Here is a 72,089-nt window from a genome sequence, read left to right as displayed (position 1 = left end):
CATACAGTGGAGGCCTTGCTTTTTTTCCAGCGAATAGCTTAAAGGTAAATACACCTATTCTTTAGTCGGTAGGTACGTAGTACACACAGTGGAGGCCTTGCTTTCTTTTCCAGCGCATAGATTAAAGGCAAATACAAATATCCTTTACTCGGTATGTAAATAGTACATACAGTGGAGGCCTTGCTTTCTTTTCTAGCGCATAGATGAAAGGCAAATACAAATATTCTTTAGTCGGTAAATACGTAGTACATACAGTGGAGGCCTTGCTTTCTTTTCCAGAGCATATCTAAAAGGCAAATACAAATATCCTTTAATCGGTAGGTACGTAGTATATACAGTGGAGGCCTTGCATTCTTCTCAAGCGCATAGATGAAAGGCGAATACAATTATCCTTTACTCGGTAGGTACGTAGTGCATACAGTGGAGGCCTTGCTTTCTTTTCCAGCACATAGATTAAAGGCGAATGCAAATATCCTTTAGTCGGTAGGTACGTAGTGCATACAGTGGAGGCCTTGCTTTCTTTTCTAGCGCATAGATGAAAGGCAAATACAAATATCCTTTACTCAGTAGGTACGTAGTACATACAGTGGAGGCCTTGCTTTCTTTTCCAGCGCATATATGAAAGGCGAATACAAATATTCTTTACTCGGTATCTACGTAGTCCGTACAGTGGAGACCTTGCTTTCTTTTCCAGCGCATAGATTAAAGGCAAATACAAATATCCTTTACTCGATAGGTACGTAGTAAATATAGCGGAGGCCTTGCTTTCTTTTCCAGCGCATAGATGAAAGGCAAATACAAATATCCTTTACTCGGTAGGTACGTAGAACATACAGTGGATTCCTTGCTTTCTTTTCTAGCACATAGATGAAATGCGAATACAAATATCCTTTACACGGCAGGTACGTAGCACATACAGTGGAGGCCTTGCTTTCTTTTCCAGCGCATAGATTAAAGGAAAATACAAATATTCTTTACTCGGTAGGTACGTAGTACAGACAGTGGAGGCCTTGCTTTCTTTTCCAACGCATAGATTAAAGGCAAATACAAATATCCTTTGCTCGATAGGTACGTAGTACATACAGTGGAGGCCTTGATCTCTTTTCCAGCGCAAATATGAAAGGCAAATACAAATATCCTTTAATCGGTAGGTACGTAGTACATACAGTGGAAGCCTTTCTTTCTTTTCCAGCGCATAGATTAAAGGCAAATACAAATATCCTTTACTCGATAGGTACGTAGTACATACAATGGAGGCCTTCCTCTCTTTTCCAGCGCATAGATGAAAGGCAAATACAAATATCCTTTAGTCGGTAGGTACGTAGTACATACAGTGGAAGCCTTTCTTTCTTTTCCAGCGCATAGATTAAAGACAAATACAAATATGCTTTACTCGGTAGGTACGTAGTACATACAGTGGAGGCCTTGCTCTCTTTTCCAGTGCATAGATTAAAGGCAAATACAAATATCCTTTACTCGGTAGGTACGTCGTACATACAGTGGAGTCCTAGCTTTCTTTTCTAGCACATAGATGAAAGGCGAATACACATATCCTTTACACGGTAGGTACGTAGCACATGCAGTGGAGGCCTTGGTTTCTTTTCCAGCGCATAGATTAAAGGAAAATACAAATATCCTTTACTCGGTAGGTACGTAGTACTTAACTTGGAGGCCTTGCTTTCTTTTCCAACGCTTAGATTAAAGGCAAATACAAATATCGTTTACTCGGTAGGTACGTAGCACATACAGTGGAGGCCTTGCTTTCTTTTCCAGCGCATAGATGAAAGGCAAATACAGATATCCTTGTCTCGGTAGGTACGTAGTACATACAGTGGAGGCCTTGCTTTCTTTTCCAGCGCATAGATGAAAGGCGAATACAAATGTTCTTTACTCGGTAGGTACGTAGTACATACAGTGGAGGCCTTGCTTTCTTTTCCAGCGCATAGATTAAAGGCAAATACAAATATCCTTTACTCGGCAGGTACGTAGTACATACAGTGGAGGCCTTGCTTTCTTTTCCAGCGCATAGATAAAGACAAATACAAATATCCTTTGCTCGGTAGGTACGTAATACAAACATTGGAGGCCTTGCTTTCTTTCCCAGCGCATAGATTAAAGGCAAATACAAATATCTTTTACTCGGTAGGTACGTAGTACATGCAGTGGAGGCCTTGCTTTCTTTTCCAGCGCATAGATTAATGCAAATACAAATATCCTTTACTCGGTAGGTACATAGTACATAGAGTGGAGGCCTTGCTTTCTTTTCCAGCGCATAGATGAAAGGCGAATACAAATATCCTTTACTCGGTAGGTACGTAGTACATACAGTGGAGGCCTTGCTTTCTTTCCAGCGCATAGATTAAAGGCAAATACAAATATCCTTTACTCGGTAGGTACGTAGTACATACAGTGGAGGCCTTGTTTTTTTCCAGCGCATAGCTTAAAGGCAAATACAAATATCCTTTACTCGGTAGGTACGTAGTACATACAGTGGAGGCCTTGCTTTCTTTTCCAGCACATAGATGAAAGGCGCATACAAATATCCTTTACTCGGTATGTACGTAGTACATACAGTGGAGGCCTTGCTTTTTTTCCAGCGAATAGCTTAAAGGTAAATACACCTATTCTTTAGTCGGTAGGTACGTAGTACACACAGTGGAGGCCTTGCTTTCTTTTCCAGCGCATAGATTAAAGGCAAATACAAATATCCTTTACTCGGTATGTAAATAGTACATACAGTGGAGGCCTTGCTTTCTTTTCTAGCGCATAGATGAAAGGCAAATACAAATATTCTTTAGTCGGTAAATACGTAGTACATACAGTGGAGGCCTTGCTTTCTTTTCCAGAGCATATCTAAAAGGCAAATACAAATATCCTTTAATCGGTAGGTACGTAGTATATACAGTGGAGGCCTTGCATTCTTCTCAAGCGCATAGATGAAAGGCGAATACAATTATCCTTTACTCGGTAGGTACGTAGTGCATACAGTGGAGGCCTTGCTTTCTTTTCCAGCACATAGATTAAAGGCGAATGCAAATATCCTTTAGTCGGTAGGTACGTAGTGCATACAGTGGAGGCCTTGCTTTCTTTTCTAGCGCATAGATGAAAGGCAAATACAAATATCCTTTACTCAGTAGGTACGTATTACATACAGTGGAGGCCTTGCTTTCTTTTCCAGCGCATAGATGAAAGGCGAATACAAATATTCTTTACTCGGTAGGTACGTAGTACATACAGTGGAGGCCTTGCTTTCTTTTCCAGCGCATATATGAAAGGCGAATACAAATATTCTTTACTCGGTATCTACGTAGTCCGTACAGTGGAGACCTTGCTTTCTTTTCCAGCGCATAGATTAAAGGCAAATACAAATATCCTTTACTCGATAGGTACGTAGTAAATATAGCGGAGGCCTTGCTTTCTTTTCCAGCGCATAGATTAAAGGCAAATACAAATATCCTTTACTCGGTAGGTACGTAGAACATACAGTGGATTCCTTGCTTTCTTTTCTAGCACATAGATGAAATGCGAATACAAATATCCTTTACACGGCAGGTACGTAGCACATACAGTGGAGGCCTTGCTTTCTTTTCCAGCGCATAGATTAAAGGAAAATACAAATATTCTTTACTCGGTAGGTACGTAGTACAGACAGTGGAGGCCTTGCTTTCTTTTCCAACGCATAGATTAAAGGCAAATACAAATATCCTTTGCTCGATAGGTACGTAGTACATACAGTGGAGGCCTTGATCTCTTTTCGAGCGCAAATATGAAAGGCAAATACAAATATCCTTTAATCGGTAGGTACGTAGTACATACAGTGGAAGCCTTTCTTTCTTTTCCAGCGCATAGATTAAAGGCAAATACAAATATCCTTTACTCGATAGGTACGTAGTACATACAATGGAGGCCTTCCTCTCTTTTCCAGCGCATAGATGAAAGGCAAATACAAATATCCTTTAGTCGGTAGGTACGTAGTACATACAGTGGAAGCCTTTCTTTCTTTTCCAGCGCATAGATTAAAGACAAATACAAATATGCTTTACTCGGTAGGTACGTAGTACATACAGTGGAGGCCTTGCTCTCTTTTCCAGCGCATAGATTAAAGGCAAATACAAATATCCTTTACTCGGTAGGTACGTCGTACATACAGTGGAGTCCTAGCTTTCTTTTCTAGCACATAGATGAAAGGCGAATACACATATCCTTTACACGGTAGGTACGTAGCACATGCAGTGGAGGCCTTGGTTTCTTTTCCAGCGCATAGATTAAAGGAAAATACAAATATCCTTTACTCGGTAGGTACGTAGTACTTAACTTGGAGGCCTTGCTTTCTTTTCCAACGCTTAGATTAAAGGCAAATACAAATATCGTTTACTCGGTAGGTACGTAGCACATACAGTGGAGGCCTTGCTTTCTTTTCCAGCGCATAGATGAAAGGCAAATACAGATATCCTTGTCTCGGTAGGTACGTAGTACATACAGTGGAGGCCTTGCTTTCTTTTCCAGCGCATATATTAAAGGCGAATACAAATATACTTTACTCGGTAGGTAGTTATGTAGTACATACAGTGGAGGCCTTGCTTTCCTTTCCAGCGCATAAATGAGAGGCGGATACAAATACACTTTACTCGGTAGGTACGTGGTACATACAGTGGAGGCATTGCTTTCTTTTCCAGCGCATAGATTAAAGGCGAATACAAATACACTTTACTCGGTAGGTACGTAGTACATACAGTGGAGGCCTTGCTTTCTTTTCCAGCGCATAAATTAAAGGCAAATACAAATATCGTTTACTCGGTAGGTACGTAGTACATAGAGTGGAGGCCTTGCTTTCTTTTCGAGCGCATAGATTAAAGGCAAATACAAATATCCTTTACTAGGTAGGTACGTAGTACATACAGTGGAGGCCTTGCTTTCTTTTCAAGCGCATAGATGAAAGGCGAATACAATTATCCTTTACTCGGTAGGTACGTAGTGCATACAGTGGAGGCCTTGCTTTCTTTTCCAGCACATAGATTAAAGGCGAATGCAAATATCCTTTAGTCGGTAGGTACGTAGTGCATACAGTGGAGGCCTTGCTTTTCTAGCGCATAGATGAAAGGCAAATACAAATATCCTTTACTCAGTAGGTACGTATTACATACAGTGGAGGCCTTGCTTTCTTTTCCAGCGCATAGATGAAAGGCGAATACAAATATTCTTTACTCGGTAGGTACGTAGTACATACAGTGGAGGCCTTGCTTTCTTTTCCAGCGCATAGATGGAAGGCGAATACAAATATTCTTTACTCGGTAGGTACGCAGTGCATACAGTGGAGGCCTTGCTTTCTTTTCTAGCGCATAGATGAAAGGCAAATACAAATATCCTTTACTCAGTAGGTACAGTACTCACGGATTGAAATAGGACATTCGGAGCGCGTGGCCGTCGCTTCATGGAGCGCCGCCCGTAGACGCTCATGGAACCAAGGTGGTGCATTGTGGTATGGCGTGAGAGGGAGAACATCTACAAAGCAGAATTGTTCCTTCCAGTAGCCAATCAGCCGGCCTGTGGTTTACCACATGCCTGCGTGGCACTGCAAGGCTAGCGCTCCGAATGTCCTATTTCAATCCGTGAGTACTGTACGTATTACATACAGTGGAGGCCTTGCTTTCTTTTCCAGCGCATAGATGAAAGGCGAATACAAATATTCTTTACTCGGTATCTACGTAGTCCGTACAGTGGAGACCTTGCTTTCTTTTCCAGCGCATAGATTAAAGGCAAATACAAATATCCTTTACTCGATAGGTACGTAGTAAATATAGCGGAGGCCTTGCTTTCTTTTCCAGCGCATAGATTAAAGGCAAATACAAATATCCTTTACTCGGTAGGTACGTAGAACATACAGTGGATTCCTTGCTTTCTTTTCTAGCACATAGATGAAAGGCGAATACAAATATCCTTTACACGGCAGGTACGTAGCACATACAGTGGAGGCCTTGCTTTCTTTTCCAGTGCATAGATTAAAGGAAAATACAAATATTCTTTACTCGGTAGGTACGTAGTACATACAGTGGAGGCCTTGCTTTCTTTTCCAACGCATAGATTAAAGGCAAATACAAATATCCTTTGCTCGATAGGTATGTAGTACATACAGTGGAGGCCTTGCTCTCTTTTCCAGCGCAAATATGAAAATCAAATACAAATATTCTTTAATCGGTAGGTACGTAGTACATACAGTGGAAGCCTTTCTTTCTTTTCCAGCGCATAGATTAAAGGCAAATACAAATATCCTTTACTCGGTAGGTACGTAGTACATACAGTGGAGTCCTTGCTTTCTTTTCTAGCACATAGATGAAAGGCGAATACAAATATCCTTTACTTTGTAGGTACGTAGCACATACAGTGGAGGCCTTGCTTTCTTTTTCAGCGCATAGATTAAAGGAAAATACAAATATCCTTTACTCGGTAGGTACGTAGTACATACAGTGGAGGCCTTGCTTTCTTTTCCAACGCATAGATTAAAGGCAAATACAAATATCCTTTACTCGATAGGTACGTAGAACATACAATGGAGGCCTTGCTTTCTTTTCCAGCGCATAGATGAAAGACAAATACGAATATCCTTTACTCGGTAGGTACGTTGTAGATACAGTGGAGGCCTTGCTTTCTTTCCAGCGCATAGATTAAAGGCAAATACAAATATCCTTTACTCGGTAGGTACGTAGTCCATACAGTGGAGGCCTTGCTTTCTTTTCCAGCGCATAGATTAAAGGCAAATACAAATATGCTTTACTCGCTAGGTACGTAGTACATACAGTGGAGGCCTTGCTTTCTTTTCTGGGGCATAGATTAAAGGCAAATACAAATATTCTTTACTCGGTATGTACGCGAGTCCGTACAGTGGAAGCCTTGCTTTCTTTTCCAGCGCATAGAATAAAGGCAAATACAAATATCCTTTACTCGCTAGGTACGTAGTACATACAGTGGAGGCCTTGCTTTCTTTTCTAGCGCATAGATGAAAGGCAAATACAAATATCCTTTACTCGATAGGTACGTAGTACATATAGTGGAGGCGTTCCTTTCCAGTGCATAGATTAAAGGCAAATACAAATATCCTTTACTCGATAGGTACGTAGTACATATAGCGGAGGCATTGCTTTCTTTTCCAGAGCATAGATTAAAGGCAAATGTAAATACCCTTTCCTCGGTAGGTACGTAGTACATACAGTGGAGTCCTTGCTTTCTTTTCTAGCGCATAGATGAAAGGAGAATACAAATATCCTTTACACGGTAGGTACGTAGCACGTACAGTGGAGGCCTTGCTTTCTTTTCCAGCGCACAGAATAAAGGAAAATACAAATATCCTTTACTCGGTAGGTACGTAGTACATACAGTGGAGGCCTTGGTCTCTTTTCCAGCGCATAGATGAAAGGCACATACAAATATCCTTTAATCGGTAGGTACGTAGTACATACAGTGGAAGCCTTTCTTTCTTTTCCAGCGCATAGATTAAAGGCAAATACAAATATCCTTTACTCGGTAGGTACGTAGTCCATACAGTGGAGTCCTAGCTTTCTTTTCTAGCACATAGATGAAAGGCGAATACACATATCCTTTACACGGTAGGTACGTAGCACATGCAGTGGAGGCCTTGCTTTCTTTTCCAGCGCATAGATGAAAGGCAAATACAGATATCCTTGTCTCGGTAGGTACGTAGTACATACAGTGGAGGCCTTGCTTTCTTTTCCAGCGCATAGATGAAAGGCGAATACAAATGTTCTTTACTCGTTAGGTACGTAGTACATACAGTGGAGGCCTTGCTTTCTTTTCCAGCGCATATATTAAAGGCGAATACAAATATACTTTACTCGGTAGGTAGTTATGTAGTACATACAGTGGAGGCCTTGCTTTCTTTTCCAGCGCATAGATGAAAGGCGAATACAAATATCCTTTACTCGGTAAGTACGTAGTACATACAATGGAGGCCTTGCTTTCTTTTCCAGCGCATAGTTAAGGCAAATACAAATATCCTTTACTCGGTAGGTACGTAGTACAAGCAGTGGAGGCCTTGCTTTCTTTTCCACCGCATAGATTAAAGGAAAATACAAGTATCCTTTACTCGGTAGGTACGTAGTATATACAGTGGAGGCCTTGCTTTCTTTTCTAGCACATAGATAAAAGGCAAATACAAATATCCTTTACTCGGTAGGTACATAGTACATACAGTGGATGGAGGCCTTGCTTTCTTTTCCAGCGCATAGATGAAAGGCGAATACAAATATCCTTTACTCGGTAGGTACATTGCACATCCAGTGGAGGTCTTGCTTTCTTTTCCAGCGCATAGATTAAAGGCGAATACAAATATCCTTTACTCGGTAGGTACATAGTACATACAGTGGCGGCCTTGCTTTCTTTTCTAGCGCATAGATGAAAGGCAAATACAAATATCCTTTACTCGATAAGTACGTAGTACATATAGTGGAGGCCTTGCTTTCTTTTCCAGCGCATAGATTAGAGGCAAATACAAATATCCTTTACTCGATAGGTACGTAGTACATATTGTGGAGGCCTTGCTTTCTTTTCCAGCGCATAGATGAAAGGCAAATACAAATGTCCTTTACTCGGTAGGTACGTAGTACATACAGTGGAGGCCTTGCTTTCTTTTCCAGCGCATAGATTAAAGGCAAATACAAATATCCTTTACTCGGTAGGTACGTAGTACATACAGTGGAGGCCTTGCTTTCTTTTCCAGCGCATATATTAAAGGCGAATACAAATATACTCTACTCGGTAGGTACGTATTACATACAGTGGAGGCCTTGCTTTCTTTTCCAGCGCATAGATGAAAGGCGAATACAAATATCCTTTTATCGGTATGTACATAGTACATACAGTGGAGGCCTTGCTTTATTTTCCAGCGAATAGATTAAAGGCAAATACAAATATCCTTTACTCGGTAGGTACGTAGTACATACGGTGGAGCCCTTGCTTTCTTTTCCAGCGAATAGATTAAAGGCAAATACAAATATACCTTATTCGGTAAGTACATAGTACATACAGTGGAGGCCTTGCTTTCTTTTCCAGCGCATAGTTAAAAGCAAATACAAACATCCTTTACTCGGTAGGTACGTAGTACGTACAGTGGAGGCCTTGCTTTCTTTTCCACAGCATAGATTAAAGGCAAATACAAATATCCTTTACTCGGTAGGTACGTAGTTCATACAGCGGAGGCCTTGCTTTCTTTTCTAACACATAGATGAAATGCAAATACAAATATCCTTTACTCGGTAGGTACACAGTACATAGAGTGGATGGAGGTCTTGCTTTCTTTTCCAGCGCATAGATGAAAGGCGAATACAAATATCCTTTACTCGGTAGGTACGTAGTACATACAGTGGAGGCCTTGCTCTCATTTACAGCGCATAGATTAAAGGCAAATACAAATATCCTTTACTCGGTAGGTACGTAGTACATACAGTGGAGGCCTTGCTTTCTTTTCTAGCCCATAGATGAAAGGCGAATACAAATATACTTTACACGGTAGGTATGTAGAACATACAGTGGAGGCCTTGCTTTCTTTTCCAACGCATAGATTAAAGGCAAATACAAATATCCTTTACTCGATAGGTACAAAGTACATACAGTGGAGGCCTCGCTCTCTTTTCCAGCACATATATGAAAGGCCAATACAAATATCCTTTAGTCGGTAGGTACGTAGTACATACACTGGAAGCCTTTCTTTCTTTTCCAGCGCATAGATTAAAGGCAAATACAAATATCCTTTACTTGGTAGGTACGTAGTACATACAGTGGAGGCCTTGCTTTCTTTTCCAGCGCATAGATGAAAGGCAAATACAAATATCCTTTACTCGGTAGGTACGTAGTACATACAGTGGAGGCCTTGCTTTCTTTTCCAGCGCATAGAATAAAGGCAAATACAAATATCCTTTACTCGGTAGGTACGTAGTACATACAGTGGAGGCCTTGCTTTCTTTTCCAGCGCATATATTAAAGGCGAATACAAATATACTCTACTCGGTAGGTACGTAGTACATACTGTGGAGGCCTTGCTTTCTTTTCCAGCGCATAGATGAAAGGCGAATACAAATATCCTTTTCTCGGTATGTACAGTACTCACGGATTGAAATAGGACATTCGGAGCGCTAGCCTTGCAGTGCCACGCAGGCATGCGGTAAGCCACAGGCCGGCTCATTGGTTACTGGAAGGAACAATTCTGCTTTGTAGATGTTCTCCCTCTCGCGCCATACCACAATGCACCACCTTGGTTCCATGAGCGTCTACGGGCGGCGCTCCATGAAGCGACGGCCACGCGCTCCCAATGTCCTATTTCAATCCGTGAGTACTGTACATAGTACATACAGTGGAGGCCTTGCTTTATTTTCCAGCGAATAGATTAAAGGCAAATACAAATATCCTTTACTCGGTAGGTACGTAGTACATACGGTGGAGCCCTTGCTTTCTTTTCCAGCGAATAGATTAAAGGCAAATACAAATATACTTTATTCGGTAAGTACATAGTACATACAGTGGAGGCCTTGCTTTCTTTTCCAGCGCATAGTTAAAGGCAAATACAAACATCCTTTACTCGGTAGGTACGTAGTACGTACAGTGGAGGCCTTGCTTTCTTTTCCACAGCATAGATTAAAGGCAAATACAAATATCCTTTACTCGGTAGGTACGTAGTTCATACAGCGGAGGCCTTGCTTTCTTTTCTAACACATAGATGAAATGCAAATACAAATATCCTTTACTCGGTAGGTACACAGTACATAGAGTGGATGGAGGTCTTGCTTTCTTTTCCAGCGCATAGATGAAAGGCGAATACAAATATCCTTTACTCGGTAGGTACGTAGTACATACAGTGGAGGCCTTGCTCTCTTTTCCAGCGCATAGATTAAAGGCAAATACAAATATCTTTCACTCGGTAAGTACGTAGTACATACAGTGGAGGCCTTGCTTTCTTTTTCAGCGCATACTTAAAGGCAAATACAAATATCCTTTACTCGGTAGGTACGTAGTACATACGGTGGACGCCTTGATTTCTTTTCCAGCTCATAGATTAAAGGCAAATACAAATATCTTTTACTCAGTAGGTACGTAGTACATACAGTGGAGGCCTTGCTTTCTATACCAGCTTATAGATTAACGGCAAATACAAATATCTTTTACTCAGTAGGTACGTAGTACATACAGTGGAGGCCTTGCTTTCTTTCCAGTGCATAGATTAAAGGCAAATACAAATATCTTTACTCTGTAGGTACGTAGTACATACAGTGGAGGCCTTGCTTTCTTTTCCAGCGCATACTTTAGCGACAAATACAAATATCCTTTACTCGGTAGGTACGTAGTGCATACAGTGGAGGCCTTGCTTTCTTTTCCAGCGCATAGATTAAAGGCAAATACAAATATCCTTTGCATGGTAGCTACGCAGCACATACTGTGGCGGCCTTGCTTTCCAGCGCATAGATTATAGGCAAGTACAAATATTCTTCACTAGGTAGGTACGTAGTACATACAGTGGAGGCCTTGCTTTCTTTTTAAGCACATAGATGAAAGGCAAATAAAAATATCCTTTACTCGGTAGGTACATACTACATCCAGTGGAGGTCTTGCTTTCTTTTCCAGTGCATAGATTAAAGGCGAATACAAATATCCTTTACTCGGTTGATACGTAGTACATACAGTGGAGGCCTTGCTTTCTTTTCCAGCGCATAGATTAAAGGCAAATACAAATTTCCTTTACTCGGTAAGTACGTTGTACATACAGTGGAGGCATTGCTTTCTTTTCCAGCTCATAGTTAAAGGCGAATTTTTACTCAGTAGGTACGTAGTACATACAGTGGAGGCCTTGCTTTCTTTTCCAGCTTATAGATTAAAGGCGAATACAAATATCCTCTACTCGGTAGGTACATAGTACATCCAGTGGAGGTCTTGCTTTCTTTACCAGCGCATAGATTAAAGGCGAATACAAATATCCTTTACTCGGTAGATACGTAGTACATACAGTGGAGGCCTTGCTTTATTTTCCAGCACGTAGATTAAAGGCAAATAAAAATATCCTTTACTCGGTACGTACGTAGTACATACAGTGGGGGCCTTGCATTCTTTTCGAGCGCATAGATGAAAGGCAAATACAAATATCCTTTAGTCGGTAGGTACGTAGTACATACAGTGGAAGCCTTGTTTTCTTTTCCAGCGCATAGATTAAACCAAATACAAATATCCTTTACTCGGTAGGTACGTAGTACATACAGTGGAGGCCTTGCTTTATTTTCCAGCGCATAGATTAAAGGCAAATACAAATATCCTTTTCTCGGTATGTACACAGTACATACAGTGGAGGCCTTGCTTTCTTTTCCAGCGAATAGATTACCGGCAAATACAAATATCCTTTACTCGGTAGGTACGTAGTACATACGGTGGAGGCCTTGCTTTCTTTTCCAGCGAATAGATTAAAGGCAAATACAAATATACTTTACTCGGTAAGTACATAGTACATACAGTGGAGGCCTTGCTTTCTTTTCCAGCGCATAGTTAAAGGCAAATACAAACATTCTTTACTCGGTAGGTACGTAGTACGTACAGTGGAGGCCTTGATTTCTTTTCCAGCTCATAGATTAAAGGCAAATACAAATATCTTTTAGTCAGTAGGTACGTAGTACGTACAGTGGAGGCCTTGCTTTCTTTTCCAGCGCATAGTTAAAGGCAAATACAAACATCCTTTACTCGGTAGGTACGTAGTACATACAGTGGAGGCCTTGCTTTCTATTCCGGCTGATAGATTAAAGGCAAATACAAATATTTTTTACTCAGTAGGTACGTAGTACATACAGTGGAGGCCTTGCTTTCTTTTCCAGCGCATAGATTAAAGGCAAATACAAATATCCTTTACACGGTAGCTACGTAGCACATACAGTGGATGCCTTGCTTTCCGGCGCATAGATTAAAGGCAAGTACAAATATCCTTTACTAGGTAGGTACGTATTACATACAGTGGAGGCCTTGCTTTCTTTTCTAGCACATAGATGAAAGGCAAATACAAATATCCTTTACGCGGTAGGTACTTAGTACATACAATGGATGTAGGCCTTACTTTCTTTTCCAGCGCATAGATGAAAGGCGAATACAAATATTCTTTACTCGGTAGGTACATAGTACATCCAGTGGAGGTCTTGCTTTCTTTTCCAGCGCATAGATTAAAGGCGAATACAAATATCCTTTACTCGGTAGATACGTAGTACATACAGTGGAGGCCTTGCTTTCTTTTCCAGCTCATAGATTAAAGGCAAATACAAATATCCTTTACTCGGTAAGTACGTAGTACATACAGTGGAGGCCTTGCTTTCTTTTCCAGCTCATAGTTAAAGGCAAATACAAATATCCTTTACTCGGTAGGAACGTAGTACATACGGTGGAGACCTTGCTTTCTTTTCCAGGTCATAGATTAAAGGCAAATACAAATATCTTTTACTCAGTAGGTACGTAGTACATACAGTGGAGGCCTTGCTTTCTTTTCCAGCTTATAGATTAAAGGCGAATACAAATATCTTTTACTCCGTAGGTACATAGTACATACAGTGGTGGCCTTGCTTTCTTTTCCAGCGCATAGATTAAAGGCAAATACAAATATCCTTTACTCGGTAGGTACGTTGTACATATAGTGGAGGCCTTGGTGTCTTTTTCAGCACCTGTTATAAAGACAAATACAAATATTCTTTACTCGGTAGGTACGTAGTACATACAGTGGAGGCCTTGCTTTCTTTTCCAGCGCATAGATGAAAGGCAAATACAAATATCCTTTACTCGGTAGGTACGTAGTACATACAGTGGAGGCCTTGCTTTCTTTTCCAGCGCATAGATTGAAGGCAAATACAAATATCCTTTACTCGGTAGGTACGTAGTACATACAGTGGAGGCCTTGCTTTCTTTTCCAGCGCATATATTAAAGGCGAATACAAATATACTCTACTCGGTAGGTACGTAGTACATACTGTGGAGGCCTTGCTTTCTTTTCCAGCGCATAGATGAAAGGCGAATACAAATATCCTTTTCTCGGTATGTACAGTACTCACGGATTGAAATAGGACATTCGGAGCGCTAGCCTTGCAGTGCCACGCAGGCATGCGGTAAGCCACAGGCCGGCTCATTGGCTACTGGAAGGAACAATTCTGCTTTGTAGATGTTCTCCCTCTCGCGCCATACCACAATGCACCACCTTGGTTCCATGAGCGTCTACGGGCGGCGCTCCATGAAGCGACGGCCACGCGCTCCGAATGTCCTATTTCAATCCGTGAGTACTGTACATAGTACATACAGTGGAGGCCTTGCTTTATTTTCCAGCGAATAGATTAAAGGCAAATACAAATATCCTTTACTCGGTAGGTACGTAGTACATACGGTGGAGCCCTTGCTTTCTTTTCCAGCGAATAGATTAAAGGCAAATACAAATATACTTTATTCGGTAAGTACATAGTACATACAAAGGAGGCCTTGCTTTCTTTTCCAGCGCATATTTAAAGGCAAATACAAACATCCTTTACTCGGTAGGTACGTAGTACGTACAGTGGAGGCCTTGCTTTCTTTTCCACAGCATAGATTAAAGGCAAATACAAATATCCTTTACTCGGTAGGTACGTAGTTCATACAGCGGAGGCCTTGCTTTCTTTTCTAACACATAGATGAAATGCAAATACAAATATCCTTTACTCGGTAGGTACACAGTACATAGAGTGGATGGAGGTCTTGCTTTCTTTTCCAGCGCATAGATGAAAGGCGAATACAAATATCCTTTACTCGGTAGGTACGTAGTACATACAGTGGAGGCCTTGCTCTCTTTTCCAGCGCATAGATTAAAGGCAAATACAAATATCTTTCACTCGGTAAGTACGTAGTACATACAGTGGAGGCCTTGCTTTCTTTTTCAGCGCATAGTTAAAGGCAAATACAAATATCCTTTACTCGGTAGGTACGTAGTACATACGGTGGACGCCTTGATTTCTTTTCCAGCTCAGAGATTAAAGTCAAATACAAATATCTTTTACTCAGTAGGTACGTAGTACATACAGTGGAGGCCTTGCTTTCTATACCAGCTTATAGATTAACGGCAAATACAAATATCTTTTACTCAGTAGGTACGTAGTACATACAGTGGAGGCCTTGCTTTCTTTCCAGTGCATAGATTAAAGGCAAATACAAATATCTTTACTTGGTAGGTACGTAGTACATACAGTGGAGGCCTTGCTTTCTTTTCCAGCGCATACATTAGCGACAAATACAAATATCCTTTACTCGGTAGGTACGTAGTGCATACAGTGGAGGCCTTGCTTTCTTTTCCAGCGCATAGATTAAAGGCAAATACAAATATCCTTTGCATGGTAGCTACGCAGCACATACTGTGGCGGCCTTGCTTTCCAGCGCATAGATTATAGGCAAGTACAAATATTCTTTACTAGGTAGGTACGTAGTACATACAGTGGAGGCCTTGCTTTCTTTTTTAGCACATAGATGAAAGGCAAATAAAAATATCCTTTACTCGGTAGGTACATACTACATCCAGTGGAGGTCTTGCTTTCTTTTCCAGTGCATAGATTAAAGGCGAATACAAATATCCTTTACTTGGTTGATACGTAGTACATACAGTGGAGGCCTTGCTTTCTTTTCCAGCGCATAGATTAAAGGCAAATACAAATTTCCTTTACTCGGTAAGTACGTTGTACATACAGTGGAGGCATTGCTTTCTTTTCCAGCTCATAGTTAAAGGCGAATTTTTACTCAGTAGGTACGTAGTACATACAGTGGAGGCCTTGCTTTCTTTTCCAGCTTATAGATTAAAGGCGAATACAAATATCCTCTACTCGGTAGGTACATAGTACATCCAGTGGAGGTCTTGCTTTCTTTACCAGCGCATAGATTAAAGGCGAATACAAATATCCTTTACTCGGTAGATACGTAGTACATACAGTGGAGGCCTTGCTTTATTTTCCAGCACGTAGATTAAAGGCAAATAAAAATATCCTTTACTCGGTACGTACGTAGTACATACAGTGGGGGCCTTGCATTCTTTTCGAGCGCATAGATGAAAGGCAAATACAAATATCCTTTAGTCGGTAGGTACGTAGTACATACAGTGGAAGCCTTGTTTTCTTTTCCAGCGCATAGATTAAACCAAATACAAATATCCTTTACTCGGTAGGTACGTAGTACATACAGTGGAGGCCTTGCTTTATTTTCCAGCGCATAGATTAAAGGCAAATACAAATATCCTTTTCTCGGTATGTACGCAGTACATACAGTGGAGGCCTTGCTTTCTTTTCCAGCGAATAGATTACCGGCAAATACAAATATCCTTTACTCGGTAGGTACGTAGTACATACGGTGGAGGCCTTGCTTTCTTTTCCAGCGAATAGATTAAAGGCAAATACAAATATACTTTACTCGGTAAGTACATAGTACATACAGTGGAGGCCTTGCTTTCTTTTCCAGCGCACAGTTAAAGGCAAATATAAACATTCTTTACTCGGTAGGTACGTAGTACGTACAGTGGAGGCCTTGATTTCTTTTCCAGCTCATAGATTAAAGGCAAATACAAATATCTTTTAGTCAGTAGGTACGTAGTACGTACAGTGGAGGCCTTGCTTTCTTTTCCAGCGCATAGTTAAAGGCAAATACAAACATCCTTTACTCGGTAGGTACGTAGTACATACAGTGGAGGCCTTGCTTTCTATTCCGGCTGATAGATTAAAGGCAAATACAAATATCTTTTACTCAGTAGGTACGTAGTACATACAGTGGAGGCCTTGCTTTCTTTTCCAGCGCATAGATTAAAGGCAAATACAAATATCCTTTACACGGTAGCTACGTAGCACATACAGTGGATGCCTTGCTTTCCGGCGCATAGATTAAAGGCAAGTACAAATATCCTTTACTAGGTAGGTACGTATTACATACAGTGGAGGCCTTGCTTTCTTTTCTAGCACATAGATGAAAGGCAAATACAAATATCCTTTACGCGGTAGGTACTTAGTACATACAATGGATGTAGGCCTTACTTTCTTTTCCAGCGCATAGATGAAAGGCGAATACAAATATCCTTTACTCGGTAGGTACATAGTACATCCAGTGGAGGTCTTGCTTTCTTTTCCAGCGCATAGATTAAAGGCGAATACAAATATCCTTTACTCGGTAGATACGTAGTACATACAGTGGAGGCCTTGCTTTCTTTTCCAGCTCATAGATTAAAGGCAAATACAAATATCCTTTACTCGGTAAGTACGTAGTACATACAGTGGAGGCCTTGCTTTCTTTTCCAGTTCATAGTTAAAGGCAAATACAAATATCCTTTACTCGGTAGGAACGTAGTACATACGGTGGAGGCCTTGCTTTCTTTTCCAGGTCATAGATTAAAGGCAAATACAAATATCTTTTACTCAGTAGGTACGTAGTACATACAGTGGAGGCCTTGCTTTCTTTTCCAGCTTATAGATTAAAGGCGAATACAAATATCTTTTACTCCGTAGGTACATAGTACATACAGTGGTGGCCTTGCTTTCTTTTCCAGCGCATAGATTAAAGGCAAATACAAATATCCTTTACTCGGTAGGTACGTTGTACATATAGTGGAGGCCTTGGTGTCTTTTTCAGCACCTGTTATAAAGGCAAATACAAATATTCTTTACTCGGTAGGTACGTAGTACATACAGTGGAGGCCTTGCTTTCTTTTCCAGCGCATAGATTAAAGGCAAATACAAATATCCTTTACTCGGTAGGTACGTAGTACATACAGTGGAGGCCTTGCTTTCTTTTCCAGCGCATAGATTAAAGGCAAATACAAATATTCTTTACTCTGTAGGTACGTAGTACATACAGTGGAGGCCTTGCTTTCTTTTCCAGCGCATAGATGAAAGGCGAATACAAATATCCTGAGAGCGGGCGCCGTCTATGAATGGCTCATAGAAGTTAACCAGGCATATATCCTTTGAATAAAGCCTACTCACTTACCATGTTTAGGCACGGTCACGCTATGGTGTGACCGCAGGCATCGCCTATGAATGACATCCATAAGTAACCACGCAAATTCGCCCACTGTTAGACTTGGGCACATCGAAGCGTTGAGAACCACCGAAACATCGCAATATAGAGAATCTCGGAGGACGCAAGTGTTCTGTTTTGGAAAGCGGCCACCAGTGGGCGCGGCAGCTGCATCATGCGGTTGCCTGCCTCGACGCACACACGCCGACTGTTCGCGTTCATCGAGGCGCCCCAATCATCGTGACCGAAAAAGCGTGCATACTCAAATGCTTGTAATATCGTGACCCATTCCTCCATTCTACCACCCGGTCATCAATGCTTCCTTATCCTTTACGGATACCAATTCCTCCTTCCTTTGTTCATACGGATTCAGGTGCACCTCCCGCTCTGGAAATGCAGCTAATTGCTGTGTAGCCGTAGGCACAAACAGCGCATACTATTCATCTTGGGATTGCAGGCCTTTCTCTTCTATTATCTCTCGTTTTATTGCCAGGTTGATGGATAGTTAAGAAATTTTTATGTGTTAAAGGAAGTGTTTGTTATTAGACACGCTTTAATAAATGACTCTTGGATAATTTCGGTTGCGTGATGGTCAATAGCACCCAACCGAAATTCGAATACGCGGACTATTACGGCATGAGTGAGCAATAAGAGCTGTATAAGTCAAGGCTCTTAATCCAGTATAATGAATCTGACTACGAGGTACTCGTAAAAAACCCAATGGAAACGACTGTCTTCATTGTACAGTTTGCATGTTGGTCTATTTGTTCCTCTGCGTGCTCAGAGAGCAGCCGCAGGCAGCTTCACTTTCTGACCCAGTACTGTGCGAAGTGGCCTGCTTACTTTTCACAAAGGTTGTACCTACTCTTGGATGGGAGTTCGAGCGTGCCATGTTGGCTGCCTGTGCATAGAGATTAGCTAGAAGTTTTGCAGTAGGTTCGCAGGAACTCCGGGGCTTTTTTTTAGTGTGTGTGGGGGAGGGGGGAAGACTTCGAGCTTATTTTGTTATTAATTTATTTCATGCTCATTTACATAATAAATTTTATATTTTTATTAGTTTTTATTTTTCAGTGTTCAAAGGTTGATGCACACATTCACGCTGTGGTGACGACACTCCAGCAGTCAGGAAGACAACGAAAAGGCTTCGAAAAGATACTGTTTAAGGAGCTGACTCGCGCCCACTAAAAAATGAATGACTCGCTGGCGGCGATAGCCACAAGCGTGATCGGCGGTCATCGGACTGAATGCCTGCAGTCCTTGGCCACGCTCAATTTAAAGCTGGCAAGGAGCCATCGAGGTAGAGAACTAAAAGCAACTAGAACAATCTGGAAAAATGTGAAAGCATTTGCACTCAGCCACGAGCAATGGAGATAAGTCTGGTCGCATCTCGCATTACAGAACAAAATAATAAAGCCGCGTACCGGCGGTTTTGAGTGCGAACGAACAAAGGGTGCACATTCACGGCTATATAAAACGAAGTGAAATGGGAAGCTTTCTGCACGAGGAGTGATCAGTTGCGTTAAAAAAGTTTTTGATAGTTTGTTTAAATTCTGCTGATCATGGTCATGTACAGGAGGAGTCAGACAGTCGACTTCTGTTGAGACATTACTGGTTTAGGCTATTCATATACGAAATGCTTTACAACTAGCTACGAAGCCAAGTAGCTCAGCCTCACTGTGATTTGCATTAAAAATTCCTAGAACTGAAGTGTTTCAATTGTCAGAAATATGATCCAAGTGAAAGCAGTTGGAGAGCAGAGGGGGGGGGGGGGACGCTGTGCCCCCTCTGAAAAATTTTTGGAAGGGTGGCTGGCGCCCCCTTCCCGCCCCCCCCCCCCCCCCCCCCCTGTTCCGGGGTCCCTGTAGGTTCGCCTTCTGTGTTCTGTGGCATGCATCTGGTCTCAAGAGTACGGAAAGCAGCTAAATCGCTTGATCGACGGAGCTCTCTCGCTTGATTGGTGGGCAATACGGTATTTGGGGCCATTAATTAAATAATAAGCCCAAGCAGGGCATTATATTGAAAAGCATTGAACGGCAGGACAAATGAGGGGAAACGTAAAGCACACAGACTCTAGACAAATACTGCTAAACGGGAGGATGTTGGAACATTAGTCATGCGGGAAATTTTTTTTAAAGAAACAAATCCTTAAACTTCCTACCAAATCCAACGGTGAGCTAATAGCTCCGTTTCCCTGTATTTTTCTGCGTGCCCTGTTCTACTACTACTCATGCATTGATCCGCCGATTAGGCAGCAGTGTATGGCCCTGCTTCACCCGCTCTCTCTCAGCTAAGGAGTCATCCCGTCCATTCACCCGCATGCACTGGTGCCTTTTATCCTTAGCCCATACAAAACAGGGCATAGAAGGGGACCGACTAGCATGTGATGTTTATTTTAGCTGGGCGGAAATATGTACACGTATGATACCACACAAAATGTCAGCAAGAGCTGCAGCATGTGTGAGGTGCAGTCCAGTCATCACTAATATCTATAAAAGCCAGCAAGAACCTATGTAAAAGCAGGCAAAAAAGATTGAAAACTCGTTAAACTAACAATTCCAAGCGAATTCAACAAGGCGCCAAAACAGGATACAATTCCGAAATAAAAGGCGAAAAACCATAAAATCGTTACCAAACGATGGCTGCTGGTGGCATGAAATTAAGGCTTTCGGCAGGCACCATTTTCTGTGGCCTGCTGCTAGAATGTTCCGACAAAAATGTTGTAACGCAAGATGCATGAGTTCATGTTGTAAATACGTGTAAATACGTTGACGACTACGTTCGTTTCCTGCCTCTGCTTCCATGTTTCGCACTGAGTCAGCTGATTCAATATTCGAATTTACGTCTGCTGAGATTTGACCGTTCAAGTTGAATAAAGAAGGTTGGATGGCAGTAGCCGCGAAGATTCGCATCAAAGAAATAGGGCTGAATTTTCAGGCAGACTGTGCCTGCTGGAAATATAAGCCTTGAGCCCACAAGCGACTACTCCCCATTACGTCCACACTGGTGAAGAGAGCGGAAATATCGTCCATCTTGAAGAGCGCGCTCCCTAGGCATCACCACTAAGAGAGGCACATCAGCTCTTCTGCACAGTCAAGCAGCTTGCTACAGCAGGTTGTCGCAAGATGATAGTGAAGTGGTCAACACAAAGGATTGCAGCAATCTTGTGGTGTAGGCACTCTCACCGCAACCAGCCCCGCAACGTGTGTTATTGAAGCACTCTGAAGTCTGCATTCAAACCTCCTTCCTTGTGATTAGTTGAGCAGCTTGAATGAGTCACAAGGAAGCAGACCTCAGAAGGCCTACACTGCTGACAGCAGCCACTCAATGTGTTCACCGCGCCGCCAAAAACATTAAGAAAGCAGCTCAAAAACATGATTATTAGACGGCATTACGCTGCCGTGGGAAGGGACTCGCGTAACAGATCCCGAACCCCGCCCAACCAGACCAACATACTAGCCGACGCATCTGTACTAACGAAGACCTATACGTCATATCTGCAACCCTAAGGGAGGGCTCTCCCTTGCGTTTACGTCACTAGCCAAAGCGGTCGCACCACCTCATGGAACACAAGTTGTACGCAATCAACGATGGCCTTCACCTCTGCAGCACACAACTCTGCGCCGTCACTCAGATGCATACACCAATAGTCATAGAGTTTCTAAATACTACCTAGAGGGAAAACTGGCGCCACCGTCTATGCGAGTTTCTGAAGGAACAACGAAAGAGCACTTCATTCACTGTGGGAATGCCGGGAAGGCAGCAAGGCGCACTTGGCTTGACACTAAAACATTACTACGACTGCAGACATACAAATTTTCGCAAGTTATATGGTACAATGAAGCGTTGTTTTGCAATCAGTATGTCCTGTAATAAAATATGCTTACTGTACATAGCAATAAATGAGCAAAAACGCAACGATCACCGAATTTTATCACGATTAGAGAGGGCTTTCTCTTTATGTCGCGAAATGTAGCTAACCATGGAAAATAATTTTTGCGTTTAAGAGACAGACTTTTCATAAAAAATATTATTGCAAAAAATGCTAATTTTTAATATACCACACTTTAGAAGCTTCTGTTTTCGTATTGTGAAAAATAGAAACGTTTCATTGGTGTTGTCTGCTATTGCGGGGCGCGCCCTATGTCCGTGTATAGAATATGTGCAGCGAGAAACATGCTCGAGCCCCGGTTTTCTATGGCAAACTAGTTTGCGCGCACAAAGTGCCAGCTCTCGGCATGTCCTAGCCCTGCGCTTAGGAATTCTGCCAAGAAAAACATGAATTAGGAACCGAAACCTGTCCTACCACAAGTAAGTGACGGCCGTGTTCTTGCTGGCATGTCAAACGTGAGGGTATTTGCGTGAATTAGTTCATGAAGTGGAAGTCGTTCCTGAATGGAATGCACGTCCACCACTAGTCTTCGAAATGAACCAAACACAATCCTCAGCGAGTACGGTTAACCTATGTTGCGGTTGTCGGAGTGCTTAATTTTGCGCTTCAAAATTGTCTCCGAGACTCCTACGAGAAATGTGCAGGGTGGTCCCATTAGCGGACTTTTGCATTCTGAGTTCACAAAACAAAGTTTTTCCCTTCTTTCACATTTCAATGCACAGGTAGTAGAGGTTGCCGCTGAGCAAAACCCAGCTTGTTGCATAAATGGCTCCCAGTGAGGGGAAAACGGAGTTTAGGCCCAGCAGTCACCAGACACTGTTCCCATTTCACTTCGAGTCAAGCGCCTTCAGATGCTTCGGATCTCAAATGAACTGCGTGCGTAGCTGCAGTGCACAATCACAAAGCTGACAAAACATAAGTGAAAACTACAGGAGTGAAAGCGAAACTGAACAACAAAAAATCCGATCCGTAGCACAGTCAACAAGCCACTAGATGTCAATCCAGTTTGCTGTTTTCCCAGCATGCTTCGGGCGTCCATGGCAGATGACATGAAAAGCCGCCAGCTTTCCTTCTAGGGTACACAAAGGAACTCTAAGAATAATCAAGAGGCAGTCAAATGGCTTAACGTCTGTTCCCATCGGACTTCAATGGCACATCCCACCAAGCATATATAGCTATCAAAACCACGCCGGTGCTGGTTCGAATTCACAAAGACGCTTTCAAGCGTCTGTGGGAAGCGACCGGGAGATTGGGTGGTTGGCGACGTGTCGCCATTGACTGCCATTGGCTGCGATACTGAATGCTCCTGGTATACCTGAGTGACGAATGACAGACGACCAAATGGACAAGATATGGACAATGGAAAACGGACAGCTTATAGAATACGACCCCAGCTCCCGACATTAACCCTCCGATCTCTTCTGGCCTCCCTCACCCGTCTCAGGCCTCTGTTCATATGGCTGGAGCCGGGGCAGCGAGCACACCAAGAATCCCGAGTGGATGGCGCCGAACCAAGATCGGCATCCCTAATCCTCCTACTCACTGCACCGTCGATTCACATCATCTAATTTGGAACTGCCGCGCTACCGCGAGCCTCCGCGCTCATTACATCTCTCTCCTCCACGCCCAGACAGATTGGACGACCCCTTGTAGCGACGCAAAGCGCGAGCACTGTGTCTTGCTGGACTTCGTTTCGGAGTCTGTCTCCCTCACTTGCATGCAATCCTCGAGTTTCCCCCGCTTTGGCTTAAATATAAAGATAATTAATCAATCAAAATAAATGAATAGATCAGTCAAGAGGCTCGCCTTGATCTCCTCTCTCTTCCGGGGACACGAGCGCTGCGCTGCTCCCTTCAACCGGCACAGGCGACGGCCCGGATTGGATGCGGAGCCAGCTGTCGGCGTCTCCAGCAGCCGCTAGCTCAGGCTTTTCGACGCCCGGCGTGGGCCCCGGCATGCCTGCTGAATTTACCCCGTCGTCAGCGACGTTCTCGAGGCCGCGGACGAGCAACGCTTGCTCGCTGTTCATCGTCATCTTCTTCTCCTCTGCCGGCTGAGCTAGATGCAGGCGCATGGGCTTTACTCATGGTGTTTTGTTGTTGCTGCTCATCACTGTAAACATGGTCCATACCCAAGCGGAATGTTTGGTTAGGGTTTGGTGGAGAATTCCAGCGAAAATCGCAGAGGCGATTAAAAGGGAAAGAGAGGCCTGAGGCGTAAACGTGTAATACTGAAATGATTGAGAACTAGAAAAGAATAATTAAAGGAAAGCTAGAAACAAAAAACTTTGAAGAACGAGGAAAATATTAAATAAAATACAGAATTTTTAGACAGTGGAAGAGTATTGAATTGGGTTGACAAGAAAGCCTTCCAGATGCAATAATGCAGTCGGGAAGGTGTCCACAAACCCTACTTAACGCGTTTTCTTTGGTGCTCGCACCGAAGAAAGAAGAACTGGAAGTGACAGAAGGATTTCTACCCTCCAGATTGGGACTTTCAGAAAAGGCTTCCTATGAAGTGCGAACCGCCGGCAAGAGATGAGAAAATGTTCTATTGTTTCAGTCTCCCGAACGAGTCGCTAAGGATTGTCGTAAACCCATGGTACTTGCATTTAATTGGGCAAGCGGACTTCCCAGACAGTTCCACATGTGGCGTGCTCGGGACTCTGGATCATGTTTTAGTGGCGTGCCCCGCATATGCACGAGAAAGACTCATGCTAGCATCTGATTTGAAGTCTTTGGACACCAGGCCCCTCTCGAAGGATTTGGTCCTAGGCGCTTGGTCAGAGAGTTCGAAAACTGTGCAGGCAAATTTTAAGCGACTCGGGCCTTGACTCACGTTTGTGGTGTTAGAAAATGTGCTGTGTCTTTTTTTCATCTGCCTTCTCCCATCATCAACAACACCCTCCCCCCCCCCCCTTCCCGCCCCTATTGTGAACCTCTTTTTTCTCCTCTTTCCCTTCCTTTGTCCAGAGTTGCAAGCAAGATATCCATTTTTGCGGCCAACCTCTCTGCCTTTCCCGTCAATAAACCCTCTCTTTTTCACATCCGCATGTACAAAAGTTTAGGCAAGGGATTCTGCACCCTAAAAGCGTCATTAACCGCTCACACAGCCTGGATTTACTTAACCGGACATCCCATGGAGTACGTTAAGTGCTGAAGATCCGCTGTAAAGTGGTCAGAGAAACTGGCTAAGATTAGTTGGAGCTGCTGGAAACGGTAAATCTCCAACAGAATGGAATGAGTAAGCTTTTTGAGTTAGAAGAGCGCTTTTTTTAGCGTAGCGTTCCCAGCGGTGTAGCGCGTCAGAATACAGTAAATGCGTGCTAACTGGTAGATTTATTAACTAACATTGAGTGGTAAACTTTTTAACTGTTACTGTTAGCCTCCTTATTTATTCAATGGCATCTAGTCCACAGAAGTTAATACGCTTATCGGTCTTTAGAATTGCGAAAACGCAGTTACCTTCGGGGCTGTGGATCAAGAAATTTTGGCTACATCGCGCCTAAATACATGCGCATTCTATAAGCTTGGCTGCAAAGCTACCCCTCGAGCAGTGCACGTAACTCGTCGAAATAGCCAAATTTTATTGGGCCACAGAGGCGAGGGTAACTGCGTATTCAAAATTATAAAAACTGATACGGGTATTACCTATAGGGTGGACTACAGGCCTCTCAGTAAATGAAGAGACTAACAGTGATAGGTAAAAAACACCTACTCAAATTACCTACTCTTCAAGTCAACTAGTTAGCGGTGAACTGGCATCGGTATTTCGCGCGACCTCCGCTGAAGGTGAAATTCGCGTTAAGGAGAGAATAAACGTCTATAGGGATTTTAACGCTCTCACGTTAATGCTCTAGTTCTGCAGAAATTCTGGCGTCGGAATTCGGAGCCAGAAACAGGTGGCTCACCTTCCACCTAGGTCACTTGACCTTGTGACGCTCTCTCCACCTGCTCACCGAATTGTGAGTTAAATTAATGATTGGTGGCGAGAGGTCGCGAGAGACAAGCCCCATCGGTGGCAGTGTTTAAACAGCCACCTGCCGGGGCTGTGGCGCATCGCTTAACTGCTGCACTATTGAGCCGAGTGGTATCAGGACTCCCCGCATTCTATGAATGTAGAAGTAAAGAATGATTAATTCCGCATATATGGGTGTGTAAGTAGAACCTAGGCGACAGAGCAGTGCTCTGCGACTTCATACGCAAGGAGGACTCCAGGCGGCTGAAGGGATCCATTAAAGCTTTGGCGTCATACCCTGAAGGGGGAGCTTAAATGTCCAGTTCTTTTTTTATTTCTATTTGGTTGGAACGCCTAAGAACATTCTTAGGAATATGTTCAAGAAAAAAGATAAGGACAGACTCAAGACTTCCATTACAATACGCACGCCGCCTGACTGTTTCAAAAAGGACTGGGAAGTGAAAGTAATTAGAAAAAATAGAGGACAAAAGAGTGACCGAAGAGCAAAGAAATAGCCACAGCATTGCGCCGTACACGGCCATATTATTCGATAAATTTCGAGCCCTATTCCCACATGTGTTATACGTACGAATGCTGGGAAAACATAATTTAACCGTGTGTGTGTGTGTGTGTGTGTGGGGGGGGGGGGGGGGGGGGCATGTCTTCGAATGATCGCGTAAACAAGTCTTCTACAGGGCTCTTTCTCTTTGCCCTCTTTCAAGCTTCAATTAAATTTTCCATCCTTTTGTTACAATAATTCTTTAAAACTGCATTAACAACACAGAAAGCTTCATCCCACCTTGCGTTTCAGAATAATTCTGAACTGACTAATTCTCCAAATAAGAAACTGCCTGGCTGATGGAGTTTCTTCGATTTGCGTGACTTAAACACATGACTTGTAGGCGCGCGTCAACTCTTACCCTTGTTTACTATATGTGTGTTCCATGAAGAATTATTATACCTAAAAAGTTTTCAGGCTGTTTATGCGCTTCAGGCGCGCGTCATGAGGTTTTAGAAACATTTTAACGCGATACCTTTAAGGCTCCCGTTACGCAGAAAATTGGCCGTCGTCGTTGGAGTTGTGAGCGAAAAATGCACGCAGAAGCAATCTAGGTGGGCCACCTAAGTCACGTGACATATTGGCGTCATCACAACCTGGCCAACGGACTGTGAGAAAACTGAGCGCCGTGCCGGATGCCAGTTGAATTAATGATTGGTCTCGAGAGGTTGCTTGGAAAACGCAGCCTGGTTCGCGCAAGCCCCACCGGTGGCAGCACCTGCCATCGCAGGGCAGTGGGGCATCGCTTAACCGCTGCACCACTGGACCACGAGTGCTATGAGGGCTCCATGGGATCGTTGAATGCAAAGTCGAGAACAACCAATTCCTCATTTATCTATCCATGCGCATCATCCCATTAAAGCTAGCGCATCATACCCCCAAAGCGGAGCTCAGGTGTCCTTTCCAATTTTTGTTATGACGATAAAAAATTTTTGGCTTTCTTTGTTACATTTATTCTACGCTTTCCTCGCTTTCTGTATTTCCCCCCGTTCCTTATACTTAGGCTTACAAGAAAACATTCGTACCTTTAGGCTTGGGGCATTGTTGTCAGTGATGGGTGAGGTACGAATATGCAGTACCGACGGGGTGCTGGAAGAGATAGGCGGGCTGCAGTGCATATTACTGCGTTGTTTCTTTACCCGGCTCTTACGAATGGAATGAAATCGGCAGCCCAGAAATGCTGATTCCCTAGGGCAGCATTTTTCGAAAGGTGCTGACACCTATAGGCTGCTCAGATATTAACAATACATCAAGTTCTTCCCACGAAGCCAGCACCGCCCTCTGCCCTGATCTTGTCTTTCTATTGCACAACACAGGATGTTCGGTGTGATTTCCTGCAGTCGGATCAGATAGTGCCAAATAAGTGACGGCCGTTAGGAAACTGGAAGACCGGTTCAGGCTTGTCAAAAAACCGGATCCCAAAACTTCCTGTGCTTGTTGTCTCTTGGCCTTCGTGCTGGAATTTAGTTTTGTTCAATTTAGTTCATGGAGGTGTAACGTCCCAAAGCGATTCAGGCTATGAGGGACGCCGTAGTTAAGGGCTCCGGAAATTTCGACCACCTGGGGCTCTTTAACGTGCACTGACATCGCACAGCACAACGGGCCTCTAGAATTTCGCCTCCATAGAAATTCGACCACCGTGGCAAGAATCGGACCCGCGTCTTTCAGACCAGCAGCCGCGTGCCATAACCACTCAGCCACTGCGGCGACGTGCTTTGGTGCTTGAGTAGCCTCATTATAGGGGTTCAGCTCTATGTTAATTGCCCTTGTAGTCGATTCCAAGAACACTGCTGCAGCTTGCCTGTACTAGCAGTGAATGCCATATTTGCTGCCGCCGGAAAGTTCCTGGCCTCTGGAATTATGTGCATCTAGTTTTTTTTTTCTGGGACGAGGATCGCACAGCAGATATGAAGTGTTTTATAAGCCTACCACTTCGAAGTCAGTGTGCCTAGCGTCTTGTATTTTTAATGCGTTAGCAGTTATAGTGATCATTCCCAGCGGTTGTGTGTTTGTTTTGTGCTGTGTGGTGTTGTGTGTTTGTTTATCTGTCTGGTTGCGTGTCTGTTTAAAGCCTGTTTTGTGGCAGGCTGCCTGCCTGTCACCTGGAAGTGAGCAACCTGTCAAGGTGTGTGTCCAGGCAACCTGACAGGTTTCCTACTTGCCGCTACCCAGCGGGTTGTGTGCAAACTGCCCACCATGGAAGGTGGCAGTTCATTTAATGATTGGTCCCGAGATGTTGCTCAGTATGCGCAACCTGGTTCTCACAAGCCCCACCGATGGCAGCACCTGCCATCACAGAGCAGTGACGCATCGCTTAACCGCTGCACCACTGCGCTAGGAGTGGTATGAGGACTCCCGGAGATCTGTGAATGTAGAGAATGGCGGCATATATAAGCATGAATCCAATATCGCTGTCCGAACACCGGAGTAGAAGTGCTAGTACACCTGATCCGCATTTGGCCTTAACGACACTAATCAGCCGTCATTTTTTGTTTTTCATTCAATTTCCTTACTTCTGATTGCCTACTAAAAGTAATGCAGGACGTCATAAAACTACAACGGCTGTTTGAGGGACACTCCCATGGGAATAAACGTTCAACATGTAAGTGTAACAAACAGTGTGGGGTAAGCAAAAGTCTATCGTTCTTCTGCAGGTTTCTCCAGCTGGCCCGGAAATCCGACATGGATTGAAAAATCTATGGACGATGTGTCATATTGTACAGGTGAGAAACCTCCCCAGAGTAATAATGAAATATTTCGATGAAGAATCACATCAGCTTCTGCATTTTCCGCGCACGCATGGGACGCCAACCTTTCGCACTCGTGGCGCGCGGCGCGTAAGGATAATTTCACGATATTAAGGGTAGCCGTGCCATTAATTGACGTGCGCTCGTGACTGCGCTAGCACTGACAGGACTTCCTTATATTCGCCTCACTGACGTCCGTCCAGGAAGTAGCGCCCAGGTGATAATGAGGAAACAGCGCGCACGACTCAAGCAACAAAAAGAAACCTTACGTGTAATGAACACTTGCGATTTCTTGCCGCATACTACTGTACGCTCACGGAGCTGTATACTGCCTTAGGATACCTTTCAGAATGGACTTCATCAGCCGCTCTCTATTATTTTTTATCTTACTGTGTTTGTCATTAAGACTTTCCCTGTGTCGTGGTGCCTGTGGCACTGTTGTCGCATGAACCCGCTTTTCCCACACTTCGCCGCGTGAGATGGGAGGATCGTCTCAACGGGTCCGCGCACGCCGACAGGAACCGGACAGTATATAGTGACATAGCACGCGCACCTAGCGCTAGGCTAAGTGCGTCCGTCCTGATGAGCGCAGAAGCCGTGGTGGTCTGGTCACGTGAGCGGTGCGTCACCTCGAAGCGGCTCTGCCGGTGGACGTTATTGCCCTTTCTTCCGCGTACGGGGTCTTCCGGTGCCTGAGCTGTTGAACGCTATGTAAAGCTGACGTTGCTGCTTAAGGTATGACCCGTTGCCCAACAAATTATTCGCTGTTTTATTTTTATTGCACTGTGCTTCGCAGACGTGCTCATGGCAGTGCTAGCAGGTCCTTATGCAGGTCACGGAAATTGAGCTGAGAGTGGCCGCTTTCATCAAGCGGTCCGGAGCATACAAAAAAAAAAAAAACTGGTCCGCTCATTGTTCTCTTATACTCTGTAGTTGTATATTAGGGTTATATAAAGAGGACACAATAGTCAGTGAAAAAGTGACAACGAAAACTAAACAGTTTAATTAGTTTAAGTAAGAGAGAAGAGAGAACTTAAACATCCATATGGCATTGCGTTATGATAGTCGTAACAACCAGCTAATATCTTTCCATATACTCTCCTTCATCTCCTTCTTCCTTGCTTTGCTGAGCTAAAAGTTACACTTGTTCTAAATTGTTCTGGTACATCAGCGGAAACAGCTGTGTAGGGATTTTTTTGCGGGAAAAGGGGGCGGGGGGGGGGGGGGGGGCAAGAAGCGTCGTGTTAGCGTACGCCGCAACCGAAACATTTGATAATTTCACAAAAGCGGTGATGCGTGCTGGCCTTCAACCCCGGAGTGCGCTTTAGAATGAGCGGTGCTCTCATAAGAGGGGGGAGGGGCTTAACGGTCTTGAGAAATACCCAAGGCCTTGAGAAATACCCAAAGGTCTGGGAGGGCCTGCTTTGTTGCTTGTGTCGTATCAGTGGCTAATGGCGTTGTCACTTTTTTTTTCCTATTTTGTCACGCATGGTGAGCTGAGTGACCGTTGTCTCACCATTAGCACTCCCACTAGAGGCCGGTGCACACGATGAATCGTTGGCCCGCGGACCAAGCGTCACGTGACATCCCTCTTCCCGTGCGTGTGGTTCATGCCTGGCTAACAATGTCGGTAAACTTGCATGGCGAGTTACCATAGACATGCCTAGTCGGCTTATCGCCACGTGCAAAGGTGAAGAACTAAGGAATGGCGATACCTGTCCCCGAGTGCGGGCCTGGCGCGAGGCTCGCGGAGAGTAATTGGAACGTCACGTGGCACCTGGTCGGCTTGAGAACGGTCCATGACGTGAATCGGCCTTAAGGGTGGGTTCGGACGACTGGACCGGACCGCCTAACACGTGACGTAAGCGTGACTCCACTGAGTGACAGTGAGCGTCATACGCCGAGTAAGACTGGGCCCAGCACGCTCCAAGTCACTCAGAGGAGTGACGTTTGCATCACGTGGTAGGTAGTCCACACGGATCATCTGCGACCCGGTCCGCTCGTTTTAACTCATAAGCGACACTGCCACGGGCGCTCGATTGCACGATACCGTGAATGTTTAATGTTTTTTTTCATCTTAATGCGTTCATTAGAAACCACATCGGGAATAAAAGGGAATGTCCGGCGTAGTGCTGTGTACACTTTCTAGCTTTCACCGAGCAACTAGTAAATTGGAGACAGGAACGTCCGCTTCGCCACTTGTGCGGGGGAAAGAAAAAGGCTGGAATATGACTGCCACAGCAAGAACCCAACACACAAAAAATGTGTTTGTAAAATTGTTAATGAACATTATAATATATATTAGCAAAATATAATATACAGGCGTACAGGATCTTTAACCTAAGGTGTCGCATAACTTTAAAAGGTAGCCTTTTCGAGTGAGAAGAGCGATTTTTTCGTCATAGCATTATCAGCGGTGTAGTACATCATAATACAGCTAAGGCATGATAACTAACAGGCTGGTAAACTATTATTGAATAGTTAACTTTTGCCTATTACTTTTAGGCTCCTCAATTATTGAGAGGCGTGTAGCTTACCGTACGTAATATACACATCACCTTTTAGAATTTCGAAAACGCGGTTACTCTCGGCGCTGCGGCACGACAAATTCTGGCTATATCGCGTCAAAATGCACGCGCTTTCGACAAGCTTGGAGGCAAAGCAACCTCTCCTAGTGCATGTAGCTCGTCGAAATTGCCAAAATTTGTTGGGCCACAACGCCGAGGGTAACTGCACGTTCAAATTCTAAAAACTGATATGGATATTATTTACCGTGGGCTACAAGCCCCTCAATAATTACGGAGCCTGAGAGTAATAGCTAATAAGCACACAATTCAATATTAGTTAACCAGCCTGCTAGTTAGCACGTCCTAGCTGTATTCTGACATACTACACCCCTGACTATGTTACGCCGAAAAGAGTGCTCATCTAGCTCAAATAGCTATTGTTTTAACTTGTGTAAAGTCTTTATGGAACACTATGTATAAAGAATAATGTGCAAAAAGTATGGAAGTAAGATAACAAGTAAAAGATGGTTTCGTTTATGGGGGTTTAACGTCCCAAAGCGACTCAGGCTATGAGAGACGCCGTAGTGAAGGGCTCCGGAAATTTCGACCACCTGGGGTTCTTTAAAGTGCACTGACATCGCACAACACACGTGCTTCTAGAATTTCGCCTCCATCGAAATTCGACCACCGCGGCCGGGATCGAACCCGCGTCTCTCGGGCTAGCAGTCGAGCGCCATAACCACTCATCCACGGCGGCGGGTAACAAGTAAAAGAGAAGCAATGAAAAGCAATAAGAACACCTAACGGTAATGCATTCTCATCGCATAGTGACAATTATGCTCCCTTGTTATGTGTCTTTTCTTTTCATTTTATCGGCATGAACATGACCTTGAGGCGCCGTAGATGGCTCCCGAGTGTGCGGGTCACTATATCCGCTGGTGCTCTCGGTTCTCCTCTGCTGAACTCCGGTTGGCCCAATAAGTAGCTGGCTGGCTCTCAAGTGCTGCTTCATATCTTCCTCCCTCATTGTCATCACTACCGGCTGACCTTGCTGTTTTTCACTGCGTTTGCACTAGTTTATCAATTACGAGTTAGCGGAAAACGCTGCCCATCTTTGCTGGCCGCGGCACTGATTAAATCGTGCATTTCTTCAACACCAAATGGCAGTCCCCCTTTCTCCTATTTACAAATGCTATCCGGTACCGCGTGCAACTGCAGAGCCGCAAGGGGCATCGACACTGTCACGCAAGGCTGTGCATATTGAATACCTAGGGGATCATCGGCACTATTCTGCATTTCCCAGAGAAGTTGCCTTTGGCTGTAATATGTCCCGATTCTACCCGCAACTGCTCTTGCCCTGTTTTACATATGCACATGTCACAGCAGAACGGGAAGGAGAAAAAGGAAGACTGTATTTGGCAGCCCAGCTTGCGAGGAAAAGCTGGAACTAAAGGCTCTAAAAAGCCTTGACAAAGGCTAGTCGCTTTGTATGCAGGACAGCACAGCTGTAGACATTGGAGAGCAATGATAAAAGCACGAACAAAACAAGAACCAAAATTCAATCAATAATTACTCAGTAGTCGTCACTAACAAATGGAAGGCTGATTTGAAGTGCATATTCTGCGCTGTACACTTAAGAGTTAATGACAGATCCACCCACGTTTATGACATAATGTCAATGACAATTTTATGTTTGGTCGTGACGGCAAATCCTTAGCGATAGTCCGTGGCATCGTTTAATTAGGAATCAAGAGCGAAATTAATGAAAAGTTGAATATTATGGGGCATTCTTATCTAAACGTTCAGTCCCGTGAAAAGTATTGCTCTTTGTTAAGCATTGTTCGCAGCAGCCTTTTCGGCATTGCGCTCTACTAACCCTGTTAAAATTCATGGAAGACACCGTAACTATCTCTGTTGAAACGTGTCTCGAAAAACGATGGCAAAACACAGAACGCAAGTATACCCAGAAATTTAGGACACGCGTATTTTTCAACAGAAAACTGTTTATGAACGTAATTTTTTTTCATAAGTCATAAAAGAAAATGCAAGTTTGCCGAAAGGAAATCCGCGAATATATTGATTGTTATAGTACAATCAATATAATTCCAGATTCCCTTTTTTAGGCTTCCATTTTTTTCTTGCTATTCTCATTTCGCTTTTTCCTGAAACATTCCCCGTTGGTTTTGTATACCTGTCTTCAACTACTCGATCCGAGCGATGGACAAACTTTAAAATAAAGATTTTGGTACGCATTGGAAGAATGAACCATTACCTTGCATATTTACCTAATGGCACCTTGCAATATTCTGGTGTTCAAGAATCTGGTGTTCAAGAATGCTGGACTTCTATGCACGCATCTAACAATCCCGACGCATTTCATGTCCTTTCGAGCAAGCATCTTGAGGCTTTCTCAAGGGCGCAAGGTGTAAGGATTCGGTGCAAAAAGTAAAGGAGAACGCACGGTACGATTGCAGTGAAGCGGGTGGCTCGCTATTTCACGCCCCCCCCCCCCCCCCCCCCTTCCGTCAGCGTTAAGGCAAACGGGCTGTTTAAAGCAGAATATCGTCGATCGCTTGGCTGCTGGCCTGCTACTCTTCCTCGAAGATTACCTCCAAACCTCGTTGCGAACTTTCAGAGCACAGCGCGCCTTTCTTTCCTCCCTCTAATAAAATACACCCCTTTCGCCTGGTAAACAGTTATTTTAGAGCGCGGCGAGAAACTTCCGTTTCGCATACCATCGTCGTTACCTGCACTGCAATGCTTCCTCAACCATAATTCCGGATTCATGGATTATCTTACCTGAGAACAATTCATGGCTAGCAGTGCGTCAGCTGTTATTGCCTAGTTGGCTGTCTCATAGTGCTGTGCGAGTATAATTTTGTTACTTCATCATGAACTGATCACGCGCGCAACCTGTACATATTTATTATTGTGTAACTAGTTTTTGTGTATATTATCTCTCCCCCCTATCCTCTCTTCCTGCCCTCTCACCTCTTTCATTTCATTTCTCCATTCTGCCTGCTATCCTTCATTTCCGCTGCCCCAGCTCAGGTGCTTCAGTACCGATGGCAGATGCCGGGGCTAGCAAGAATCTGTTCCTTCCTTTTTAATTGTCATTTTAATAAACAGCTCACTACTACTAGTTGGCTATCTCAATTTTCCACTGCACGTCTATCCGGCAGTAACGAACCGGACTGATGTATGAACGAGTTTGGACATCCAACCTTAGTTTCGTAGCTATCAAATTTCATACTACTCGCATTCTGTCTGTTTGTTTCCACTCAAAAATGCCTTAACTTGCAGCAGTGTATGTTTTACTCTTTGAGGCGATGATCGGATTGTTCAACATTGAGTGCATGCAGGAGTGAGGTGAAGTTTAATAAGTTACAAGTACAAGCTGCTTATACCTGAACGATAAATGACACAAATAAGATCACTAAAACATCATCAAGCTATATGCATATTGCCTTTGCGATTTATAATTGGCACGAATTCAACACTGTCAGCCTTGGATGCGGAAACAACACGGCTTCGCCCGCCATACTGAGACCGAGAGAGATACGACTATTGAAAAAATAGCCGCCTCTATGCATGTTTCTGGGCTTGCGTGGATAGCCTTTTTTCATACTGCTGCTTCAGCGCGAGTCTTCACAGCATATTCATGTTCACTTTTCCTCGATTTTCTACGTTTGAGAATGCGCTTTATCAGACACTGATTTTCGTTGTTGAAGCGGGGGCTGGGGCAGCAATTCTCTCAACTATTTCTGCAGCCTTGGCTGCAGAATCGGCAGAGAACCAAAGAATCTACAAAAAAAAAATGCCAGCAGACAAGTTATCATTGGTTTTGATTTGCGGCAGCAATGAGAAAGAAAGTGTCATCAGGTTGTTTTTCACTTTCTTTTTCTGGAGGGGCAGGGGGGGGGGGGGGGGGGTAATGCCTCCTGTTAATCTCGGTGCTACTAAATGCGCACTGTAGCAGTTGTATAAATAAGGCGAGAGCTTGAGGGCTTTTTGCTGGTGTGTTTAGAGAGGACGGAGATTGCATAATTGTGGCTTCTCCCCTCCCCGTTACTGTCAAGATGCATTAGACACCATATATGACCCGGCCAGTTTGGGATCCTTTTTTCTCCGTCCATGCACTGCACGAGGTCAGCGTCCGTCAAAGAGGCATCAGGTGGTTTTAAATTTAATCGGGAACACTGTACCGCGACGTGCGCTATAAATAGAGATGGGGGTTTCTGGTGTAAACCAAAAAGAAAATAAAGATAAATATACGCAGAATTTTTCCTTTTATTTTCGATTTTATCCATAAAATGTCAGTATTATTCACATCTGAGCCACATCTTGCTGGCTATTAAGCACGAGTTATAATCGGTCACGAGAGAGAGCCAAAAACCCGCCGCTGTGGCTCAGTTGTTAAGGCGCTCGTCTACTGAGCCGGAGTACACGGATTCGAACCCGGCCGCGGCGGCCGGGTTTTGATGGGAGCGAAGCGCAAAAGGCGACCCTGTGCTGTGCGATGTCAGTGCACGTTAAAGATCCCCAGGTAGTAGAAATTATTCCAGAGCTCTCCACTACGGCACCTCTTTCTTTCTTCTTTCACTCTCTCCTTTCTCTCTTCCCTTACGGCGCGGTTGAAGTGTCCAACGATATATGAAGCAGATACTGCGCCATTTCCTTACCTCAGAAAAACCAGTTTTCAGTTTTCAAAACCAGCAAAGTGCAGAAGCGAGGAGCACGCTGTGAGAACGGGATTGTTGAATTAAGCAGTGAAGATGTAAGTTTCGAGGTATTAAACCGGTATTTGAGAATATATAGATACAAATTTTCTGAAAATTTTGAACTTTTTTTTTGAAATATTGGAGATATTGGGAACCTACTCAGAAAAAGAAAAGAATATGCAGATGATTTATGCCCAGATACAGCCGAGGTTACACACCGAAACGACTTGTTTATGAATTCTTGTTGATATATATGCCCTATTGGCAAGTGTTTTGGCCTGCCATTGACTGGCACTTGCTGGTCTGCGGTATCGATGGCGGATACTTTTGTCTGAGCTCACAGCCATGGTGAGGCAAAGAAGGCTCATGCTGAGCAACACCGAAAGGTGCGTGAAGTGATCACCGAAGGGTGATCTTGGCAGTCTACTTGACGCTGTTTCAAGGATATCGACTTGTTTCTCCAGAATCCAGTGTGGTAAGGTTGTGAGATCCGGGAGTATGCTGTCGAAAGCGGATTGCACCAAGGAAAAGAAGGCAGCTGACAGACAAGCCGAGCAGTGTGCTTTCTAGAAATATGTGTTGAGCAGACTGCACCAGTGCTGAAAGATGTCTGATGAGGAACTGATAAGATATGCACCTGCGGGACATCCTTGTTTCTAAGAGCCGATACCGGCTTGAAGCCTTCGAGCTGCTGTCAGTTTCACTCTGTGAGCAGACGACTCTTGGCGTTGAGTATGGCGGAGTGATTAGGCCAACAGCAGATAAACTTCGAAAAAAATATAAAGAACTCTCGCGTGGTAGCCGCACCTATTGCAATGCAGGCGAGTATTCTCATGAGATCTCACTTTGTTACTCTATCGTCGCCCCGCTTACCACTTACCAGCTATGATTTATTTTTTTTTCAGAAAGAAGAAATAAGAAGGGGCGTTCGTTATGTTGCTGAGCCCAGATAGGACTACGAAGTATTTTTTATTGAGTAAGTAAAACTTTGATGCGTAGGAAAATCAGAAGGGAGTAAAAAGGGGAGTAATCTGTTCTTTAGCGAACTCCCTTTTGCGAAAAGGGAGTACTCTAGAGGACCGCTTACTTCTTGTATTCGGGTTTGGAGTGCATGCGGTAGAGAGAAAATAACAGCTTATTGAAAATGAGGTTTTAGAATTTGGACCACATGTAACCGCATTCTCATCAGGAACAGAGCCGCGCAACATGTGTCGAAGAGGCTTTCTTTAAGAACTGACTGCTAATGATGCAATGCCTCAGTTCAGATATATTTGGAAACCGAAACATAATACGAAATAAAGTGAACTAGTTCCCGTTTATTTATTTATTTATTTATTTATTTATTTATTTATTTATTTATTTATTTATTTATTTATTTATTTATTTATTTATTTATTTATTTATTTAGCCATCCACAACAGTTTGAATGTTCATTAGAACGATTTCTGTGCACCTCACTTACGAGCCTACTAGGCATCTCCCTTATTTTCCCTGTTTGCCTCCCCTCAATGAAAAAACCAGGAACAGTGTTTTTTTTTTAATACTCACTTTGTTACCGAGCTCTCCCTTCACAACTCGAGACCCACCAGGTGCAGAACAAGAAGCTCTATAACTTCGTAAAGCTTAGTCTATTATCGTTGCGCCTTCACAAGGTCTTTCACGTAATGAAAGCAAGGGCAGATTAAGGGCAAGGGGCTGGGGGAGGAGGTCCTATCCCCTCCACCCTCGAAAGCGAGAAATTTTACACACAAAAAAACCATGCCGAACCCCATTTTTTCGAAGACAGGAGTTCTAGAAATACATGGTTCAGAAGGGTCCGTCCCCTTCCCCTCCAAATGCGGTCTCCAAAAGTGGCCTATAATCCTTCCCTTCATCTGTGGACGGTGCTGCATTTTTAATCGTAACTAGCCACTGTGATCTCGAAACTACGAATTGTCACGAAAACATGCCATGTTATCGCTTCCGCGACTATTCAACAGTGCTTTGATCACTGCCGTCAACATGCCGACTAGGTGGTCGGAGGTCCTCTGGCTCGTTGATGCTGTATTCCTGGTGCGATTACGTTTAATACGATACCATTAGGAGGGCCATGAAGGCGAAAACTCTCCGGCCCCTTCCTGCCAACCGTCCCCCTTCCCCATTACCACTTGTAAAGGAGAGGAGCGAGAGGCTGGACGAATAATGAATGAGGAGAAATTAAAATGTGAGAATAAAATGAATCCGACAACATCAGGTCTACATGCAAAATAGCCCGTGTCTCACAAACACCATCAGTGGCTGCGGCTGAAACAGCCATCTGTCAGTGCAGTGGTGCATCACTTACCCGCGGCGTCACTGCGTGAGTAGTGGTATAAATACTCGCCGAGATCTAACAATACAACATAATTTACTTAGTGGTTCTGGTTTATGTTTTACTGCAACGACCGGAAGCAGTTCAAGCGGCGGGAGGAAGAGGTCGACGAAGTGCAGTTGGGGATCCTGAGCGACTCCTGCAGTTGGGTGTGCTCGTCGTGACGCTCTTCGATCTACGGTCACCGACCTGCACTTCGAATAAACACCTTTACATTAGTTTCATATTGAAAATAGGAACAAAGTTAATGTGACTGTTGCTCTCCTGTACGTTGCTGTCATCCACTTTTTTATTACTTTCGTTATTGCGCTATTCAGTGTTTAGAACTAAATTTTTATTCACGTTTTTCCTTCGCAGTCCGATTACGTACCTCCCATGCTGTTACTATTTTTTTTGTACGGCGATAGCATATCATATTGCAACCAGTGATCTAAACACGACCATTTTTGCGTTTTGTTTCTGGTATGCAAATGGATCTTGCTAATAAACTATGCACGTTAACCCACAAGCGACTTCTTCACATACAATGGTGTCTCATTTATCAGCAAAGAACACCGATACTTTTTAAATAAAATAAAATTCGCTGAAGAAAAAGCGAAAATTGTGATTAGAAATAGGCACCGTGAAAAGCCTGATTAACCTTCAAAAAATATAAACCGAAGACTCTAAACCCTAGTCACTATTCATAGAATTGCTGTGGCACGTAAAATTCTGGCCACACATGGCAACGCCAACTGGCAGATAACACACAGAGCTAAGTTACAGCGCTGCCATGTTTGGCACTAGAGTTCTGGCACGTCACGAAAATAAAGATAAAGACCGGTGCGAGTGCGCAGCCATTTGGTGCATTAAAGGCACAAAAATAGCATGAATGTCGTCGTTTTTTTTTTCCTTCTCTGTAGTGCACCATTCTTGTTCTGTCGCTCTATGCGTTCGTTGACGTTGGCAACAGGCGTCACGAGAGCGGTACGCAAACTCTGGATAAATGCGTAACAGTTGTGATGCAAGTCGCACGAGCGTTGGCCACGCGCCGACTGCAATAGAAATAAATGCTTTTGACAGGACAGAAAAAACAAAAAACAAACATATCTACGCATCAAAGCTCGAAGTCCTTGTAGCGACTTTCGGGGGGCTACTTATAAAGACACCCCGTAGTTTAGCCTGCGGCGTTCGCAGACTTCCTCCGGACAGACGGTCTGTTCAAAGAGCGACCGATTACGTCCGTATTTTTAGTCCCTCGTCGTCCTAGTTGCAACGCAGCGTAGAGGGAAACGCGTGCGTCTTCTCGTAGCAGGCCGCAGGTGGGGAGAAGACGTGAACGTTGCAGACTGCAAATAGCCGCCTTGCATTACAACACGGCATGTCTTGTCATGCAAGTGCATCCACAAGGACGAGTTTGATTTTCGGTTGCTGCGGAGAGTACTAGACAACATTGCATGTATGCTTTAAAAAACTGGAATACATTTTTCGGAGGATTCATGGTTGCGGCGAAACAAGGAAGATGAAAAGTAAGGAGATGTGGCATTCTCAGCAACAACAACATCCTAACTTTTCGGCAGTGTTTGATGTGGCATTAGTATTCATGTATAAGGAATGTTTAAATGGACAAGTGTGCGCTGATAAATTTCATACGTTTGCGCACAGCCGCACTGGGCTTTATTATATCACAGGTCCACGAATATGTGCTCTGATTGTATTTTCCACGAACTTTATAAACGAGGCATCACGAGGCCTGGATGAGATCTCTTATAAAAGCTCACATAACAGAAAACTGTAAATGCGGCACAGGGATCAGCTGCGAGGAGGAACTGATATATTATAGCTATGTATGCATCGATTCCGTATGGATGAAATGCTTTTAAATTTCGCTGCAATAAGTTAGTATGCTTCTTATATGTACACACAGGGGGTGTGAGAAATTTCTCGAAGACTGCCGTTGTGAAGAATTTTGACTTTCAACTCGGCATGGGTCTGCAACCTGCAATTTACTGGGGAAATAGCGCACACAAGCTAAAATAGAGAACAGTTGACAGCAGCTTTCGATGGCAGGATGACAAAGACTAGCTCTCCAATGCACTCGAGATGTGAAGGCTTTTTCAGACGCTGGTAGTTTTAATCAAAACAAACACCAGACGACTACTGCAAGCGTGCCCATTCAAGCCTGTGTCTCTCATTACACAATACCTCTAAGGAAAGCTAGGCTCCGAGATAAATTTACTTTTCTCATTTAAATTCAGCGGAATAACATCGTGATGATCAGGCAAAATTGGGTCTAAAGGCATACTGAACCATCCAGCAGTTATTGGGTGAAGCAAAAAAAAAAAGGTATGTATAAGATGATCAACAAAATAGTGCACATAAGTCATTTCTTATAACCTGACCGCCGATTACCACTGGAAACTCAGCTCAAAATTCTCCACGAACTGGCTAAAAAAGCTGCGCACCATGATTATATTCTATTTTGAAATAGAAATTTTGTGGGCAGTGTTAAACCTCATCTGCATTAAGCTGTACGTGAGTATATTTGTCATGAATTGAACAAATAAGCTTCACAAAATTTGTGCGCGTTCTACACCTGCATTCGCCTAAGCCCCGCAGATGTTGGTTTTGAAGAGCGGGTATAATACGCCTTTATCCGTCTATCCGAAGCTGAGTGTTCAAAACAGCCGACCCCACCCTGGATCGCCAGCGCTACCAAGCGCACAACGGCCACTGCGGGCCGTGCTCTATGGGAACTAAGCAACAGCACTTGCTGACACCAGAGAAGCATGTATTGCTGCTACAGAGCAATTTTCCGCCTTTTGGGGTCAGCAAGTACCAAACAACGGTAAGGAACTGAAGTCGCCTGACTAACTAGAAGGGTTAAGAGCGAGTGTCCGCCCGCGCAAGGGCAGGGAATAAGCTCTGAGGCCGGACGGGACGAGCTCGCTGGATAGGTTCCCACGAGGTTTCGTCTCGCTGATGACTGCTAGTGCTATATCATAAGCAAAAATAACCTTCATGTGAGTTTTGACTGCGCGGTGATAGCAGGTATATCAGCGAAAAAAAAAATAAAACCTACATTCATACGGCTGACATGATACTTGCAGAAAAAAAAAACGAAAATCGCGTTCTGAAATAAATAGAGATTTAAGTTCGCCAAAGTTTTAAAAAAATAGATACCGAAAGCTCCCAACCCTAAGTAAACAGTACTCAGAGCACAAAACTCGCTGTTCGTATTCCACATTTTGGTAGGGATGTTACTACGTGACAGGAAGCACCCTCACTCAGCTTGCTCGCGGAGAAACAAGGCTGTGTGCAATAGAAAGGCGAGTGTCAATTAGTGAAGTTCTTCAGTTGCGATTACATCCTGCTTTACTTCGTGCGTCGACAATTTACTTCCATCCCCATTCCGCGCGAATACCGGGCACCCATCGGAGCCTCTTTCCGCGTATTCGCGCTAATTTCGCCCGTAACCGAACTTACGAGTCTTTTGTTTTCGTACAGGCCGACGGCGCGATACATCGCATCAAGGAAGTGACCAGGGTGGAGATAACGCACGCGGACCGAACTCGATATGCGCAAACATACACGCGGCCGCAAAGAGTCGGCCCTAAAAGAACGAGTTCCGGTGAAACGAACGCAAAGTTTAGCGGAAGCGCTGCCGCCTCTCTCTTCTTAACGTGACCGGGCGCCAGCGGCGGGCGGTGCATCATCGGCGCCATCTCGTAAGCAGCAAACAAACGAGGTTTTTAGCATATCTGGGAGCCGGACCGACCGGCCCCGAAAAGCGCCGTCGTGCCGCTCGCTCGAGCCATTCTCGCCATTAGAGGAAGCTGCCGCCGCCGCCTTCTCCGCATCTTTGTGCTTTTCGCTCCATCAACACCAAACCGGACTCTTCCGTTATACCAAACCCCCTCCACGCCCGCTCCCTCTCTCCACGCCCGGTTTTCTACCTTTCTGTCCCGTAGTGGCGTGGCGTGCCACGACGCTGTCGGCGGCACCGATTCCGACGCAATCAGAGCTCGAGATCAGTTAGCCCGCAGCCGCGTTGTGTAAGGAAGCACTTGCGTAACACCCTCCGCCGTACTTCGCCGGCGACGCCACCGCCGTCCGTTTTGGGAACACCGGTGTACAGGAGAAAGTGGACCGGTCTTTGCTGTTGCTGCTGCCCGGCACGCGAGAAAGCATCCGCTTCGCTAGCTTCCCTCCTAACCTGCCAGTGCGCGTGAGTTGCTCCGACGGCATGCGCCGCGCGTGCCAGATCACGAGCGGCTCTTCCGAGCGCGTGCGCGTATTCGCTGGTCGATTTATACTAATGTATCTACGCAGTGTTATCTTGGCTTTGCTTTCGTTGAGCACTGCAGGTGGGAAGGAAAACGAACACGGCTGTTTAACGACGCTGCCCTATTTATGTCACTGAAATCTTATCGCAGCGATCGCGAATCGGGAGAATCTGGAGAAGAGCTTTTCCGCCATCTCCGGCTGTGCGGAAGCGTTGGTCTAGTTCCTGCTGCTCTGGGGCGGGGCTTTTTATGTCTTCTCCTGTGCTATCACGGGGAATAACTTCCGAGCGGCTTTGTCGAATGGAGACCGCGTTGTCTTTTCTCCTGATCAGCGCCTCATTCTGGAATGGTCCGTGTTACCACGTCCGGCGAGATATCAGCCACTTCGTCGGGTGCCGTTATCGAAGTCGGAATTGTTCTGCCTTCCGCTATGCGCCGTTCCTTTCAGTCTTTCCTTATCGCTTGCAAATGTAGCCGTTCGTTTATGAAAGGTACAGCTTTATCAACTTGGCCGTTCTACTTTCCTGTAGACATGTCGGTCCTTTTTTTCTGCTGAGTTCGATTATATGCGTAGCGTACAGGTGAAGCGTTCAGTACAAGACTGTTGCTGCACAAGCGCTATGATGTAAAGTGCTATTAAATGAAACCAAAATGATGGGGTTGTGGACATTTATTTACATGTTAACGCGAGATTAAAAACAGCCATGGGAACATAAAACAGGCACTCGGAGGACAAGATTCAACTGTACACGTGGTTGCACAGACTAAACGTTCAGTCATTCGTTCAGGCACCCAAAACACCGGCCTCACGTAATCATTCTCGGACGAAACATTACAAACAACGAGCATCCTTAAACCGCGGGGTTTGTACAAAGGCACATTCAACACATTCTATGTCTGCACTGGACACACGGTCGTATACATATAGTGACAAATGTTATCACGCAACTGCACGGGAGGAATTTTTGCGGGAACACCACGTGAGAACGAAACGAGCACATGGAATGAATAAGGATATTCCAGCCGTGTTACTATTCAACGCACTGCAACATCACGGCTACAAAAAAAAATGTTATTGCTGCTGGAAATGGAAGGCAGCGGTCGTGAGCACTGTTAGTTCGCTAGGAGAGTAGCTCTTGTAGAAAGACTTACATCGATTAATTCACGTTGTCACAAAACAGGCTGCAAACCCTCTTTGGCTCGGAGCACGCGGACGGACAGAAATACACGTTGAACAAGTTTTACGATACGAGGGAACAACACGAAAGACAAACAAAAACGCCAGAATAACAGAGAACAAAACATTGACAAAACATAGCTCACTCACAGCGCATGCTCTCTACAAAATACTCTCGTGTTATGATTCATTCTCACGACCTGTACACGTTATGCCAAGCCTGAGACTGGTTATGTTGAAACAAAGTGTATGCGAAGGACTCTGAAGTAGGGGGACATAGTTGACTTACTAGAAGCTAAAAGTACGCTAAAAGCAGAGTATTGTGAGCTTGCTGGAAGATAAGAAGCGTTAGAAAGTTGCTATAGTAAGAATCATATGCTATGATAAGTGGTGCTAATTGGTTCACAGTGCTAAATTGGTGCTTAAGAATACGAACAGCTGGATTAAAAGGAGGTACGCTGGCTGTTAGACAAATGGCACGCTGGCAGCATCACCGGTTTTTCCGTGTTAGCAGAGACTGGTTTGAAATCTGAGTACGTTGACTGCCGAAGGAAAAGGAGAAGCGGGTGTCCGTCAGAAACGATAACGGTTCCCGCAGAGATCGTTACCTGGACAGTACAGATACAGTGTGGATGACAACCAAGAAATGAATACCTTTGCGGTAAAGAGAACTAAAAGTCAAAGTAGAAGAGAACTAAAAGGAACGGTGCTTTGTACGACTGCGATCCGCTCTTCGGCCGGGTCGTCTTGATGCCTCCAGTCACCGCAAGGCCCCGAGGGTGGTGGCAGGGCTTCGAACGGATGTCCTGATTGCTTGGTCTCGAACCTCACGGCTGAATGGGAAGGAAAGCCTGAACAGCAACGCACTTTCACCCATGCAAAGAACAAAATGCAAACAGTGGTGAATACGAACGACGCGAAAATATGACTGTTTTGTCCAAGGCTCTCCTCTCTCTGCACTTCCATCTCTTGTTGAGGCTAGGTGCAAAAAGAAGAAAAGAAAGTACACCGTTCAGGTCCCAACACGACAGGTTTTGAAGCCGGGCTCTCTGAGAATTCAGCGCAATTCTTTGTTTTATCGTTACACAGAAGACGCGAGAGGTTAGTTTGAAGTCGACAGTATTATATAAACAAAATCTCATCCATGAGTAATTATGTAAGAAGTGAAGAATTCCGAATTAAGACGTAAGACGTACAACAGGGCTAGTTGGTTACACGTGGCAGCATTGTACCATGAACTTTCTCATTCTATATGCACGGGTAAGGTCAGTGCGCCTCCAGAGGCGTAATGCATTGCACGCTGATCTTAACGGCAGAATTGAAAGGAGGACAAGGAAAGAATGTATGGCAGAATTGCCGGAGAGCCCGGCTCCACGTCTTCCCCGTTTTCGGGCGAGAGTCGACTTCTCAGTCGCCCAGCTGTTTGCAGATGCCACGCGGTCGAGGCGGCGCGTGGCCTTCACCGTGACGTAGTATTCAGTCTCTCACCGCGCATCGGACTGTTGCGGGTCTGCGCGCGTCGCGCATCGGTGAGCGAACAAGCGAGGCAGCGGGGCAACGGAGCAGCGCTCGCGACCAAACAAACGAGAACAGCAGTTAGGGTGACATTAGCGCGTAACTCTAGAGTGTTCCTAAACATTTTTACAGTTCCTACAGAAGCAGACACATGGCGAGGCAGGGAGCAATGGCCAGTGGACGACTACCACCACCCGCCGTGACCGCCTCCGCCACCACCTCCACCGCCGGCTTCCCAGCCTCCGGCCTCCCAGCCTCCGACATCCTCCCATCCGCCGCCGTGGCCTCCACCCGCACCCGCCGCCGCAAGGTCGGCAGCGCCGGCGTCGATGACCTTCACGGTGTGCACGTCAAGCTGTGGCTTCCATCCCCCGTGCCACCCATGGCCGCCGCCGCCACCACCGTGCCATCCTCCGTGCCATCCGCCGCCGTGTTGGTTCTTGATGATCTTGATCGGGATTGGGATGGGCAGCGGCACGGGCAGAAGCTTGGGCGTCAGGATCTTGGCCAGGATGGCGAGCTTGGCGAGCTTCTTCACCTTCTTCTTGTGGTGCAGGTGGTGGCCGGCGCTTGCGTCTTCAACGAGCAGCGCCAGAAGGACCGTGAGGATCAGAAACAGGGCGACGCCCGTCGAAGTCGTTGATAGCCGCATTTTGGGAGTGTTCAGAGTCGCCGACACAAAGTGAGTCGGCGAGAGCGGTCACACACACTGGCACACGAGATGAGACGACGAGCCGGTCACAAGAGACGGTGCACGAGTATATAGTCCAGCGAAAGGGTCTCAGCCTCTTGTGTCGTCGCCCAGGAGCCGGGCGAGCCACACCGTAGAAGAATCCACTGCTGCTCTGGTCTGGTCTGATCACCCTCGCCACACTTATATAGCCGTCCTGCTAACAGGAACCTGGGTGGCCGGGACCCTCAGCAGTGGTTCCAAGGCGCCACACACCTCTTCCTCTCTCCTCAAGATGAAAGGGCGAAAACGAGGAACTACTGCCCTTCCCACTCAACTCTGTGGAGAGAGCACTCTCACTGCATGACCGACATGCCTGTGGTGACTCTCCTCCGATGATCGGCACGTTGGCTCTCAGAGTCGTGGCGGCTCGCGCCGTCTTGTAAGCTCACAGCAGCGTGTGGACTGTTACACCCTTGCCCGAAAGTGAGAGCTTCACTCTCTCTCTCTCCTTCTCGAGCCGAAGAAGCTCACGGGGTCAGTGGGGATTTCCCTTGCCGGCCGGCCCGCCGACCAACTTCTGAGTGCGTGCTCGAGTGTTTGCCGGGCCCCGCGGCAAAAAAAAAAAAAATCTCTCTCCTGCCTGATATAGCAAGAGCGTGAAGGAGAGAACCTGTGCGGGTTCCTCTTGTCTCGCCGTCTGGACCTTCTTCCTTCCTGGTTCACTTTGCATCGGCACCCTCTCCATTGTGAGCGCAGGCTTGGCTGGTAGGAGCAGAGGAGGACCGCACAGAGGCACTTTGAGTGCGATTCAAGAAACCGAGGGAGTGAGAGAGAGAGGAAGAAAGCGCTTGCAATACACCCGCGCAAACATTCCCTCACTCGAGTTCTCGGCTCCTAGGGGAGAGCGCGTGAGCGGCGCAGAGTCGTCTTCACTGGCACTTCCCCGCGATCGGAGCTTTCCGGAAGCAAAAAACGCGTCCCGCCATTCGACAGCCGGCTTTACTCTCCACGGGCCTCGAGCGAAGGAAACGCGAAATCTGCGCAGTGCGCCCCCCAGTCCGTATCGCGGCGTCGAAGTGAAAGTGAACAGGAAAAAGCCCCCCTTCCTTCTCCTCGCCCTATCGAAGCCGGCGAAAAATATAAACGAACGCAGTGCGAACTTCTTTTTCTCTTCCATCTCCTTTGCCGCCTGAGATTAGGGCGCTCTGTCCGTGGCCACCAACGCGCACTCGGTCGGCACGGGCGATTAATCCCTTCGCATCTTTTACAAAGCCCGTCTCCGTCATACGCCTCAGGCGTAGCTCTATACAAAGAAACAACGTTGTCGCGTCCTGGTCGGTGTTTATAATTAGATCGGTAAACATGGCGTTGCTCTCCTCCTCTCCACCGGCCCCACTCCCAGCACGAACAGCGTGGCAGGAAAGGAGACAAAGGGTCGAATCTAAACGGGAAAAAAAATGCAATAAAATCGGAGAGAAAAAGCCGGCGAAAAAAGCACGTCGTTCGAACCGCTCATACGTCTCTGACGAAGTCGCAGGAACGACGGAAGGCCCGTTGGACGAACGGCGACCCTCAATCCGTCGAGCTGAAAAATATAACACGCTCCTGCTTCTAGAACACCGGCGCGGCACGCCGAGGCAGACAGGTTGGCTCGTCTATATCAGGAGCGGGACTTTCGTTGGAGGGCGCTGGCTCGCGGCGTATTAGGAGCAATCCGCGATTGCCGTCTCTTTATCAGCAACTGGCAGCGAACGCGCACCGCTCACCCGGACGCGAAGCTCAGGCGGCGCAGGCAGTGCACAGACTCGTCGCGACGTGCGCGCGAAGCGGGTCAGCATCTCGCCAAAAGCGTTGTCTTCGAACAGCGGATGTATAGAGCGAGTACGTTTCTGCCCGCACTCGAGACTTCCGAGCGGCGGTCGTTTCTCGAAGAGCCCGTCCCTCGCCTCTGTCGTCGCCGCATCCGCCCGAAGAAACTGGAAGGAAGGAAGTAGCCATTGGGGAAAAAGAAAGCGCGCTTTAAGGGGTGGTTCCAAAGGCGCGTTTCTTGGGGCGGTGATGTGGGTATGGCGCGTTGCACCCACTCGGGCAGGAACGTGCGTCGCTCGAATGTGCTTTCTTGGCCGCAGATACCGGGCGCGGTGGTAACACCGCTTCCTTTCCACTGTGGCAGTCGTTGCCGCGGCTTCCGTGAGGCTGGCTGTACGGGTGTATGACCAGGTGTTAACAGCATCTGCGTTGTAAGTGGTAGGGTGCTAATATTTGCGTGGGCTAGCGGCCGTGAGCGGACACTTAGATATGACGCGAAGGTAACTCCTTGCTTGATATGGCTTTGTTATTCGGTGCCAACGCTGAAAGTTCGTTCCAGTTAGTGTTTGGAATTGTTTTCCTATTTTTTCTTTGGCTGGTGGGTATTGAGCGCGGGAAAACAGGGGCCTCTTTAGATTGCAGTAAAACTGCGAGGTCAAGGTGGCTGGTTAGTCCACGCTCAGCGCAGTGTTCGAGGTGCTAATGTTTTAATTTCGAGCGCAGGTTTCAATGACGCGAGCAATTTTGATTGCAATTGAAAGAGAATGCAGAGTCCGTTTTTGAAATGTGCCTTGTAACTGCGCTATCCCTCCACTATTAACTTGACGGAAAGTTGGGCGGTTTGATAAATCTTTTTTGGCAACAATGCAAGGAACATGAATGGGAACAGAAAAAAAGGGCCCATGAGCTCTCTGTACGCCCTTAATTCATTTTTTTGTTCCTGCCTGTGTTTTTCAAGATATTAGCTATGAGGTCCGCAATTACAAGCATTTCTCTTTTCTGTAGTTGCGGCGTCGACACAGACTCACACATCTGATTGAGCATGACATAGCTTTGTCCTGTAACACTGCAGCCGTCCTCAAAGTACGTGCAACCTTGAAAAAAGGCCCAGTGTTCATTCGTACTGGAACACCGCTCCCATGAGCTTTGCTTGAACGCTGCCACTGAACCTCTCACCCGCTGCTCTATCTCTCCCCTCCTCATTTCTCTCCAAGAATATCCGTTGTCGAAAGAATTAAGCAGCCATCCAAATCTTAAGAATTGGATCGCTTTTGGTTCTGAATACAGATCGTTGTTCATTCATATTTGTATATCTTTAGGGCATCTTAAGGAGGAGGTGGAGGAGGTTAACGGTAGACGAAACCAGTTTGCTACCCTGCACTGCCGGTAAGGAATGGGGAGATATAAAGGTTAGGGAGAGAAGGACATCTTAAATATAAGCACTACCTGATCTGGCTTCAAAATGAGTTCGACGGTTGCTGAATTTTCACTTAACGTTCGTGGTATTTACGGGTATCGGTTATTGTACAGCATACGAATGCGTATGAAGCATTTTTTTTTCCGGAAATACTAGCATTGTCTTAGACCGCAAGCTTCGTGCAAAACTAGCGCAAGTTTCAAAATAAGAAATGTTTCCCATTAAGTTTCTTGCAATCGCTGTACTTGCAGCAGCGTTATTATGCGTAGAACAGAACCCTCACTTGTAGTCAAGGGTATGAAGGAATCCCGTCTGGTCTGGATGGTACATGATAATAGCAAATCGCACCGACCAAAAATTATGATGGAACGACGTTTCGGCTCCCACACGGGAGCCTTGTTCACAATCTCCCGTGAACAAGGCCATTATGTGGGAGTCGAAACGCCATTCCATCAAAATGTTTGGTCGGTGCGACTTACTAATATAAAGAACCCTCACTGCCGCAACAACCCGACGCCCTCCGGCGACGCCGTCAGCGACGTCGCCAGGGCGGATAAATATTAGCTAAAGGAAGGTGGACTCCCAGACCGGAAGTGACATCACGATACCTCCGCCTGCCAACCCTGGCAGGTGGTGCACAGAAAGAGCAATATGGATCTCAAAAGCCCCACCAGTCATTTTCTGGTCAGCAGCTTCGAATGCTATGCTACTGCCAATATATAGGGAAGTTAGGCGTGTCTGTGTTTTTACCAATTCCAAAAGTGACCTCAGCGGTGCCTGGTGGTTTGAGCATCCGCCTCGCAAGCGTGAGGTGCGGGGTTCGATACCCCCTGCTGGCGGGTACCCACCGATGGTACAATGGGCACAAGCTTACCCCTGGCCTGGTGCTCTGCTTATCTGAGGTTAAGTGCTTGCGACACCGGCCTCTGACCCCACCTTGAGCAGGTGAAAATACCTTGCGCCAAGGCACTGTCTGGCCAAAGCTGGCCTTGCACCTTTTGAAATTCATCACCAGCAGTTCAAAAAATGCATCGCAATGCACGAACCATCTCGTTTAGCCGATTACATCGGCAATAGATATTTCGCAATCAATTATGAAGCGGAGTTACGAGAAACCCTAAAAGATGTAGACGAAAATAAAGGTCCAATATCAAGTTTACTGCATTATCGCTGTTAATCTCACTTTGCGGTCCGTTACGATTTAGCTAATGTCGGTCGGGTACTATAAATGAAACCGCTATGAAGTATGAATTGTAAGCCTTTGTTCAAGAGCAAATTATTTAAAAATAAAGCCTGAAGAAAAGAGAACATCCCTAGAAAAATGCAGGATTAAAAATCGAGGATCATTTGAAGTGCTATTCATGCGCTAAGAAATTAATGAAACTGGAATCATTCTTTGATGTCCACTCATGATATGCTTGACAATATTACGTCGCCAACTACCAAGTCGCACTACACTGCACGGGAGAGGTCCTCTTTCCTTCGTCCTTGTGTGCAGGATATGTCGTGCAATTGCCCCATCACAACTGATTTTGCTGAACTCGCTCTTTGAAAATCCTCAAAATTCTTCGTAGCAACCCTCCTGTGATATTGTCACTTCGACTGCAACAGCTACGGGTGGAAGACCCCAGTAGCACAGCCACTATTCCCCTTTTTCCATTTTGTCTCTGAAACCCCCCCTCCCCCCCCCCAGGTCACCTATTCCTTTCATTTGTCATTCCCATATCGCTTTGCGGCGCTCTATTGCCATTGCGTACTGACAGTTTTGCCTTGCTTCACATAACATCTTTGTGCGAGGCCATTTCGCAGGATTCGTGTTTGGCCAGCAGCAATAAGAATCATAATTCAGGGATGTTTATTGTTTTTCCACTAGACGTTTTAAAAAGGCGGCCAGGTTCCCCCAGTCACCCTTCCTTTTAATAAAATAAATGTTTTTCACAATCACCAGCACAGAACTAAGCCCAGGAACTGTGTGAGGGGTCCGTAAGGTAAACAAAGTTAGTACATCAGAAGTGATCCATATCGATACAATTCTGTCGCAAAAAAGAGAACCGAAAAATATGCAAGATCCGTAATTTTATTGAACTGATAATAAGGCTAGGGAAAAAGAAACAACCAAGAAACTAAGTCTAGTGAGGTTCTCCCCCCCCCCCCTTTTTTTTTTCCAAATTTTCGTTGGCTGCACTAGTAATGAAGGAAAGTACATCAGTCTTTGAACAATAAGACAAAGGGAACCTTTCGCTTCACGTCACTATTACCCACGAAAACAACGTCGGTCCAAGTGAGCAGTGTAAAAACAGCTGCCATCATCCTCAGTGCCCTATCAACAGCGCAATCATGCGATTTGGCCTGTACTACTTTCTTCCGAAGTAGTTTGTCTTCCGAGCTGCGGGAAAAGCACGCCCTACTGGCAGTTATTGGGAACGTGCGTGTGCATGGTGATTAGCGCAGTGCTCTTTTTCTTTCTTGCAGCCTACTCTGCTGCTTTCTCAGTATCTAGAACAAACGGAATTCTCGGCATAGCAGCCGCTCTCGTATAATACCAGTGCCGTGGGAGAAGTCTTTGGTGGTTTACGGCATTAACCGACGGAAATGTGAGAATGAAAGCAGGTGTTTATAGTAAGATACAACTTAAATAAACAGCGGTTGTTAACATTGGGCCACGGTCCGCGGCAACATGTGTTACTCCGCTCAGGAATCACAATAGTGAACGAAATCAGCTTTTTAATGTTTGACTTCATTAAACTAGCCAGTTATCAAACTTGTAGAGCTTATTTTTGTTCTTGTGAATGGCTCTTTGTTTAGGCGACAAGAGAAGATTTAACAAGGGACTACTTTTTTGTCGTGGAGGAATTCAGTGCGCCGGTCCTGAATGTGGTCGGGGCCTCGCCTGCAGACTTAAGTTGTATCCGACTATAGTTGTTGGTTAAATGTCTTGAGGGAGTCAGAACGTGTGAAATTGGAAATTAGAGAAATGAAATAGAGATATGCTTTTTGCTGTGAAACAGTACCGCATTGCTGTAGAAGAAAGTTCGACAACTGAACGTTTGGTGGGAGAACACACACACACACAAACACACACACACACGCACACACACACTCAAACTCACACACACACACACGTACGCGCACACACACACTCAAACTCTCTCTCTCTCTCACACACACACACACACACACACACACACACACACACACACACACACACACACACACACACACACACACACACACACACACACACACACACACACACACACACGCACGCACACGCACACGCACACGCGCACACACACACACACACACACACACACACACACACACACACACACACACACACACACACACACACACACACACACACACACACACACACACACCACTTTCAGGGCCACTGCCGTTCTACTGCGCTTCAGTAGCAGTTCGTTGTACTCTATCATTTACACGACACAAAATTAGTTGCTTAGGTATGACAACTGAGCCTTTAGTGCTTGTAATGTCTAACAAGAGCATCAGGAACGTACAGTCTTTGTTAACAGTAACCAGGCTGCATGGTCTCCTTCTCCCTCATAAATTGGAGCCCCTACGATTTCCCTAAAAACTAAAAGGTATTAAAAGGTGAAGAAAAGGGTTCTTGCCTCACAGTGATTTATAGCTTGATGGGTGCGATAAGTGTTCCGCTGTACAATTGAGAAGCAAACCAGGCAGCCTGGTTACTTTGGCAAAGACGGTGCTTATTACAGCCAGGGAAGGTAGTGGCAGTTACATGAGAGAAATAAACACTCATAAATTACTAGCCAAACTCTTGATAACGGGAGCAGTTAGAACTGTCCTTCCCATCTGCCCCGCTATTATGCCCTTGAATGTCGTTTCTCCGCTAAAGAAAATAATTTTTGCTAAATGCTACGAAACAGGCTCAGCTATTCAGCTCAAATATCACCGGCAGTAGAGTTCGCCTCTCAATTCTGTTCTGTCTAAACAAACAACCTAACAATCTAGAACAGCAAAACTAACGGAAGTATAAACAAAATTAAGTTATAAAATGTTTGTGCACTTGTTTTTATGAAACCCCCTAATCTGCGCGCTTTTTCTTCGATAAGTGCCTTCTCCTTCACACGGTGCTTTGGTTATTTTCAAGGACATGGAAGAAAATGGTTCAATAGCGCCTTCTCTATTGTGCCCGTAACACGACGATAAAGAGCTCCTCGCTGCCCGGCTTGCTCAGAGAGCGGGTGGACCAGCAGAAACCTCATTCAGCTGCGTTCTGCTACTCGACGATGTGACTAATCGTCTTAAAACCTCTTACAGCGACTTAAATGGCAAAGCTGAAGCCACTTGGAGTGGGAGGGAAAATAACATATAAGTGGGGACTCCAAATCACAGAGCGCGAAGACGAAGGACTGAAGAACTTAGCGCTGAGCCTTTTCTGTGTCTGTCTTGTTAGCGCAGGGATCGTAAGGATGTAACACGAACTTGTCTAACCTGTGTTCCCTGCATCTCTGTCTAACAAGGGCTTAGGCTACGCTGCCGGTTACTGAGTTTACTGCCGTTTAGCTGAGTTTTCTTCCCAAGCAGTCCTTGGCAACCGGTGACATTGGATGTCGCGAAGATCGGCTGCAGAGGACACAGTGGTGATCATAACGCGGCTTGTAGAGCTAGACGAGCGGCGACTATGCCACGAGGAATGACCTGCTCAGAAGGAGGCACTCACGGGGAACTGCGAACTTGCCATTAGTGAACGAGTGACCGGCTCACGAGGCCAGTGCCGGTCACAGGGACGGATTTGGGCGCAGCCGCCGTCTCTGTGGGCGCCACGCGCCGTCCAAAACTGGACCGGTAATCGCGGGGCGCCCGAATGCATTACCGTTTGCACCGAGCGCGCGTGCGGTCAATGGCCTCCGCCGCTGGGCCGGACCCGGCATCAACGACCGGAGACGCCGTCGGTCGGCGCGTGTGTGCCTCGCGGATGTCTTTAACCGCCGAGCGAGCTTGAACTTTCCCTTTCGAGGTCACCGAGCGCGCCCCCTGCCGATGAGGGACAAGGCCGGAGACAAAGCAGCAGCGGCGCGCTGTTCCACGCACGAGTAAACTCCGCAGTGCCTGCATGCCTTTTCAGTCGAAGGATATACGCACTCGCCCAGCATGGAGGGGGACCGAAACGTCTCTTTTCTGGTCTCAACACCTGGTTCCGCTTCACGTCCGTTTCGCCGAAGACAGTAGGCGAAGCTGGAGAATGCGGTCGGAGAAGGACCTCGCTTGTCTTGTTCCCTCGCATTGTGGTTTAGGGGTATTTCAATAGCGTGGAATCTGCATGGATGACGCCGACGCGGCTAACCAGAAGTCTCTTCTTTGCTATCTTCCTGAATTCCCTGTCGCCGTCGTGGACCTTGTACGGGTGTACCTCAAGGGCCACGTTTTAGGCGACGAACAGTTTGAGCAGACGTCGTCTTTGAAAGGTCGTCGGGTCTCGTGGCACGGCCCCAGGAAAACGGTCATATACGCGTCGTCCGGGAACCTATAGTCGCGACCTCGTCGCGATCCATTCCCTGGTGGCGGTCAGAAGGTTCTCGAAGGTCACGCGGGCGTTCTCTGCATTGCAGTATACGCAGAGACCCACGCGGAAGTCGCCGCTCTATGCGGAACTCCGTCGCTTTTAGACTTCCCCGGTTGAATCGGCTCGTGGCGTGTCGGCAAGCTTGGGGCTCGAGAGCGTAAGGGGGGGGGGGGGGGGGGGGGCGACGGTTCGCTATCGTGACTCCGCGGCGGGCAGGTGCGGGGCGACCGCGCCAAGAGGGACGACCGCGTCTGGCGCTGGTGGAAGCGGCTCCCATCAGGAATCGGTGTCAATTGAAGCCTTAGCCTCAGCGCAAACACTCGCGGCAGCGACTCGGCGGCGGTGGCGGACCTCGAGCGCCTACTTCAAATATAGGTGGCATTAGAGAGCGCGCCATATTTGGCAAGCGGGCCACTTAGACCTAGCACCTGTCAGGGAGGGACCGCGGACGTCCGCGGTGTCGGAGACGCTTTATCAGCTTAACAAGACGTCTTCCCGCGACGACCAATCTTCTTCACGCCGCCGCAGCTATGAAAGTGTCGCGCAAATCGTTTCCCGTATATCAATGAAGGGGGGATGATTGCAGACATTGAGCGTATAAATGAATCACCCTGCGATACATCATTCGAAATTGTGCTATTTTCTGCGGCGAGAAACTACCTTCGGTTGAAAAGATACACAAGCAAGCAGTTAGCGATCCAGGTCAATAGCAGCCGCCTGCGCAGGGGTCGGTTGTGTATCTTGTAAAGGGAAGGTGCCGGCGGATGGGCAGGCTGACCGTGCGGTACCGAGTCTGAGTTCGCACCTGTATGAAATCAGTGTCTTCAATCGACAGTGTTGTTTACACGAGAATGACTCTGAAAACCTCGATACGCTCTAACCTTATGCACTTCACGTGCGTCAGTTGTAGGAAGCACAACTATAGCTTATCACAAGAGGCAGCAGGAAATCAGTAAGGCTGTCGCTCAGCATATTTACGAGATGGTCAGTTTTTGTGGCCTGTGAAATAAGCATTGATTATGAACGCCAAAGCACAAGGACTGAAGTTAGCGGGGGCCGCAGAAGCCTCAACTTTCCTTTTGCAAATTAATCAGGGAGGCACCAGTTTTGTAAAGATTCGGTGCCAGTCTCTTTGGCAACCAACGAAGAACGCGCTCTCTGGCTGAAGGAATTGTTGTATTTTTGTTTATCATGAAACCCGTGAGTTATTTCTTGGGAATGACATGAAAATTCTTTTATCTCATGACTTTGATGGTTACAACTTTAAATACTGACAGGGGTTTCTGCCCCTTTTCCCGGCAGTCATTGTCGAGAATACAACAAATGCACAATAGGCGTTCAGTTGTTGCCCTAAATCCCGAGAACTATGCATGCCACGTACTAAACTGAGCATTATGGTTTACATTCGCCCTTACCTCCATAAACGTCAACGTCGTTATCAAGATAACTTTGTGCTCCCTTCTATCCTTTCAATGCTCAGTTACCAACTGCGTTCGCTGCTTGAACATACATGTTCGTGCCTTGGCGCAGCCCGGGAAACATATGCACCGGCAATGCAATTACCATTGCGACATTCTTCTCGATGCTTCCGGGTGCAGAAGCGGGCACGTGACAGGGCGTGGCGTAATTCCAACCTAGATGCCAAGAAAGCTAGCTATAATAAGCAGAACATCATGGTTATGCAGTTAGTAAAAAAAAGGACGAGGGATAAAAAGAAACAAGCTGAGTGAACATGAATGTGCTTTGAAAGCGCCCTGTCTGCCTGTTGCGATGGACTTCGGACTGTCTGTGCGCTACAAGTTTCCCCCTTCTTAGAGGAACTGCAGTGAATGGTACTTTGGATTCTCAAAAGTAAAAGAAAAGAAAAAGCAAGAAAAGATGTCTGCCGTCCGGGAATGGGGTCGGCAATAGCAAGAGTAGTACACACAAAACGATCGGCGACGGAAGTGGTTGTTCGCCGCAGTATTCAAATTTATGACCGGCGCGCCCGTACACGCGCTACCTGCAGGCTGCAAAGCATTCGTGCAAGCGTCGGGCGATGCGTGCATTCTGCGGCAGCGGACAGTCGTGGCTGTTCTCACCCGCAGCCAGCTAACAGTGAAAGACAGGAATAGGAAGAGAATAGGCTAGCGGAACGCACAAGCGATAAAAGGGGTAAAAGAGGGGCATAACCGAACAAGTTTCAATTGCGACGCGCTTCGAGCGGGAAGTAATACACCGGCATATCGATGAGTACCGCTCGAGCTCGCGGATAGCGAAAGAATGGACCGCGACCGGACAAAACTTAAACCCCGCAATGTGTCACAGGAAAGACTGCGTCTCAGTGGTGCTCGTATATGAGGGGTTACAAGGAAGGTGGACGGGAAGACGCTCGGAACCGCAGCGCCACCACTCACGAGAACGGCTGGGCGGCGTGAAAAGAGCAGTGCCTGAAGAATCGTGGGAGCAACCGGTCTGCGTGTCCGTGTACGCCGGGCAGTATTCATGGATGGACGATTGATCGCGCGTAACGTAAGCAGCCCGCTAGCCGTCCCGCAAATTGAGCGTTGCGAAACGGGTGTATGAGCTGCGTATAGCGGCGATGTTTCCTTCCCGCATGCCGCTCGCGCTGTTGTCTGGAGCAGCTGCGGGTCCCGTACGCTTGCGTGCCGAGCCTTTCCTCTAGACTATGCGATCTACGTTGTGTACACCGCGCCCTGAAGCTGGGAAGGAGCCGCCGTTGGCGGGCAAATACGGGTCTAGGGTTTTCACAAATACTATGAATACAAACTTTGTGCAGTGTAATAGAGCTCAAGGAGAACGTACCAACTGCAGCTAGTTGCAGCAGTCATCAAGCAGTCATCAACTTCGTCTTGTATGAAACGTAAAATTTATTACCAATATGAATTTTGCTAGGAAGCACGGGTAAGCGTAAAAATGGTTTCAGGCATACTGGCGCACGCATATATATATATATATATATATATATATATATATATATATATATATATATATATATATATATATATATATATATATATATATATATATATATATATATATATATATATATATATATATATATATAGAGAGAGAGAGAGAGAGAGAGTGAAGGAAACGCAGGGAGGTTAACCAGAAGTGAGTCTCCGGTTTGCTACCCTACACTGGGGATGGGGGATAGGGGTTAGAAAGATGACAGAGAGGTAAACGCAAAAAAAGGGGAAAAAAGGAACATGCACACATGGAGACACACACACACACAAGGCGTTCCAGTTAAAGTCTTTCACACAGGCCGGTAGATTGTAAGAAGCGCAAAAGCGCTTGCACGGCCTTCTTCTGCGACGGTAGGTCCTTTCGATGTTGTAGAATTCTTTTTTCGGATAGCGGTTGGTCGTCCAGTTGGTCAAGTTCGTGGCTAAGGCATGCCCTCTGTGGACTGTACTGCGGGCAGGAGCACAATATATGGCCCATTGATTCTTCATGGCCGCAGTGGTCACAGGTTGGGGTGTCGGTCATCCCTATGCGGAAGGCAAAGGCTTTAGTAAAGGCAACACCCAACCAAAGTCGATATAAAAGCGTGGCGTCTCTACGGCGAAGCTGCGATGGCGCTCGAAGACTTAATGTTGGATCAAGTGAGTACAGTCGCGTATTTCTTAAATGTGGCTCATTCCATTGCGACTCGGTGCACTGCCGAGCAATTAGGCGGAGCTTTCAGTTCTAGAAAGAGGAATTGGGACGTGGCGCTCCTCAGTATGGGCCGAGCGGGCAGCGTGATCCGCCCGTTCATTGCCGATAATCCCGCAGTGACTTGGAAGCCACTGGAACGTTATTTCATGGCCGGCATCACTTATATGGTGTAACGTCTCTGCAATATGGAAGATTAGTTGTTCGTGCGGTCCGCGTCGCAGAGGTGACAGTGGAGACTGCAGTGCCGCCTTCGAATCGCAGAATATTGTCCATTTGTGTGTTGGTTCATCACCAATGTGATGAAGGGCAGTTAAGAGCGCTGCGAGCTCTGCTGCCGTCGATGTTGTCGCGTGGGTCGTCTTAAATTTGATTGTTGTAGCTTTCGCTGGAATGACGATTGCCGCCGCGGAGCTGCTTGGAAGAACAGATTCAGCAGTGTAAATATGCGTGGAGTCACGGTAGTTCTCGTACAAATGTAGTAGCGCGAGCTGTCTAAGGGCTGGTGATGACAGATCAGCTTTTTTCGAGATACCAGTTTTTCGCTGGCAAGACCTGGGGAATGTCGCCTAGTGCCATGTTACAACTGTACAGGGTGCTTTTTCTAGGATTTCTACGATACAGCTTGCCAGCAATAATCAACACAGGCAAAACGAATCTACGCACAATACAAAGTCTCCAGGGTCAAGTGCTCCGGATCTGTCTAGGCCTGCCTCAGAGTGCTTCAACAGTGGCTACGATAGCAATCGCTAGAGACCACCTTGTCAAGACCCACATTGAAATTGAAGTACTCAGGACCCATATAAGGCATCTAGCCAGGAATCCTCGTCACCATTTAGCCTCTCTACCAGCGGACAGGCCACACACATCTTTCAGCCAAACGATAACTGCATATGAAGAATCATTGCCAGCTTGTTTCACTCCGGCTGCGAGACCTTCGATCCCTCCATGGTGCCTCGCTCAGCCAAAAATCAACCTCGCACGCATATATAGTTTTTGTCAAAAGTATCCAGCCCAAGCGGTCTGCTTCTGAACCGTTGCAGCGTGGCTCCCCTTGCATACTGAGGAACTCTAATCTCACGAAGGCGGGAATAACTTAAGTCCTCAACCCTCCCAAGCTTATATATGGCTGTCAAATGTGCTTAAGAGCCCCGCAACATGGCTTGGAAGAAAACCCCTAGAGTTGTATGCTTTTGACAAAGACTGTACGTACTTACATGATATGAAAGCCATGGTTTACAAGCATCTATTATCATTTATCGCAACAGATTCAAAAAAATGTTTTGTTAAATATTTCTAATTTTCGTGGACACACCCGGCTGTCACCCTTTGGTTACTTATACTTTGAGCTCTTTAACGGAGTAGTGGAGGAATAGACTAAGAACTACATGAAAATACCTGAAAAGAATGCTCAGTTGTCAGCCATGTTATGCCTTATCGTCTGGATATGGCCGAGTACATCTGTTAAGAATTCATAAGTGAGATCATAAGCCTCGCACAAGTGACGCGTACCTCGCATGCTACGTGCATGCGGCGTTTTTCTTGCGCTTTTCGGTAAGAAAAAAAAAACAACTGCCTTGGCGCATTCACGCTTCTTTCGTTCTTAATGTTCGTCAGGAAACGTGACAAGAGCAAAGAATGTAAAAAAAAATACAGACCACGGTGTTACGTCAGGGACGTACGGACGCCGTGACCCAGAGTCCGGCGTTTCCTGAAGCTGTGTGCCACTTCCCGACACACGGTGGGGAATCCCAGTGTTTAGCGAGACCCACCGGAAAAAAACCCGACTGAAATGCAGAGCGTGAGGGGCGGAGCGAAGCGGTTGTAAGCGCGGTGGTGCTCTCGTCGGCGTCTTTTAATGTCGCTGACCAGCCCATTCGCATGCGTTATGATATTCGGTGGATCTGTGATCTTCGGTGTTGATGAGGGGAAACACAAACAAAGAGATGGACGAACACTGTGAAGCCTAGAAAACGCCATAGCAAGCTTTCATCAAGGAGTGGAGTCTCTGAGCTTCTACACGCTGGTCAACTGATGTCCTATCTGCCCCTTGGAGTGGTTACAGAAGCTTGTGGTTATGATGTTTTGCATAGTGACAGCTTCCTTTGTCAGTTTCGCAGGAATGACGAGCGCCATTTTTGTGTGTGGCGCAGTATTCATAGGATAGGATAGGATAGGATAGGATAAGATAGGATAGGATAGGATACACTTCATTGCTCTAACAAGGTGTTTCGGTCAGACAGAGGTCTTCATCTTCAAGCAGATGTCCCCCTCCGTCTTGCAGAGGTCGGCGACCCTATTCCAGGGCACCGCTGAGTTTGGCCGCTCGCTGGGCATGGATGACCAATCCTCTTTGGAGGATAGGGTTGCCGCTGGAGAGCACGCTCTCCCACTGCTCACCACTCGGATTAGTATTCATGAGATCCCAAAGTTACTTACTGCTGTTTGTAATGTTATCCGGGTGCCGCTGGGTCTTGTCTTCCGAAGGACAGTGCCTTTTAGACATCGTGCCTCTGTGGTTTGGCTGCCTGGCCCAAGCGGCACACTTTGTCTTGAATGGAAACCGGGCCAGTGCAGCCACCCTTTACTGTTCGAAATGGATAGGAGGTAATGTCCTTACTTTCATTGCGCCTGTTGGCATAAATAATCCTGCCTCCACTGATGCTACCGCTTACCAGCTTTTTCCCTGTGCTTTGCGCGAGCTGGTTCACATTTCCACACCAACAGCACAACAGGCGGGACACCGCAAACAAGAAGCCACGCAGCGCTGTTAAACAAATATATTATTTTTTGGCAAGGAAGCTGGTACACTGCCGTCCTTTACGAATAAGACAATGCACGCATATTATGGCGCAGAAATGCGTTCAGAGAACTGGAATGTGTCAAAGTTTGCTTTTTTTTTTTCCTTTTGAAGCACCAGTGGAAGGTGCGCCTGTACTGTCGTCCTGAACCATTGCCGCGCGCACGTTTGGCTTCCGTAACTTCTCTTCTGATAATAGGCCCTGTGATAAGCAAGAGCTGCGAAAAGCTGAGGAGATAACTGATACCAGCCTATACGATAGAAATTCATCAGGGCTACAGTATAAGCGAACTATCTCTAGGTGGCCCTAAGACGCTTCCATTCTACCGCTCCGCTTGTCTTAAGATATCGCTTCTAGAGCCTTTGTTTTTATAGTGCGCAGTCGTGACTCGAAGTGCTGTTACTACTTCATGCTCGTGGTGTTATTCAATTGCTGCCTCCCTTCGCGTTCCTTTAATCTATCTCCAAAAATTCGCACTTCGTGCAAGCTCCAATCAGAGGCCGCATAAACATGCTTTCATGGTCTGTCATAGGCGAGGGAATTCCATTTAAAAAAGAGAAAAGTTAAGGTCGGCGCGATTGTGCAAAAGAAAAACTTTTTTAAGTAGGTTTGTCCCGCAAAGTCTTCCAATCCACTAACTGTATGCCCCCTCTCCCTTTCCGCCCGCATTCTTCACAGCACTTGGAAGCAAGAGGGGCGTAGCCTCAGATTTCCCGCTACGCCGCGTCTCCGTGAGCGCTCACGCACGCTGCCTACGGGGTCAGCAAATGAGACCCGACACGCACATCACAAGCCTCTGGGCGAACAGCCTCAACCGCCGGGGCATTCGCCCGGTTACGAAAACGTGGCGCATACCCTCGCGTGCCTATCCCTGTATACCACGGCCACGCTCCTGGCGATCGCGACTCAAAGGCTAATTCCGCATCCCGAGGAGCCAAGAAAATAAAAACCGAAAAAAGCCGCCGCAGCATTAACTAACCGTCCCGCGCCGTCGGCAATGCCACCAGAACCCGGAAACCCGCGAGCGATGCGGCCCTTATACGTACCCTTGCGAAACGCAAAAACGCCATGCATGCCCTATCGCCCTAAAGGCGCACACTAGTACGCACGCACATACAGGCACGCACACCTTCTCGATGGGGGCGGGGGTGCCGGCAGGCTGGCCAGTTCCAATGCCAGCTCGACGAGAGAGAGAGGTTTTGAGGAGACTGGAACGGCACTATACGACCGGCCGCTGCTGCGCCTAGTTCCGATCGGCTGACGGAGAACACGATAACGTGCATCGTGTCCCGGCTGGCTTGTTTTCTCCGCTCTTTTCCACTCCCTCTTCCAGAGCCTTCTCAGCCTCTTGAATGGGGACGACACCCAATTGCGCGCTCGGGCTGCTTGTACCTATCGCACTGTAGAAAATGCGCGAGTATCGTGTGCATATATGAAACGGAGAGTGGTCCCACTTTTGAGTGTGGCCGGCGCGCGCTAATACTTGCAACTTCTGGCGTAATTCCGGAAGCCCTTCTGGTGACGAATGTATTGAGGCGACCCTCATTTGAAGGTAGAGGAAATGCTTGACAAGTGCTGATTGGTTATGCAGCTTTTTTGTCATTAGCTGGCCGAGAGCGGTCGACTAAAGCGCGACGCAAACGGAGGTGATTAGAATATTCGGTGGGATTGCAGTCTAGGCGCCGTACGAACGTGTCAGCATATGCACAAACCTCTCACTCGCTAAGTGAACAGTATGCGAAGTTGGTGTGGGTACGCTGACAGAAACAGATAACCGACTTCTTATTTTCTTTTTCATAAGTTAGATTTGCGTTGTTTCAGGGGTACTTCTTCTGATTTTATTCAGGTATCCGTTTCTGTGCCGATAGCAGATTTGTTCTGAGGAAAAAAAAACAGAGCTTGTCTTATGGAATACGTAAAGCGCTATCATTTCTTTCTTTTTCTTTCTGTGCCGATTCCATGCTATTTTGAACCTTCGAGGTTCTACTTAACTTTCAAAGGAGTTCAAAGGGCGACGACGTCTGCTTCAATAGGTACTGAATGACTTCCTTGCTGGTCACAAGGAGCGTCTGGGCGAGTGCAGGACTGCCTTTTAAAAACGATGTTAGTCCAAAAACAATGTTTAAAAGTCGTAGCCGCTGGGGGCAAATAAAATGTACAGTAAGGGACAAAAGTCTACGGACCACGCGTTCTTCAAACGAAGAGCCAGCAGATGGAGTTCACACTTGTGGAGGGGAAAGTCAGAATCGTCTTCTTTTATCTCCATAAGTGGACTTGCCAGCTACCGGGTAATAATGAATCTATCGGCTTCGTTTTAGAAACCCGTGGTCCACAGACTTTTGTCCTGGACTGTATTACAATATCTAGCCTTCGCTGATCTCATATGAAAGTCACTGCAACATCTCGGGTCTCTAGATTACGCTGTTGTCTGCCCTCCCCACCCCCCCCACCCTCTAACAGTAGCATTAATAGCGGTTTTGTCCTTTTTTCGGCACTTTATTCTGTTATGAATCCCGTTTACACGCTTTGCCGCTTGTAAGCAGCTAATTTCCAATTCTGTACCTGTCTACGCCTACAAGAATATCTTACGTATAAGTTGCATTACTTCTGCAAAACTAAACTGCGCTCAACCCAAGGCAATCGCTTCATATTTTTCCTTCAGAAAAAAGCTCACCGTCGGTACCCACCCTGTCTCGCGCTGTGAGCTTGATATTTAAGTGCAGAAGAGCAAGCCTCTGTACTTGCATGAATGGGCAATTTTCAGACTGCGCAACCTTATCGTTATCTCGTTACAACATAGGCCAAAGTTCATGTCCGAAATCGACCGACGTCTGTCCCGTGGCGTCCAGTGAACCACGCAAGGCAAGGGCAATGCTCAGTGACCGCGCACAAGTCTTGATCTCGTTTCGCAAAGCGATGTACAACAATGTGTTTGCCCCCGGGAGAGGAATATCAGCCAGGCGGAAGCACGGGGGGAAATACGCAGGCACAGTAAAGCAGGCCCACGCTCGCTGACCCGCATTTGCCTCGTCGCACTGTGGGCGCTGCACGGCCGCCGTGTCTTTCGGCGAGATGACGCCGTAGGGGCTGACGTGGTCCGGACTTTTCCAGAGACAAAGGGGGGAGACGTGCCGAAAGCGTGCCCCGCTTGCCGCCGCGTTTAATAGAGCGGCGATTAGAGCGTGGTCGTCACGGAAATTGTGGCGTCGCTTGGAGCTATGGCACAAAAGCTTTGCAAAATGATGTGGCTTGCTGGGATTGTTGGAACAGTTCCGGCTGGTTAATGACAACCGCGCTTTGGATCTGCAAGAAGATCCCGAATAATTGGCTGCTTTGTGGCTGCCATTCGTGTGTTGGTTTCCAGGGGCCGAATACTATAAGCTGCTCATTTTCCTTTCTCCATTTCGCGTCCATTCGGTACCCTGTCAGTGGTCACTCAGATACACCCGCGGCTTTCAAGCGTCTGTGGCAAGCGACCCGGCCATTGCGTGTTTGGCGACCAGACCTCACCATTGGCTGCATATCGCAGCCAAGGGCTGCCAGTGGACAGGTCCGGTCGCCTGCTGTTGACAGAGCGCTGCGATGCACCTCACCATTGGTAGCATACTGCAGCCAATTTCAGCCAATGGTAAGGTCCTGTCGCCAACGTGGTTGGCCCAGGGGCCGGGTCGCTTGCCACAGACGCTTGAAAATCGTGGATATAACTGAGTGACCCCTAGCAGAGGACCGTATCGACGCGAAATGGAGAACAGAAAATGGGAAGCTTATAGAATAGGCACTAGGTGTAACCTTTACGGCAGAAGTAGCTTTGTTTCTGCTCCGATGAGGCTAAACTGAGCGTCGAGAAGAGGCGTTTTCTCTGTGATGCTGTCCCACCATGGCAGATTCGAAACAGGCGTAGCGATACAACATCCTGTGGCACAGGTGCATGCAAGTGCACTTGGTTGATGTGGATTCGCAAAACGAACCACCGAGCTTTAGTTATATTTACATAATTTCACTTGCACTCGTGGTGTTCATGGGCTATTTATTAACGGTCACCTCCGTCCGGGCGCACCTGAGCATTGAATCTTGACGCATTGATATGAGCTAATTTGCGCTTCGGAAACCTTCTTGCTTTTTTTTCAGTGAGTTGAAGATTCCGTCTTGCAGTAAAATGAAAAACAGTAACGAAGCAACAGGTTAGGCAGTTGTTGCCGTTTTTGTTTTCAGATGCTAGTCGCCTACTGCGGTTTCTTTGAAGCGCTACACAAATGTGAATGCAAAAAAAATGCATTAGCTATTTCAGCGCGACAGCGTTAAGGCTCGCGTTTTGCAAAAATCCGGCGTCGTTGGCGCCGTCAGCGTCATCGTCGGCGTTGTCAGCGATAAATAGGGTGGCCAGCCGGCCACCCCCAGAGAATCAACATAAGTGTGCTACCTAGGTCCCGTGACCTTGCAGCGTCATTACAACCTGACACCAGACTGTGAGCAAACTAACCACCTGGCAAGTGGCAGTTAAACGAATGATTGATCTCGAGAAGTTGCTGGAGAAAAGCAACTTGGGTCGAACAAGACCCACCGGTGGCAGCATCTGCCATGCAACCGCTGCACCATTGCGCAGGGAGTGGAATGAGGACAGCCAGGGACATATGAATGTAAAGTTGAGAATGACCAACTCCGCATTATGAGCACACTCGCGTCATGCTGTTTAGGCGGAGCTTAAGTGTCCCCTCCAACTTTCCTCTCCTCCACAAAAGGCATTAATGCTTGTTTATACACGACGCCGGTCAAGCTCTCCCATCGAGAAATACGCAGTAGTTCGGGTGCTGTTTTGTTATTATTTTTTTGTTGCTCAATGAAATTTTGATCGAAGGAGAGGTTTGTGGTCGTCATCATCATCAGATTATTGGTGGCACCGTTAAATAAAAAACGTGCTTCCTGCTTCCCTGAAGACCTTGACGAGCTCGATCTTTTTACTACCTCAGGTTTGACTCCTTTGTCATTTGGAATACATGGTCAGTGATCCCGCGACTCAGCACTCATGTCATTAACCAAATAATTTGATTATCTGGCTGCGCCCTTCGAACATATAATAGAGGGCAGCCAAATACTTGTAGCTTGAACAGAAAATATGTAAATAAAAAGCAGCTTATTAACGAGTTCAGATCACACCCTACAGGAAAAAAAGATGGCCGGCGTGTAATCCAAACAGAACCTAACCGCTAACTAGAGCAGAAGCATAAATGGTGGGCGTCGGTTGGTAAAACGGGCATCAAGTCAAAGCGGTGCCCTTTTCCATGCATTGTCCATAGGGACATTTAGGCATTGTCCATAGGGACAATATCGGATTAAATAATGCTGTTTAAAAGATGACTGAATCAAGATAAAGCTGGATCAAAAACACAACGCATAACGATATGAACCGTGCCAGTTAATAATTTTGTGTGGTTTAATATAGCCCCAGAGAAGCAGGAACGACAAAAGGCTCTGAAGAACGCATTTTGCCGTCGCCAATAGCAGAACGCAGAAAGCCAGAACGGGGGGAGGGGGGCTGAACTTCGATGTTCTTGCATGGTTAGGGTGGCGCTAAAGGACCTGCTAGGAGCTTCTATGCATCCCGGTGACTATCCATTTGATTGCGTCTGCAAGAATAATCACTGCCGCGCTTTTCTGGGCAGCGCGGTTCGACGCAATGCATATGTAGAAAGTACCCCTTGCCTAGTTCTTTGCGAATAACTCCTCAGTGAATGTTTTCTAGTCGACTGTCGACATTTTATTTTCCAATCCTTTCGCTCGTCACAGCATACTTTTGGTCGATGATGTGAATATGACATTTGCGGGATTGTTTAGGGCTCATCTCGACTTGACGTATGTAGTTCGTTCGCATTGCTCTGATGTTTCATACTATGCAATAATTTGTCATCGCATTCTTGGGAAACTAAGGCGAACATTGTCCTGAAACCACAGACGACGTGAATGAGAATTTATCGGAAATATTTTGAATTTTTCTGACCCAGTGGTATTCAGGACAAAATAAAAATTAGAGAGGTGCTTAAGCCTCGCCTTAAGGGTATGACGCGACAGTGCTAATGAATCTTTGCAACTTTCTTTATTAATTATTACCTCTTCTTAATTGCACACACTCATTAGCATACACAAATGGGCTTACAAGACCACGTGATACACCACAATGCAAAGAAAGTCTCCTTTTAACCAAGTCGAACGAACGTGCTTCGATGGCCAATGGGTATCGTCATGGGCGAACCCAAGGGTAATGTGTTCGGCTTTTAACTAACTATTCTAATCTTCATTTTAGTGTAATTATTTTCCTTTACATTGTTACATGTCAAAATGGTATTTCAGTCAGGCTATGACCTCATAATCATAATGCAACTCAAGTTTTAATGATTTTCATCCCCCAGCTCAACGTGTGACGTCACGAGCCTCTCGACCTTCTCTGACAACAATGGCGACTTCTCCACTGTAAAGAAGCTTAACGCTGACGTGCAAAAAAAAGAAAGAACCTTGCTGTGTAATAATCCAGTGTGGAATTTGATGAGGTGCCAGAGCACATAAAATAGCGCCATTAAAATAGCTTTATAATAGCACGACCACAGCGTGCGGTGGAGCCAGACGATTGAATAGACAGAAAGGCTTCCCTCAGTCGCTGTCCTCAACCTTATACAGCCACGTAGGAAAGTGATAAGGTAACCAAGGCGGCCGATCGCATCGCTAAGACCACAGATCTTCAGCCTGCTGGTCTCTAATTTCCTCATTGCCCGCGCTCCTGCATGGTTGGAATTATTATGAGTGTGACATCCATAGAGTGAGAATGCAGGAAAAGTGGGGCATATCTTTGGCATTGGTGCTCCTAAAGATTAAAATGCAACTATGAACCAATCTGGCGTGCGAAAGCGAATCATTGAACGAACCACAGTAACATTTTTCTTTTGATACCGCGGTAATTGTAAATGCTGTGGGCATTTTTCAACTGTATGCATTTAATAGATCTAATTAGTAAGCATACCAGAATGGCATGCCGAAACATGGTTTGCGTTCCCGGAATGTGTGGCTTGAACAGGTGCTGAAAGTTTAGGGGACGATGTTTTCTGCGACAAAAATATCGGCGCGAGCTGATCGACACTGTAAACGCAGACAGTAAATGATAGTACCGTGGTAGAAGTTTGCGTAAAAAAGCAGAATTTACATGAACATCAAACATGTAGCGGGAGAGTTTCAGTGATTATAGTGGAAAGTTTGTGGCTAGCAGAAAAGCGAACAGTGCCCGAAAAAATGAACACTCATTTGCTGCAGACGAGGCTGTGAGCTCTGTAAACAACTTGCAACTGCCATTATCGGCGATAGCGTCGCTTGTATAAATAGAGCTAACTGCAATTTGGATCTAACTCTGTCTGTATTCAAATATTTTTTTAGCCGCGAAGGCGATATAAAATCTAACAATAATACACATAGCGCGTGTACTGGTATCCGGTGTGCTTCGGTTGATCACTTATTGTTAGAGCTTTCTTACAACTTGTAATCACAGCAAAGCGATCGAGTGGCGCAATAATACACGTTTTGTTACCTTCAAAGTCCCGAGAAGTATGTGCTACATCATAAACAAATCCTGCTAATCGGCACTCAGAAGGTGTGGCTGCTGCCTAGTATCTTGTGTCCATCCTTCGGACAATGTCTGGGAAGACAATGGACTCTCCTGCCCTGACCCGGCGTGACATGATCGCAAAGGGATTCAGGTCGCACGACGATGCTGCACGCTTCTGGAAGCTGCGACTCTGGCGAAGACCACGCGTGCGTGACTTTGATCGCGGCGCTGCTATGCTGGTAATGAACGCGGTGCGCGCGTTGCCCTCCTGTAATGAGGACACTGTCCTTGTCTGCCGGTACACACACGTGGCATGCAGGGGGAAGAGGAAGTCTTCCTCGAACTTGAACATTTCCGAGGACACAGTGTTTCTAGATTTGGACGCCCGTGCGCACGTGATCGACTCTGCTGTTTTACCCTTAGGAAGTGACCCCCGTCGGGGGTTGCCACGGTTCGGCGAAATTTGGCAGGCCTAGTCGCGTACGTTGAGACGGGTGTGCGCGATGCTTGGGAGAGATAGTGATATCGAATCATCGAAACGGAATGTGAGCCGTTCCTTGGTTTCCTGTTTTGGGACTTCCTTTTATTTCGTACGGTAGCTACTAAGGATACGTGGTGACCTTTTTCTTCGCTGTACAAATTGGCATTCCCGCTACAAGCGGCTGTCGAATCTCCGCTGCGGTGACAGCTAGGCTGCGGCTAATTTATGCTTGTAGGATTATGCGTGAAAAAATCTTAGGACTTGCCGCTTGCTTTTTACTGTTTTCATAGAAACCATCCATTACGAACAGGTAGAGTGGAAGAGCACGGCTCCAGGGAACGGTTTCCTACTCGAATGGCTCTTTAGCATGCAGTGAGAAGCCGAGACACTGCTGAGTCTAATTCTTGAAATCTTTCTTCGTCTCACTCTATGCTGTCGCGTACTTCATGCTTCTTGTCGCAGCTTCATGAACTTGACGAAGGTTAGCACGAAGCGCGGATTAAAACTATACTAAAGAATAGCCTAAATATTGTACTTCTGACAGATGCATTCCAATAAATCAGTTTTTTTTTATTTTTGCAGCCTGTTTGAGTTGGTTTGAATTGATTATCTCTCAATGACATAATTTACGGCCTGACGATTACAGCCCGCCGTACGACGCTTGGCCAACGTCTCGATGCGTTAAACCGTCGTTTGCCGGCATTTTGGCAACGTTATACCTATCCTATCCTACAACCTAACGACCAAAAGTTTAACGAAAAAAGTGTCTTTCTTCTCTTTACGCAGCCAGATCGAAAAACCTCAATTAATGAGCCTTATTTTGCAGCGGCGAAGCAAGTGGAAATATATCGGGTGAAATCTTATATATATCGTCTCTGTTATACTCAGAAACTAAACACAACTAGCTGACGAAAGCAAACAAAATGCATTATTGGAAAAAGATGGGACAGTGCATCAACTGCGAACTTATTCAGCACGAGCACGAAAGTGGAACAAGATATGCTCCAAAGCATGCCAAGTCAACAGCATCAGGACTCACATTTCAAGACTTTTTTTTAATTCCTACTTATGATGTACTTACATGTCAAAAATCAGTGCAGAGCATCTAGCCTATACCGTGGGCTTCATACTTCGGCACCGTTGAGGTACAGTCGAGTACACAACGTCGCACATCTGGCAGGTAACCTGCTTTTTTAAAGCGACAGCGGTAAGGGTCCCGTTCGGCAGAGAAACCGCCGTGCGTTGGTGTCGGCGTGCTGAGAAAATCGAGATTTGTCGATAGGGTCGTAACATCACAACCTTATGACCTCACGTTGTATGGTTGTACGATCACACGATGCAACAGTGATAACGTCACTACAGAAATCCTCATTAGTCTACAGGGTCGTGACGTCATTCGTCATTACGACGGCACCATTACGCAGTGCATCTTATGAAAGAAAAACAATTGCGCTCTAAAGAAAGTGGTCGAGCCGAAACTCAAACCACTGCTCCTTGGTTCGTGAGCCGGATGCGCTAACCCTCGGCCACTGAGGAACATATGTTCGACTTGGTTAAAGGGAGGCCTTGAGTGTGTTGTGGTAAATAAAAATAGAGTGAAATAACAATAAAATAAAATAAGCCACCAGGTCCGTGCCTGCGGAGTGATACGCAAAGAGCACCCCGGGCTGCGGAAAGGACCAATAGGGCACCAACCGCAGCGTTGTACTTGCCTGGTGCTTCAATGCAAAAGGGAGAAAACAATGCCTGATGTTTTGAAGGAAATAATTGCTGGCGCAGCTCTCATCGCCCGTCCATGCTGGTTTCCTCTCGTGTGAGTGGCGGAGAAGCTCTTGCTTCTGCTAAAAACTTGCACGCAAATTACGTGTCGCTCGCCTCAAAAAGACGCAAAGCTGCAGCACGGAATACTTTTCATACAGACGCACTGTGCAAGAAGTGTTGACAACTGCCACTCCTTGTATGACACAGAAAATCCTGTCTCTATGTCTCCTTCGAAAGCCTGTCTTCGCAGTACGCCTTTCCGTTTCTGGAGAAAAAAGGCAGCACCATTTATGCTTGTGACATAGTCCCGTGCAGCAACATAGCATCGCAGTGGATGCTTCTTGCAACCTGCACCACTGGCCGAATATTTCGGGCGCTAGAAGCTCCGAAACAACTTCATGTATGGCCACTCTGGTCTTGAATGCAATGCTTGTGTATCCACGTTTTTTTGCGTGCGAATATGCTTTTTACATGGTTTTAGCTTTTCCGTCTATGCACTAGCCGAAGACAACTACTGTTCTGCTTCTGCTTTGGTCTCCGTATCGAGCGGCAGCTAGTCAGATTCCTCATTGGATTTGTCCGCGCTCTCTGTTTACACATCAGGGGGACTGAAATGCATCGCATGAGATTA

At 46.1% G+C, this 72,089-nt stretch overlaps 1 protein-coding gene across 1 annotated transcript; it reads right to left on the bottom strand.

The window, feature by feature from the left end:
- Positions 1–43,687: 43,687 nt before the first annotated feature.
- Positions 43,688–46,850, bottom strand: LOC144094797 (uncharacterized). The gene has a single exon (XM_077628690.1). The coding sequence runs from the start codon at positions 46,364–46,366 to the stop codon at positions 45,899–45,901; it is 468 nt and encodes a 155-aa protein (XP_077484816.1). The 5' UTR covers positions 46,367–46,850; the 3' UTR covers positions 43,688–45,898.
- Positions 46,851–72,089: the final 25,239 nt, after the last annotated feature.

Source organism: Amblyomma americanum, chromosome 6 (genome assembly GCF_052857255.1).
Source record: "Amblyomma americanum isolate KBUSLIRL-KWMA chromosome 6, ASM5285725v1, whole genome shotgun sequence".
In the NCBI taxonomy this organism is placed as follows: domain Eukaryota; kingdom Metazoa; phylum Arthropoda; class Arachnida; order Ixodida; family Ixodidae; genus Amblyomma; species Amblyomma americanum.
The sequence above is the reverse complement of the archived record's forward strand: the minus strand, read 5'-3'. Positions and strand labels throughout refer to the sequence as shown.

Coding starts and splice junctions, on each gene's coding strand:
- LOC144094797 (XM_077628690.1), bottom strand. CDS start 46,366: ATGCGGCTATCAACGACTTCGACGGGCGTCGCCCTGTTTCTGATCCTC.